The following is a 72,089-nucleotide window of genomic DNA, read 5'->3' on the forward strand; positions in this document are numbered from 1 at the left end:
CTCTTAGAAGGCTATTTGATGCTTGATTTGTGTATGCTGAATAAATTCTAGTGCACCAAGTCTAACAACATATTGAAAGTGTGGCCTCCCTTGAACGTTGGGTGTGTGATGACCCCATACAAGCTTTTGAATGTCCTAACACTCGTCATGTTCCCTTTCCTCTCAAGAAGGCCATTAGGTCAAGTATCAAATAGATATCTTTCTTAGAATAAGGTTGCCACACAAAATCATCTCAAATGGCACCACACATTCAACTTGAGTATGATAACTTCATTTTGTCATCTTCAACTTAAGCATAAATAAAGAGTGTGATGGGTTCAATATTAGTACTTGCATGACCATCTTGAGTATCTCCAACATGTGAGAGAGAAAAAATTGAGCATACGAACTTCTTAAGCATCTTGAAATTTCCTAAATTTTAATATTCTACTCTAGTGCTAGCATTTAAAGTTGTCTTCAAAGCATGTGACCACATATAACAATTAAAATGTGCATCAGCCATTACATTTACATCAATACCGATGTAAGAAATTTTAGCATTGGGGCACACACATCAAGTACGTAGCTTCTATAAAAGTGCATCAAGCATAGCATTTGTATTAGTTCTAGCATCAAATATTAGATCTATATGCACATCAAGTGCAACATCTATACCCACATCTACATTGGTATGCATATCAACAATATCATCATTACCTGTGTATATCAATTGTAACATTAGTGTGCACATTCAAATCAACATCTATATCAACTATGACATCTTTATGTGCATCAAGAATAACATCCACACATCATAAATGTGCACATCAATTTTAGCACCCCATGATTAGCTTGCATATCTACTATTGCATTGCCTACATGTGTATGTGCATCAAACATAATACCAAATATATATTATCACATAAATCATAATTGCACTATCCCCAATATCTATATATACATGAATTAAAACTTTTTTACGTCAATTATAGCATCAATAACAACGTTATTTATGCTTGACTGCATATCAACTACAATATCAACTTGTACATCAACTCTAGTAGTAGAAGGATTGTATAGCCAGTTAATGAGAATAGGTTTAGGAAGCCGCTAGCTATAAAAATTGGGAATGTACTCTAGCTCTACAAAGGTGTCTAAATCAAATGGTCTGATTGCTAGTCCACAAAGGTAAGTGTTAAGGTTGCAAAGCAAGGTCCATTCTTTATGCTGGGGGTGGGTGGTGTTGGTAGTAGAAGCAACAGCAACAACTGAAGGAGTAGTAGCAACAGTAGTAGAGATTTGTCTTGTCAAGTCCTCACTCTCCCATAAACTCTCCTTCACACACAACTCCAAGGTCAATCTCTTACAAAATGGGAATAAGATAAGGGAAACAAGAGATGGATATGAGTTTTGCTTCATCGACTCCCTCACTCATGCACACATTCTAACTCTCTCTACCTCACTCTCAAGGAGTGGTTACATAAAATGGAAGAACATAAGTGAGGTGAGCAATTGCTCAAAGTTTGCATATGCATGAATGGTATGCTCTATTCACTTTTTGTCTTCTTTACACAAATATTAGGGCGTTAGACAAATTAGGATTAGGATTTGGGTTTACATCCCCTCACAATTAGAGTTAGGGTTTCCACCCAACTTGGACATCCTATCCACTCTTATGACTCATGACAAGTCCTCTTAATTAATGCTTCCACCTCAGGTTAACTGGACCATGTGTTGTGGTGCTAAGCTCAGGGTGACAAGTTGATTGAGAAAACCCAAGAGGTCATGCAATTGGTGTGCCATGAGACAATGTTTGGGGGGGGGGGGATCGACTAGGGGGTTAGAGAGGGAGCTAGCCAACCAAGGCCATTGGGTGTGCCTAAGTTCAAGACCCTTAGGTTTAGTGAATGTGCATGTGCCTACCTAGGGTGGAGCAGTTTTTCTCTTTTGTTTTTCTTTTTTTCTTAGCATGATTGTCGTGATTTAGGGAATGCTTGTAGAGTACATGATAAACATATCTTGCTAAGTAGGAACTCCTTCACTAATTATTGTAGTTTGATAGAAGATTATTGATAAAAAGGATGTGTATAGCACACGAATTGATTGTTGACCATGTTTTCTGGTAGAGAAATACAATAGAATGGAAGGAGCAATGCCTAAAGATGGACTTACACCATTGTAACATAATTTTCTAATGATAATTGATGCGTAGTAATTTATTTAGTTAACTTTCACATATAATATTTAATAGAAATTGAAGTAAGTACCCAATTTTTTATGAAATCAACTCATTAACATCTAGGTTACCAAGATTATTAATTAATTCATAACTTAGACTATGGAACTATTAGTTACCACATATAGTACACCTAGAATGTGATTTATGGGCTAAATAATAGGGTTGTATTTATGATTTCACAACCAAAAACTCTACTTAAATTGAGCTATATTTATAGGTCACTTAGGGGCCATCTTGAAAAGTAAACTCTTCACTTGAAACCACTTCCTTCGATAGATTTTTGTTTTGTGAGTTGGGTATGCACAACTAGGTCACCACAAATGCTATCACAAGGCCAACCACTTACGACTTTGGTTTTGTTAAACTATACTTCTTATTTCCACTCCCTTCTATTGACAAATCCAAGGAGACCAGAATTATACTGGTGAGGATAGGCACCAAGCATCCCACTTAGGGGCCTAGGTAATTCGGGACTTGAGAAAGGATCACCCTAACCCTCACTCGATAAAATGCCCTATTTTGACGGGTTCTTGAAAAGGGAATGCCATGCCCATCTTGGACATTGGCTCCTAGTTCCTTCGATAGATTAGCTGTTAGTGTACCAACAACTCCATATACAAACTGCACGATTTCTCAATAAATTGATGAAGTAAATTACTAATTTTGAGCATTCTAAACCTTATTGGAAATCACTAATCTTGCCTCTAAAATAATTTGAAATTTGAATGAGTAGTTTGGAAATATCATTAAAATTACCCTAATAATTCTTGAATAGAGCTTCAGGTAGCTAATTTGAGACTATTTTTTGAGCATGTGGAGAAACCGCTAGATTACTAGTTAGCTATGTAAATTGATCTAAATCACAACTAAAATTAGCCCAAATTTGAGATCAATTGCTTCCCTCTAGCTTAAGATAGTACAAGGGTCAAAGTAGCTTTTTAGGGTTCTAGTTTCAAGTTAAGAATAAGATTTGGGGACTAGATTGAGGCTATGGAAGTATTCTAGACTAAGTATAATAGCATGGTAGCTCCCTCACACAACTAATATCCATCCATGTGGAATCCCCATCATTTATATAAAGTGTGTTGGCCTTGTCTTTGGGCTTGTGGATTAGTTTGGAGCTAGTGGGAGACTGATTAGTATCAGTTTTTAGAGGTGATGGATGGTCATGATTGGTTAAATCTCTAGATTTGTTGCTGGCATGTAATCATGGGGGCATTATTCATAGGTGTGAAGCTTGAAATAAAAGGCATGTCAATTGGAGCGTTCTTCTATAAGGAAAAAGAAACCTTGACTCATTCTTTTCAAGATGGCTACTTGGCTAAGTATGGAGGCAAATTTTGGGAAAACTTAGCATGGAGTACATCCATAATGGTTGCAAATTGGCTTGTATTTTTGGGAGCATGGTAAGGGACAAGGGAACACGTTTTTCAAGTGATGAGAGTTTTTACCCTCTGCTCCATATGGGAAGCTAGAATCAAGATGCTTATAGAGGGATATAGGGAGGAATGGGAAGCTAGAATCAAGGTGATTATAGAGAGATATAGGGAGGAATGGGGAAAAATCCTTATAAAATTGAACTGGTACTATAGTCCTCTAAGTATGGTAGGTAAACAAAGTGAGCAAGACATGCTCCAAAAGACTAGTCTCTCAACTTAGCATGTCTACTTTTGCAAATTGAGATATTTATTAATTTATTTATTATAATACCATATCACGTCCCATCTAAACCCTCTTTTTTTGAGAATATATTAAATTATATTGCAAAAAAAGTGTAAGTATTTACAACATATTAGGGGGAGAACCTCTCTAGATCAATTGGCATATCATCTCTAACTGGGCAAAAAGGTCACTACACATTTCCTTCACAAAAGTTCTTAATTGGGGAGTTGAATTAGTGTGGGAGAGAGAGTATATTCCAGGTTCAGGGGGGCAGTTCCAGTTTTAGGGACACATGCCATATTTTATTCCAAATCGCTTCCCTTCTCCATGAAAATTCAACACTCCTCATGGAATTTGAATTTCTAGAAGGTGATTGAATCCTCTTTGATTTCTCCATCTAGGTCCATAGGAGCCCCAATACCCTTTTTAATCTAGTTTGGCTAGGCATGGGTCCAAGAAAGGGGGTGGAACCCCTAGACATAGCCCTAATCACTTCTTGAATTTCAATCTACTTTTGCCGTCACTAAAGCTCCTCCCACTCTTCCTTTGAGAGGCATTCATTTGCCATGGTCATAGTAAATGTAGCTTCAATCTTGGCAATGGTGTTAGTTGCTTGATTACATGCATATCAAAGTCAACAAATGTTCATCTATTGAGTCCATAAGAAGATGCCTCTAATGCATGTCCAAAGGTTGGAGGGGAGCCCATTGGCCTCACAAAGAAGAAGCTCTTTCCAAGATACAAGGTAGGGATGGAAGGGTAGGATGGTCATATGGAGCCACTAGATATATGGCTTATTGTTGGGGCAATTGAGAAAAAGGTGGGGAAGGGTTTCTGTGGAGGGAGCTCACACTCAACCACCAAGACCCACAAACCTCTTCATGGGCATAATCAGTTGTGAGTCTATAGGCTTGGTGTCTCGAGGCTTATGTGGCTTCAGGCCTTGACACGTTGTATGGCTGGGTATGGTTAAGCGTGAGGGTGGCATTTGATCAGTGCCTTTGGTTGTTTTAGCCATAGGGATCCATATCTAGGCATTACCCTCATAATAGCCTTGCGCTTGCAATAGGGTCCTGGGAACCCATCATGGCTTGACCATACATTACTTTCTATAGCTTTGTCTAGGCCTCCTAGGTTTTGAGGTTGTGTTCTTAGTCTTGCAAAGGCATGGCCGATTGCTCCTCAGTGGCAGATTCTGATTTTTAGGTACCCATCTGAACTGGGGTTTATGGGCATTGGCTTTGGCCTTAGCGGGTTGGTGGCGTAGAGGCTTGGCGAGTTGTAACAAGACACAACCCCCTTCCTTAGACTTGGCTACATGTGTTTCTACAGGTGGCTTTATGGATCTCGTAGGAGTCACACAACCCTTGCTAAAAGCTGCTACTATGTGGACATTGCCAATGGCTAGGTGGATATGCTGCGACTCATAATCGACATTGCAGTGAGCTTGCTTTTTAAAGGTTTGACCTAGCAGTGACTCCGTGCCTGCATCTTTAGTGTTTGGCAACACATAAAAGATCATTGGTATGCTCTTAGACTCGATAGAAATTGCGACCATGCACTTCCCTAGGAGTGTGTATGATCGCCCCCCATATGGGTTTAGTTTGGTGGTAGTGGGTTGTAATTGTGGTTTGCCAATGTGGGTCCAATGATTGTGGGTTAAGACGTTGAAGTGTGCTCCCTTATCGATCAAGGCGTTGAAAGTGCATGTCTACTTGGCAATGACTGTGATGTGAAGGTAAGCAGGTTCTAAGGCTTCCTCATTTTCATCGTCAATCTCCCTGATTGTGGCTACTTGTACCTTGACAGGGGGTTCTAACATTGTGGTTCATGCAGAGGATGCATGGGGGGGTAGTACTTATTGATTCGACTACCATTGAAGAAGCCTATGCCCTCACCTTCCAGAGTCTCAAGCTCGACATTACCAGTTCGGCTGATGGCACGAACCTTGAAAGGCCCTAGACCTTTAAACTTCATTTTCTGTTTATGCCCCTTAATGGAGTACAAGAGCACTAAGTCTCCTTGTTCAAAGTCACGCTACTTGACATGCTTTGTCAAACCAGCGTTTGCATCGTGCTTTCTCGCATATGAGTGAATGGTTAGCTAGAAGTCGAGTTTCCGAGAGGCATTCGAGTTTAACTAGACATTCCGTCCATGCCTCCTTCCCTTCCTATTATTCATGAAGTGTGATCCTCAAGCTAGGAACAAAGAACTCTATTCCGTAAATCTTGGATGCAACTACCTGCTTTACCATCAAACACAAATCCAAAACCTAAGCCATCTCTCCAGCAAAATCCCAACATTCCTAAACTTCCCGCTATTACCAATAATGTATCTAAAGCCAAACCCATAGTCTATTACAAATGTCATCAACTTGGACATCTAGCAGCGAATTGTCAATCCAAAAAGCCAACTGTACATATCAATTATTTGGGAGTGACAGAAGATGAAGAACATGAAGAAATGTCGGATTTCACAGAAGACGATGACGATATCGGTACTACTTCAGATACTTTACCAAGTATGCCAAATCCCCATTCTTTATTAACGATGAAATATCTTGTGCATAGTAAAGAAAAGACTATTTTACATGATGATGGGAGCTCACACTACTTTATTTCTACAAAATTGGTCAAAGAATTGAATTTACATACTGTTTCTACTCATTATCGCATCAAGGTTGCATTCTTAGGCACTAGATACAATGGAACACAAGAAGTCCATGACTTAGAAATTAAAATTGGTGATTATGTTGAACGTAGAAATTTCTTATTTATGCCTTTGCAATCTAGTGACATTATCTTAGGAATGCCTTGGAGTCATCAGTACAATCTCGATATAGATTATTCCACGCATTCAATGAAGATTCATACTAATGGGAAACAAATCACATTGCATGGTATGCACACTTTCGATAATTTTTCATTGCTTAGTCATACATAGGCTAAACGTGCATTATGAAAAGGTAGCAAATCTTATTTAATATGGGTGAATGAAATTAAAGTTAAAGAAAATTAGATGCATCCTAAGCATGCACAATTTCTTTCACAATTTCAAGATTGTTTTACTGTTGACTTACCACCTATACGTCTCGAAGAAGATCACAAAATAGACCTAATTCCTGGATCACAACCACCATGTAAAGCACCACATAGACATAACCAAATTGAACAGAAAGAAATTCAAGCCCAAGTTGATAACCCGAGGACTCATTAGACCTAGTAGTTCTCCATTTGGTGCACCTGTTCTATTAGTGAAGAAGAAAAATAACACCTATTGCATGTGCATTGATTGTCGTGCCCTAGTTAAGATCACTGTTAAGAATAGATATCCAATTCCTAGGGTAGATGATCTTATGGGCAAACTACAAGGATCTACAATATTTAGCAAGATAGATCTTAAATTTGGATACCATCAAGTAAGATTGGACACATCTGATATATTCAAAACTACATTTAGAACACAATTTGGACACTATGAATTCCTTGTTATGCCTTTTGGTTTAACTAATGCACCAGCCAAATTCGGCCATATGATGAATCGCATATTTTTGAAGCATCATCATTGTGTCATTATTTTCTTTGATGACGTGTTGGTTTTCGGTAGGAATGAGAATGAGCATTACGAACATTTATCTTTGGTTTTCTAATTATTGAAAGAGAATCAATTATATGCTAATCCGGAAAAGAGTGAATTTTTTCAAACACAAATTGAATATCTAGGACATATTGTTTCATATGAAGGTATTAAAGTTGACCCTAAAAAGATAGAAGCAATTTTGAACTGGCCGATACCTAAAAATGTACACGAATTACGTTCTTTCTTAGGTCTTGCTAGTTTTTACAGAAAATTTGTGAGAATTTTTCATTGCTTGCATTATCTTGGACAAAACTATTTAAGAATGGCATTGTGTATCATTGGTCCGACAATCAACAAAAGTCCTTTGATTTACTGAAACATGCTTTAACTCATGCTCCTGTATTGCAATTACCTGACTTCAATAGACCATTTTTCCTAGTAGTCATTGATGCTAGTGGATCTGGAATAGGAGCAGTCCTTATGTAAGATTCTCATCCCATAGCCTACTCTAGCTGCAAACTTAAACCTTCCGAATGGAAACACTATTTAATGGGATCTGAATTCATGATCAAAATTGACCAACAAAGCATTAAACATCTCCTTAGTCAACCACAAATATCTGACAGACACATTAAATGGACTACTTTTATTCAAAGTTTTCATCCACTCATACAATATCAACGTGGAAAAGAGAATGTTATTGCCGATGCTTTAAGTAGAAGACCAACTATTCATAATATTTCTGTGATATCTTTTGACTCTCTTCTCCCTATGAAAGATACCTACGACCAAGACCCTAGTTTTCACGCTGATTGGAATAAATTAGTTGCAAATAACTGGATTCCCATTGATTCATTGTCTTACACTAATGGATTTATGTTTTATGAAAAAAGATTATGTGTAACTGTTCCACTATTGTTATTATTTCTGATCATGATTCTAGATTTTGCAATAATTTTTGGATTACTTTGTTTGCTAATTTAGGAACAAAGATTGATTTTTCATCTACCTTTCATCCTGAAACAAATGGGTAAACAGAAGCTACTAACAGTACCATTTTAGATCTTTTGCGTGCATACACAATTTCAAAACCACAAACATGGGATACACTACTTCAGTTTGCATACAATAACACACCACATACAGCTACACAGAAAGCACCATTTGAAATTATTTATGGATATAGATTATCTACACATGTTACATCATTGTCAAACAATGTTCAAGCTGCTGATGATATTGCTAACATACATGCTACTATTTTTTATGAAGTTAAAGATATGATTGCGAAAGCCCAACAATCATATACAAAACAAGCCAACAAGAAAAGAAAAGCTACGAGTTTCAAAGTTGGGGCAATGTATGATTGTGTATTCAAATTCTTGTAGCATGAGAATCCATTAGGCGAGTTGCCCAGTGACATTTTGTCGGTTAACTAGGTAGACTAGTGCAAAATAATCTACATGAAAAACAATGGCATATCCTAGCAAATAATGCGGGAACTTATTGATGGAGTAGATATCATACCAAGACACTTTCTTTTGGTTACTGAATAGTTTTGCTTGGCATTAGACAATCTTCTCCTTAGCATAGAACACTAAATTGAACTATCCATTTTCATCCTGCTACATGAGCATACTTCTAATAGCAATATCAAATGAATCTACAATTACATGATGGGAGGTCTTTGCCCGATCTGGCGAAATCACAATAGGAGCTTTGGAGAGTAAGATTTAAAGGCATGGGAATGCCAAGTCAACTTCTTCATTCCATTGGCATCTAAAATAAAACATCCTTCTATTATCCATACACTAATCTCTGGGGTTCCATGATCTAGGAAGGCGTTAGCCACATCGACTTCCTTTACGAGCTCCAAGGCCTTATTGGTCTCGGTCGCTGTTAAAGGAGTGATCCTTAGTCTACGTCTTCTTGTCAAGATGCTTTTGAATTTCTTTTGGCAGTTGGGAGACAGCATCAGCACAACTGTCGGAAGGTTAAGTTTGGTTTAAAAGTGTCTAGGTCTTTGACCAAGTCATAATCTTTGATAGGATCCACAGGCTTCTCCAACCGGCTAGGGACTAGGGCTATACCCATTTTCATCTTTTCTTTTTCTTCTAATAATTGCAGCATCGGCACTTCCTCTGTTTCTGGAAGTGCTTCTGTATCATCTATCTCCTGGCCTCTAGTCTTGTCTCTGGGACTGTCTCTGTAACTCTCTGTGGCACTGCAGTGCTCTCTACTGCACTGTTCTGTCATGTATTGCTCTATCCCTCTGTTGGTATGTTGAACTTCACAGTCTTGGTAGAAGAGTTATTTTCGTTCTGAACAACTAGTTCCTTCTTCTTGGTACGCATAATAGCGGCAACTTCCAACTCTACCAAATTGAAGGCAGGCTCTTGTACCTTCTGTTGGCTATCAGTGGAATTGGCCTTTACAGGGGCTGGACTTGGACAGTCCTTTGCAGTGTGTCCTTCACCTTTGCATCGGTTGCATAAGGGCTTGTAATCCACAGATCCTCTAGGGTTTGGACAATTTGGGGAGATATGATCCTTTTCTCCACACCTATAACATTTCACCTCTGATCTCTAACCACCGCTAGACTGTTGTCCTCTCTAACTTTGAGAGGGGAACATCCTTGGACCAAAATTAGGACCAAATTCCCTAGGCTTTGGTCCAATATCCTGTGTTGTCATTTTGGATTCCAGCAAGTTGAATCTTGCATTTTTATCCTTCTGTCTTCGTTCATGCATCTCTTTCAAAGAGCAAATATCCTCTGTACCACATAGAGCATGCATCGTGATGGTGATATGTTTCCACCTTTATGGGATGAAATTCTTGTTGAAAGTGGCTTTGATAATGAGAATCTCCAACTCTTCAGTGGAAGAAGAAACTTTGCAAACATCCATTGAATTCTCCTATTCTTGACAATGCCATTTTCTTCATTTTCAGCCTCTTTTGATGCTTGTTGATGGCAAGTTTCCGCGACTGCACACCAAAAATATGGAGCCCCAAGAGGAACACCAAGGAAAAGGGGATTCTACTTCAAGAAAATCTATCTTGTAATATCAATAAGCTTTTATCTCATTCTTTTGATAACCAAAACAAAGAAAACAGCAAATCTTCACGCAGCATCATAGTAGATTTCTCCCACGGATTTGATAGAATCAACCATAATCTTCAACATCTTCATAGAATCCATCAATATAACAAAGAACACAAAAGAATACACCATCTTTTGAATGGAAATAAATCACATAGTATTCATCTTCAATGTCTTCATAGTTCTCTCTCTCAATCTCTCATATACATTTACATTGTTTTTATAGAATTGACTCTCTCTCTCTCTCTCTCTCTCTCTCTCTCTCTCTCTCTCTCTCTCTCTCTCTCTCTCTCTCTCTCTCTCTCTCTCTCTCTCTCTCTCTCTCTCTCTCTCTCAATAGTACATCATATCCTCACTACAATACTCTCATAATAACCCTCAATAATCCTTCTTAGGTCGTGGATGCACCTCCCAAGAGGTATGTCTGATATGAAGAGTCACCAGACCCACTATAGTGTCTTTTTACAGCTCACTATTGTCAATGTCACTCAGTCTTCAGCAGCTGCTTCTTCCACTTGTTTTAGCTCTTTTGAGCTTAGATTCATCCTTTCCAAAAGTTTAAAAACTTTTTCAAAGTCACACATACTTTCTACAGAATACTTACAGAAGGTCTACAGAACAATACAGTATAGTACTAGAGTAGCTACAGTACAGAGACTGAGCAGAGACAGAGGCTCTACAGAAGGTCTACAGAGGGCTACATAAGGTCATCAGAACCTCATAACTCATACTCAAACCATTCCAAACTATCAAAAACTATTCAATAAGCTTCCAAAAGATCTCAATCTTCATCAATCATCAATCCATGCTTCATAAAGAAGACAATCATAACAAAATAGAAGCTATACAGAGGGTATACAGAACCAATCAGAAGCTCAACAGAACCTATCAAGACATCATAGAGCTTCATATCTCCATTAAGAATCATCATGAACTTCCAAAACATAATCAATATCATCCAAAGCACTCTCAAATACTTTCTTTATCAACCATACGTCACTGTAAATCCATCAAAAATCAATCATTCATTCCTCAAAAACAACAAAAATCAGTCAAAAATTCAGTCTTTTTCCACTCTCAACATAGATACAATGAAATCCCTTCTTGTCCAAGGATTGAAGCACTACAAGGCAGTTGCTATTCTAAAATAGCATAAGAATCCTACCTAGTTTTTTCAAACTCCTGGCCCTGCTTGAAGTTGCCTTGCTTCGAAGCCATCACTGAGGCTGATCTACAGACATTATAACGGGCCTACTGGTTCAAAGAAGTAGGGGGAACAATAGAGAAGAGAAAGAGATAGAGCCAGAGTAGGTTTATCCGTAGTCCATGAATGGATTTCCATCACTATGGATTACTACAAGCTACTCGGAGTCTCCAGGAATGCTTCTACAGAGGACATTAAAGCGGCATTCCGCAAGCTCACCTTGTAGGTCCACCTGGACTACCTCTTGAAGGCCTCCCCAATCGGACCAGCAGTGCGCTCTGCTACACGCCACTCTCAGGACATCTTTAAGACCTACCAGGTCTTGAAGAATGACAAGAAGCATGTCGTTCAATCTCAGCTAGTCACGAACTGTGGAGCCTGTTGAAGCCTGAAAGGGAAGCCCTCATCACAATCGACATCAGCACATCAAAAGATGCCATCAAATCTATCGCGAGCCACAGAGAAGCGACGCCTGCAATTCGTCATTTTTTCTTAACCTTATCCTAAGGTTCACAAAATCAAAAGGGCCTATTCACACCCTCTCTATCGAACCTCTTTTCACACTAAACTATTTTGGACTGAAATTTATTTGCATTGAAAAAGGCCTATTGTTCTAGTCATAATCTTGATCTCAAAAGTGAGTTTATGCTTCAGTGATTAAAATCCTTATAAATCTCTAGTTTATTGTAAAAGGATAGACATTGCCCGAGAGTTCTCGTGGTAAGACCTCCTACTAAGATGACTAAAGTGGAACATATAGCAAAATTTAATGGTGAAGGCTTCCATGCCTAGAAGGAGAAGACCAATGTACCATCTTATGCGGAAAGACTTATGGAACTTGTTTGAAGATGATGCAGATAACAAGAAGGAAGATGATGAAGATGGGTTCATTGAAGAAGACTAGTTCAAAACCAAAGAATAGAAGAAAATGAATAACAAGGCACTAGGGATCATTGCATGGGGACTAAGTGATGATGTGCTACATCATATATCTGGCATTAGAAATGCTAGAACTGCTTGGGAGGAACTTGACAGAATGTTTGGTACCCAAGAAAAGAACTCAAAGGTAAAACTACTCATGCAGTTTTATAAATTAGATATCAAAGACAGTGCTTCTATGACCATGCACATTAACAAGTTCAAGAGCCTAAAAACCCAGCTTGCAACTCTTAAGAAGAATATTAATGAAGATGAAGCAATATCCGTACTACTTGCAAGTGTAAACAAGGATCCATATAAAACCTTGTGTCCACTCTAAGTAATGTTCCAACTCTCTCACTCAAAGATATTGAGCACTCACTGCTTGATGGAGAAAGCAAATATAAAAGCAAAGATGTAAAAGAGACCATCTCAAGGGAAAACCTCTTATACACTAGAGGAGCTACTAGACCCAAGGGAAGAGGTCAAGGATTCAACACCGACAACAGGAGTCGGATGACATGTCATTATTGTGGTAAAACTGGCCATATTGTCAGTGAATGCTTCCACAAGAAAAGAGCACAACAGGTGTAGAATAACCACCACCAAAGTCAATTCATGAATGAAGAAGAAGAAAAAGATAATTCCACTACCATCAACAACTATGATAAACTGTTTTAAGGAATTTGTTCCCATAGTGGATATTGTAAAAACCCTACCAAAAATGTAAAGTTTCAAGCCTTAACTTGACTAGGCTGCTAGAGAGCTAGTTTCCCAGACCATGTCATCATGAAAGGGGGGGAAAAGCCAGCAAGGGTAGAGACTCATCATTTGAGGGGGGGTGTTGAGAAATCAAATGATGTATTCCTAGAAGAGGCTTTGTATAAGAGAGATGACAAAAGTTGTATGCTCCAAAATTCTCTAGGAAGAGATGTCCAAAATCCCATAAGCATAGAGAGGAAAAGTGGTACTATCCAAAAGCTATATAAGCATGTACTTGACACTCATTTCAATGTAATAGTACTTTCATTTTGTGTCACTCAAGATTGTGTTTATGAGTCCAAGCTAATCTATCTTGGAACCTAATGCACTTGAGTTACAAGCCCTCACTCTGAAAATGTAGCGTGTGTTTAACTTGCGTCCACCATAGCCAACTAGCTCTAGATCCGTGTTTCTCAACATTTATCATCCTATCAAAAATTTTGAGACAAGTTCCACTTTCCAAATCTCATTTTAATTGGCACCACATCAATAACAAAATATATGATTAATCTTGGACACTTTTGCCTTGTTAATTTTGAGACAAGTTCCACTTTCCAAATCTCATTTTAATTGGCACCACATTAATAACAAGATATATGATTAATCTTGGACACTTTTGCCGTGTTAATTAACCAACTTTGTAAAATTGTTTTAGCACATCATTGTGTTCAATGTATGGTTCAATTGTTGTTGTGTGCTCCTAGCATGCTTTAAAAACTTGAAACATAGGCCACACCTTGTACTTTGAGTTTTATCAAGAGTTATGCAAACAAATTCAACCTCTTTTTTCAAGCTAGAGGCACACTAATTACTCAAGCATATACTAACAACTATGGCTCAACTTGTACTTTCTACCATCGTAGCTTGCAAAGCTATAGAATACTAATTTCATCAAAATTCTTTTCACATTTGATATATATATTCTACACTAAAAAATATTTGATGCTTATGAGATGTTGTGTTAATCACAAGTTCTATGAGAACTAATCATGTGTACACTACTTTGAAACACTCCTTTCTTCAATGATTATCACAAAATTCATCCAAATGCAAATACTAGAGAAGTAGACCATATTATGGACTTACTTGAAGGTCTAAAAGATACTCATTTGATCTATCTAATGAGGAATGCTGGAATCGTATTATGGACAAGACTTGTAAAATGTGAGAATGAAAACTTATCAAAATAATTTTCTCACCAAATTTTGATGTACATATAGTATTTGACACTTGATCAAGGCCATGGATCAAAGACCCTCTTAATGTTGTTCTGGTCTAAAGCTATGTTGGACAAATGGTAGCTCGCATCTCTTAATGTCTTTCACATATCTACTAGAACAACTTGAAGTATGCATGACCATGTTCTCTCATAATACTCAGTTGTCACATATTGTAATTCAAACCTACATAGTTCCATTTGTTTGCTTGTATATCATTCTCTAGTAAGTTGTCCATGATACAAAATTCAAACATTGTCCATGTTCATACCTTGATATACTTGAACTCATATCACATGTTCATATGTTTAACTATTCATATCGTTTGTAATATTTCAAACAACATCCTTGACCCAAAATATTAGAACTCAATTACATTATACATCACGTGTTACCTACAAGCTAGTATGCCTTGTGCTCTCATTGAAATTTGTATGTATGATCAATTCATCAATTTTCAATCTTGATATTGGGTTGGTATGTGCTATCCATAAATAATATCATTAACTTGTGTATAACAAGGGTGCTCAACAAATGCAACATAGAAATACCATGTGCGTGCGTGCGTGCGTGCGTGCGTGCGTGTGTGTGTGTGTGTGTGTGTGTGTGTAGATTCTAGAAATGAAATCAATTGCATCTCACCTACTTGTTATCTTTGCCTATATCTTGCACAAATTGTATGATTCAAAAGGGGTTCATGTACTCCCAAATGCCACCATCAGAGCATCTAAACAAGATAACTTATTGTTGGGAATAAAGGGCCACCATGCCTTTTATACGTGCTTGGGTGTGAACACACCCTTAACACTTGTACTTTACATATAACTATCACAAAAACTTAAAAGAGGTACAAATCATTGTACCCACACATCGTGCATCACTCTTTACTACTACTTGCCCTTTCTCTCTCTCTTCGCCATTGCCATAATTGAACATCGCGACTCCACTACACACCCATCACTACAAACTGGTATTGAAGCTAAAAGCCATCCCACCTGCACTTCCCAAGCAGTCCAAGCCCTCCCAACAGTAGGTTGTCAATTTGAGTCAGGCACAGGATGGAGGCATAGGTCACACGTCACGAGGACTCTCCAACAATCATGTGCATGCCGTAGTTAGCATAAGCAGTCAAACGACAAGTTGCACTCAACACAAGCAGTTAGGCGATAGGCCTCAGCAATTCAAGGCAAGTTATGAGGCTCATGCTAGGTCAACACAAGTCATGTGCAATCGTCACTCAGCACCGTAAACTTTTTTTTAGATCACGTTTTTTTTTTTTTTTTGTGGGGGGGAGGGGGGGGAGGCGCTTATCCTTGGCTATAAAATGTTGCGGGCTATTACACGTATATAAGCATAGTTTGATAAATCCAAGAGATTTGTGTATGCATTTACTCCTAAAAATTGGGGCTTTTGGAATATGCTTAAAGATTTTACATAGCTAAGTAAAATTTATGAAATTTGCACACTTATGGGTCTCCAAATGTAAACGCCCCGAACAACATGGTATGCTTAACAATTATGATATTTGCTTGTTTTCGAGATTTAATATAAAAGAGAATGAACACTTAAAGCTGAAAATGAAAATTCTCCATTATCAAATTCCTCCATATTCCCTCTTCTATCACTGTTGTTTTACAGGATAGCAAGCCTGTAAATTCATTACAACAGCTCCTTCTCGAGCTCTTTCTTCCATTTTAGCAACAAGAAGCAAGCCCTATCCATGTACTGCTGATCAACGATGGAGAAAGGCTGATTTCCCTTTTTTCTTCTCTCATACTGTAAAGATATCGGTTCTTATCATTGCATAATAGATAATGCATGTGTGTTTGTACATCTTTGCATGATCTTGTGAGAGTGAGAATTACTTCTTCTCACTCTCAAGTTGATTGTAACTGAGCTCTTCCCTAAGGGACTTGGGTTGAGCAGAAATACATTCCTTCGGGGGGGGTTGCCCATCTTCAATCCTCATCTTCAATCCTCAATCTTGTCATGATGATGGGGATGGATGGGGCCTGTTTCTGGCTATCTGTGGGTGCTATACATGAGTTTACAGCAAAGAAAAATGATATTGAATGAAGAAAAACGAGCTCTTATTTATAGGAGAGGGGAGAGCTAGTACAAAAGGGGAAAGTGGAGTAGCACAAGACAAGTGTCCAGCCACATGTCATGAGATGTGACAAGTGGTGGGACACTTGGAAACTTGTGTGACAAGTGTCTTGACACCTGTCTCTTCTCTATGGCCTTTCTTTTTGGGTTGAATACTGTCAAGAATAGAAACAACCAAATTTAATAAGCACAGTCAGAGTACAGAACTTACTATTTTTAGAATGATATCCCTATTTTTTAGGACTAGCATTTTTAGGCTAATTCGAGGCTCCTAAAATTTAGAGACCTCCTAAAATTTAGGGACCCCCCCCCCCCCCCAATATGGATGTCATATGAAAGCTTTTTCCGTGTACATCACAAAAATAGTATCCAAATCTTCATGTGACTTTCCTATGCAAAGAAATGTGCATTTCAAGCTTTCAACCCACACATGCACATTATACAAGCATTTCATGATCATGTCATCTTGTTGATTGTAACTATCTGTTCTGGTGGATCTAGCCCACACTTCAAGGCATCAATCCTTTCTGTGTGCGAGTCTAACCCTGATATGCGTGAGTTCTAGTCACAGGCACCCAATCGGACCATATAGGTGGAAGTGTGAACTATCTTTTCTCTAACCCACCACGTGGGTCCACCATAACCTATGACCACTCATCAGTGGCCAGCTCCAATGCACTTTTCTTTATATCTAATTAGTGCAAAGGAAATAAATTTAATAAATCATTATATATATAAATTAATGAAAAATGATACAAATTCTGTTTCTATAGAGTTGTGACACCAAAAATCAGGCTTTCATATAATTGTGTAAATTGCAATGGAACAAGTACAATTTCTTGAAATTTTGGCAAATTGAACCTTGCACAATTTGGGGCTTTTGTAAAATTTACAAAATTTGGGTTAAATTTGGTCTTGGCATGTACTTGTAGTGCAATTTCTATGTAAACTGAGTACATTGGATCCCAAACAAATTTGAGGCTTTTGCAAAATTTGTGAAACAAAATTGGGTTGGGCAATCTTCTCAGGAGTTATGTTTGATGTGATTTGAGTAGCTCGAGCAAAGAAATTTTGGAGCTTTTGATCATGTGAGTCAAATTTGTGCCCGTATATGTATTTGGAGAAGAAATTGTAGCTAAAATTTGAGACTTTCTCATGAAATTGATATATTAGTCCGTGGCACAACTGCAATCGCTTATGGTGTGATGTAGCACATATTTTATGCCTCTATAAATTGATTTGCAAATCTAAAATTTTTACAGTTACTTTTTCATTGTTGGTTGGTACTTGCTTTATACCTTGGTCATTTGTGTCACAATTGGACTCACATTTGTTGAATTTTGAGTAACTTTTGAGCTATAAATCATGGCTAGCAACAGTGATAGCAACAATCTTTTGCACATTAAGAAGCTTGCGTGTGCATACAACTTTGCTATATGGGAAAAGTAGTACTATAATGTCTTGGTGCAAAAGAAACATGTGAAACCCATAAAGACAAAAGGGGTAAAACCAACAACTATGGATCCAAATGAGTGGAATGAGTTAGATAAGCTTGCATGGTCTACCATAGAAGTTTCAGTGTCAAACACTTTGCTCTTCAACATAGAGAAATTGAAATCTCCCTATGATATGTGGCAAAGACTTGAGAAGTTATATGCTCAAAAAAGTGAACAAGCAAGATTTATTGGTTGAAAATTTTGATGGACCTTCTTATCAAGGAAGATATAGCGATGTTTGTACATTTGAATGAGTTTAACTCTATTTTCAACTAGCTGGTTGCTTTGGAGTTTCACATTGATGAGAAGTTCAATGCAACATTTGTTATATGCACTTTGCTTGAAAATTGGGATACTTTTAGGACACCAATGAGCAACTCTAATGCTATGCTGTTATATTCAAATGTGGAGAGCTCTTTACTCATGGAAGAGCTCAAAAGGCAAAATATTTCAACAAACAAGTCTTCCAATGCACTACATACTAAAGATAGAACCCAACAAAAGGCTAATTCTAACAACAAAACACATAGCAAGTCTTGTAAAAAAAAATACAGTGTCATCATTGTGGCAAGAAAGGGCATTTCAAGTGGGATTGTTTCAAGTGGAAGAAAGAGAAGAACAAGGACAAAAGCATTAATGAGAACAAAGATGAGAAAAATGACAACCAACATGTAAAGAAGAGCAATGTGAAAATAGAGAATGTCAATGTAGTCAGTCACAAGAGTGGCAATGACAATGATGTATTTTTTGCTTCTTTCAGTGCACAATCATTGATTGTAGATTCTGATGATGACATGCACACTTGGATTCTTGATTCAAGTGCTTCATTGCATGTAACACCACACCATCAGTGGCTTTCTAACTACATTGGTGGTAGACATAATATTGTTCACTTGAAAAATAACTATGCATGTGACATTGCAAGGATTGAAAATGTGCAATTGACATTTCAACATGGTTTAGTATTCACTTTGCATAATGTAAGGCATGTACCTTAGCTCAAGAAGAGCTTGATAAGCACATGGCAGCTATATCATGAAGGCTATCACACCACTTTTGGGGATAGCAAATGGAAGTTATATAAAGAATCTAGGATTGTTACTAAAGGCTCTAAGAGTGACACTTGGTATCCATTACATATATCTAGTGTACGTGATCATATTGTCACCATAGCCGAGCAACCAAGTGTGCCTTTGTGGCATAAATGTCGATTGGAACACATGAGTCCAACTAGAACGAAAGTACTTTCTTGTTTGGGCTGTTTGCCATGTTTGAGATATGTTGTATATTTAGCAAGCATGCTTACATTACATTAAAATCCTCTTTCACTAAAATCTTCATACTTAGAGTTTGGACATTCGGATGTATATGAGATACTAGGATTCTCTAGTAGAAAAAATTATTTTATCACATAAGTTGATGATACCACATGCAAAGTATCGATTTATTCGATCCATCATAAAGACAAGGCATTGGATAAGTTTAAAAAATTATTGACACTTGCTAAAAATATGACTAGCAAGACATTAAAGTATCTTCGCTCTAACAATAATGGAAAATATGTGTCCAAAGTCTTTCAAGCCCTTTGTGACAAAAAAGAAATAGAGGAAGATCACTACCCCTTATAATCCACCCCAAAACGGTGTCACAAAGCGTATAAATAATATTATTCAAGAGAAGATCCATACCATGTTATCTCATACTACATTACCTCATGGATTTTGAGCAGAGGCTGTTATGATAGTTGTACACTTAATAAATCAATCACCAAACAGATCTTTGGGAAAGAAAGTCCATCAAGAAGTGTGGTCGGGCAAGCCACCTTCATATGCACACTTCAAAATGTTTAGTTACAATGCAATTTATGCATATACGCAAGAAGCAACGTAACATATTGGAGCCTAAGTCTTGTAAATACATTTTTCCTAGGATATGGTAACGAGGATAAAATGGAATATAGATTATAAAATCCCAAGAAAATAAAAATCGTACACAACAGTGATGTTATCTTTCCAAAAGATCACATGCATAAACAACCTGAAAATATTGAGAATATCGAAAGGATTATGTTCCAAGAAGAGATACCTAACAACAAAGAGTGCTCATTATACAACAATACATACCTGATGTAAATGACCTTACAAATATTAAAAATTATGCTAAATTTCATCAACAAGAAGCTACCCATGATATACCACAATTGTAACAATAAAATACACCATTAGAACAACCAGAACAAGCAAGACAATATGTTGAACCATTTAAACAAGCTGCTCTTAATGCAAATTTGCAAGTTGAACTAGCCAACAAACATTAATCATTACATTCGTAGATCAACTAGAAATACCAAACAACCAAATAAGTTTATTCCTAGTGCAAATTATGTCATGTTGACAAATTATGGTAAATCGTCATGCTTCGAGAAAGCAACGGACAAAGAGAAAAGCAAGAAATGACATAAAGTTAAGCTGACAAAGATGAAATCTCTAAAAAAGAATGATACTTGGGATTTGGTATATTTATCCAAGAGACAAAAAGTCCTACCATGCAAATGGATTTACAAGATGGTCACTTTTGGTTCCTCGCCACAGTACGAAACACGACTTGATACAAGCAAAAACATAAAATTGACTTTAACAAAATCTTTTCTCCCATGGTCAAGATAACTACTTTGTGAATCATAATGAGCTTAGTTACATGTGAAGATATGGAACTCATACAAATGGATATAGAGATTGTTTTTTTGTATGGTAATCTGCATGAAGACATATACATGCAACAACCAAAAGGTTTTGTGGCCAAGGGGCAAAAAAAGATAGCATATAAACTCAACAAAAGCTTATATGGACTAAAATATACACCGTGTGAATGGTATCATAAATTTGATGCATTCTACAATCTCAAAAATTTAAAAGTAAAGTAAATCACTGGTTATATACCAAGAAGGCAACAAATGACAACATTACAATGTTGATTTTGTATATAGATGACATACTAATTGATAGTAGGAATATTCATGTGTTGAATACATTAAAACAGAACCTACACAATAATTTTGATATTAAAAATCTTGATGAGACAAATCACATTCTTAGTATGTGTATACTAAAGGACAGATCGAAAGGTTTTTATTTGTTACGATAAAAGTATATATCCAAGATTTTGAAACGTTTCAATATGAAGGCAAAAAAAGCAATAAGTGCTATTGCCTTCATATGTGAAACGCAATATATAAAACCCCACTATATATTATAATAAAAATACTAAAATTGATCAAATTCTATATGCTTCAACTATGAATAGCTTGATATATATTATGATTGCCACACGACATAGTATTTATGACGATAGTAGTTAACATGTATATGACACATCCTAATAGCAAGCATTGAGAAGCATTGAAAAATATCATGAGATATTTTAAGAACACAAAGGATTTGTGCATCTGTTTAAAAAAGCAAAAAACATCTATCATTCGCTTTACAAATACAAACTATACTAGTCATGCTAAACTACAAGAAGCCTACTTCAAGGTATATATTTACCTTCACAAGGGAAGCAACTTCTTGGTGTCCAAGCCACAAAAGTGTTTTGCATTGTCTAGTACAGAGATAAAATATGTGACTACCACTAAGGCATGCAAAGAAGCTTTAAGGCTTACACATCTAGTGGGAGAGCTTGATATTACTGAGACCCTTATTCTCCATTACAATAGCCAGAGTGCTATTATGCAAGCACAAAATCCCATCTTTCATACAAAGACGAAGCACATATATATAAAGTATCGCTTTATCAAAGATGTACTTCACAACAAAAATATTGAGCTTGTCAAAATATATACAAATTATATTCCCATAGATCTTCTCACAAAGGATATTCCAATAGAGCGGTTTGCCCATTGCCAATAGATAATGGAAGTTGGATAGTATATATATTTCATCTTTGTACATACTTAAACTTAGCTAATTCTTTTCTCAACCTTAAGACATGCTGCCTTTAGGTGGGAGGTTGTTAGGAATAAAAGGCCACCGTACCTCATATACGTGCTCAAGTGTGAACACACCCTTAGAACTTGAACTTTACATATAACTATCACAAAAATCTAAAAACGGTACAACTCATTGTACCCACACATCATGCATCACTAATACTCTCACTCTCTACTGCTGCTGTCTCGCTCTCTCTCTTTGCCATTGCCATTGCTGAACATCACATCTCCACTACGCACCCGTCACTACACTTAGAGCATTAAGCATACAAACTTTGTTATTTAACCTTTTCACAATTTAAATGCTTTAAAACCTCAAGATTATATGCCTCTCCACAGAAGTGAATCCATACTCTTGTTAGTGGACAAAGTAAGGCTTTTAGTATGTATATGGAGGATACAACAGATACATGCAAGCCAAGGTCTCCTATGAGGATTCAAAGATGACCACTCTCTCTCTCTCTCTCTCTCTCTCTCTCTCTCTGCCATTGCCATTGCTGACCATCGCATCTCCACAACACACCTGTCACTACACTTAGAGCATTAAGCATACAAACTTTCTTATTTGACCTGTCACTACACTTAGAGCATTAAGCATACAAACTTTCTTATTTCTCAAGATTATATACCTGTCCACAGAAGTGAATGCATACGCTTGTTAGTGGACAAAGTAAGGCTTTAAGTATGTATATTATGGAGGATATAACAGGTACATGCAAGCCACGGTCTCCTATTAGGATTCAAAGATGACCAAAAAACATCAAAACAGTGGGCATCTTCTATCATGCATTCCGTTTCTCTATACCAGCATTGCTTTCATCATAACAGGAACAGGCTTTGCACATTATTCTCTGTTCTGAAATTACTCAAACTTCTTTATGGTTGCCAAATCAGCCAGCATCTGTTCAATTTTATCGTCTGAAATTCCATCCTCATCATCAAATGCTTTGCTCCTTTTCTATCAGAACACAAATCCAAGGATTCATCAGACCATCTCCACAAAATGTCAAAACAATTTCTTACCAAACCCAGGAAGACCACTTACAGCAAGAGATGGGACCAAAGCCTTTGCTTCTTCCACAGTGTCAGGGCAAAGATTACCAATTACACAAACCTGCAGAAAAAGTTCATAACTCCATACAGTGATACAAAACCTGCCATAATTTCATACAGTGATGCAAATCATGCATATGCAAGATCAACAAATTTTGTTTACCTCAAATTCTGCCAGCTGATTCCGACTGAGAACTCTGTTAGTTGAACGTTAAGAATCCAAAATGTTTAGCCTTCTTCCAATATACAAAGAGCAAAAGTCATTCTCATCATTAACGACAAGTAAACAAGAACTGCACAACCAAGAGCTGGAAAAACAAGTGCACACTAGGTGTTCTGGACGCCCTTTTGTACTACGTCAAAAGCCCAAAACAGGCTTCGACATGAATTGAAACAACAAAAGCCAACCTATGTGAAAAGTCGCGGAGTTCAAACAAAGCCCGAAACCTATGTTTCAAAAAGCCCAAAACCTATGTGAAGAGTCAAATGCAGAGCTCAACAGGCTCTGCAATGACAAGGTTCAGAAATACAGCATACTGATTAGCAAAACCTTCAAAAGCTTCGCTTCAGTGCTGCAACAAGCTTCAATTGCTTCACTTCATCCAAGCTTTGATGCAAACACACAAAGACTGAGCTTTGTTAATGGCATATTGGTTGTAAGCTTCTCAACGGCATTAATCATCAGCTTCAACTTAACAGCAAGCTAATTCAGCCAATTAAAGGCGCAAGCTGACTAACTGATAAAAGGAAAGGAGCAAGCTTTAATTAGCTTCAGGCTAGCAGAAGAAAGCTTTTTAGAAATCAACTTTGCAAAAAGTATGCCTCTTAGTTAACTGGAATCCTTCAAAAAAGCCTCAAGTCAAGTTAACTAACTCCAGCAATCTTTTCATGAAGATTCACTATGCCACTGTAGCATTGCAATAGCATATGCTCTAACCAAGCAATGCTAACAAATTGCAAGTTGTCCAGTGTAACTCTCCTGTCACTGCATATTCCCAAGGGAGTACTATGCAAGTGGTTGTCACAGTTTGAAATTCACTATCCCTCTCCATACATCCCAAAATGGACTAATCATGGACTGTGCAAAGCAGGTTGCAATAAATGAAATTGTGGATACTCTCTAACTTGCTTGACTGCATTTGGATTCTGGTAGCGACTAAACCGTTTCACATACTGCAAAGATTTCTCAAAAACCCTGCAGATAAAGAAGAAATAGCTTTTATACATTCAGAACCAATAAAATATACGAAAGGCTTTGACAATATGGAAAACTTGACGAGAATCAAGACACAAAAGTGACATTTGACAGCACGCTATCTAAAACAGAGTAGAAAAAAGAATTTCACTTTGCATCAAAGCACGCCATACATATGAGCTCAATAGCACCTATTCATGAGCTTTGTGATCCAAATTCCTATAACCAGCATCTTTACTTCCCAAACATTAGGTTTCATTCAAAATACCTATTTCCTCACCAACTTAAACTTCAATCATAACTCTGAAAGAAATTGCTTGTAACATTATTTTCACATTTCCATTTTATCTCTTGCTTAAAAATTTGCTTTGAATTAGAAAGAGTGTATCTAATGCATTTTGCATAGCCATTGGTAAGAAAAACATACTGTGATACTTGAGATGATGGATCATCAGCCAAGCTCTGTATCTGCTCATACTTCCGTTCTAGAATGACTGCTACCTCGGAATTCATCAAGCACTTTGCCTTCTCAAAATCTTGACACCCAAGGAAAACAAGGCAATGAATTCATATGAATAGACAGCTAAAAGTGTGACCAAAGTACAATCATAAATCAAGCACAATCACCAGAAGACTGAACTGCAACTTCTAATGTGTCTGGAAAATTCAGGAATCAAACTTTTAAAAATCGTGTCGCGAGCAGAAAAGCAAAGAAAGCAACTTACATTAACTTCTACTAGAGACCAAAATGACCTATCAAATCAAATACTGTCCCCCCCTTTGATATCCAATTTGATGAGAATTCGCCTGTCATGGAGCACAATGCTGTTGTCAATGCTATGAAGCAAGGTCCCAAACCAATTTTCACTGCACAAATTGATGCCTGCTATGATGCACCAGGGTGCCCATACTGTATCTATGTTGGAACATATAGCCCAAGGTTGTGTGACGAAGTAGAGGCCAAATCGGTAGCATGCAGATGTCTTGAAAACAGTGGAATCCTGCCAATCAGAAGTTGTGTGTTTGTCTTCTTGTCTTGAGAGTTCACTATCCAGCTGGGATTTTAAAGGTACTTTTTGGCCATTTGTACCTTACTGTTCAAAACACATTTATGGTCAGCCAAATGGTTGTTCAACCACTTCTCATTGTTATACTTGTTTACAGTTATCATGCTCTTTGCAGCGCTTAGTTCTCAGTTTCAGTCTGCAGGCTGGGGTGTTGAGCTAAAAATACATAAGCTTCTTTAAAACAGCCCCAAAACATGATTAATTAATGAATTAAACCTTTTTATTAAAAAAGAAATACATTCCTAGAGAGAGTGTCCCATAAGCACAAACCCTATTTGGGAGGACCCAAGCTTTCTATAAATAGGGATACTATGGTGCCCTCCATCCAAGCTCAATCTCGTTTTTGCAAATTGCAAGTGCCATATCTCTGCTGTCAACACCCTGTTCACAGAGGATATCTCAGCCGGAGCTGCTACCCATTGTTGTCCATCATCATGCGCCTGCTGCCCAGCACCCAGCTATTGTTGGTGGCGTTTCTGTCACAACTCTATAGAAACAGAATTTGTATCCTTTTTCATTAATTTGAAAAAGGATACAAATTCTGTTTCTATAGAGTTTTGACAGTTTCTCAGCCTGATTTCCACAGCTGACACACTGCATTCGCTGTACTACACTGCATTTGGTGATTTGCTGCTGTTGCCTGCCAAAAACAACAGAGGTGCCTACATTTTTGCTGTTTGTATCAGCGCCCAGCTTGCAACGTGTCACGGCAGCAAAGGACCTGCGTTTTTGCAGTTTCTGCTGCCTATTATGCTGCCACATCATCAACCCTCCAGCATATTGTTCTCCTGCTCCAACTATTCGTCTCACATTGATCCAGCCTAACAAAGCTGTTTTTGCTGCTGCTAGACATCCCCGCAGGCTGCTTGCTACGTTTCAGGATCTGTCAGAGTACAACACACTCTTCAACTCATTCTCTCTGCCCCGGTCCTTGAAAGATGGGAGTTCTAGGTTCAATATTCTTCACTACATGGTGTATTTGTTGCATTGAGCATCGTATTATATTCAATTTTCATTCATTGATGTGTGTTGTGTTCATCGTCTTTGAGTTACCCTAACCCTATATGTGTTTCTTTATCAATCTGTGAGTTTGTCATATAATCGTGTTGTGTTTTCTATATTAGAGCATTTCTTTACATGGTATCAAAGCTAGGTACTCTCTAAAGAAACCTAAGCCTTCAATTGGAAGCCTCTTCTCAAAAGCGAGAACTACAAGGGGAAGATGGCATCGAACACATCTTCATCGCTTCAATTCCTGGAGCCCAACATGTCGAGAACGAAGTGGGAGAGGGCCTCACAACTTGCCCCACAGGGATCCGATATGGGTGGAGAGACATCAGACTACCATAGAGTCCAAAGGCCATTTGAGACCACACAAGCTAAGTATGACCTTATCTTGATGCATTGGGCTTAACAACAACTAGAAGGTAAATCTAAGTTTTCCTTTTTAGATTTGGTGCACCAATCTATTGATTTTGCAAAAAGGACGAAACCACCACATGGGACTCACCATCCTATTGTGGATACCAGCACGGAGCATGAACCTACTTTCTCTTTTCCTCACCCACTCCAATACTAGACACATATGCATTCACTTCTCAATCTTTTCATAATGTTTCCTCCTTAAAGCAAGATTTGGGAGCTACTCAGGATGAAGAAACTCTTCAAATTCAATTTTGGATCATGAGTCCTAAAGAGGACAGGTATCTGTTTATGAACACATGATAAGTTCACTTTGAAAATATCAGTACCACCTGTAAGTTTCCCTCCTCCATCTTTTCCTTCTAGTTCAAATTTTGCTTCTCAAGCTCAATTTGAAGTAGGTGAATCATCTCATTCGTTCATTCCATCTTTATCCACATTCCAATTTCAATTGTTAAAACATCAAAATCAATTTAATGCATTTGCATCCACATCCACACTACAATTTCAATTTCCATCCAACCCACCTGCTAGTAGTCTTGCACACAACTTTGGGCATGCAACCCATCTCAGGCCTGCTTGTGACTTTCTTAGGCCTATCCACCATTTTCTCAACCTTGCCTGCAATTTTCTCCAGATCTTTTTTTAAATATGCAAAAACCATCATTTTTAAATTTGGGGGTTTTCAAAAAGTTACAATTTCCAATCCATATTGTCCATCTCTATCATTTTCGCCTATGCAAAAGTACTCAAAAACCTAAAAGCGCAAAAACGCTAATTTTATAATTTGGGCTTTTTGAAAATTTGTGCAATTTCTCATCGATCTTGCCCATCTCATTCCCAATTTCAACAAGTTTCAATTCCCCACACTCTGTGCCAAGAAATTTGGGGGTTTTTGACCGACTTGCCCAATTTCTAAAATTTCTTGAAATCTCCATCAGAAAATTGGCGCTTTTGCTGAAATCGGCTCCCGTTGGCGGTGGAATCTCAGGAATCATCACCGACATTGGTCATTGGCTGTAAATAATTTTGAATTTCTGAAAATTTATGCAGAAAAATTTGGGGCTTTTTGCTCTTAAGCCTTAAAAGGCATACTACATGTGGTGATACAACATAAATTGCTGTTTTGATCAGTTTGGGCATAGAAATAGAGACATTGACAACCTTTGTTTGGTTATACAACAGTGATTCAGCTCTTGACAGCTTTGGAACAACAAGTACTCTTGTTTGCATTGAGATCCCGAAGAGGATTTTGGTCATTTATGACTCATGTGTTGGAAATTTTGGTTACAACTTCCATTCAGTTTTTATTTAGTTATGGCAAGGAATAACAATGATGTCCTTAGCATCCTCACCAATGAGGAAAAATTAGATGGTACGAATTACTCCCTTTGGAGATTCATAATTCGGAACCTCCTTGTGGCCAAGAATTTATGAGATTACCTCACAGGTGATAAAGTTCGACCTACAACGATTGCTCCTAGCACACCTCCTCTCGTGCAAGGGAGAGGTGGAGGACAGCCTGTTGCTCCCCATGTTGTTACACCTAACCAGAAGAGATGGGATTCTAGAGATGCACAAGCTTTATCTTTGATAGCTCTATTAGTGAAAAGAGTCATCATACCTCGCATTTGGTCTTGCAAAACCTCATGCAACTTGGGTTGTTTTGGAGCAAATATTTGCAGCCAAGAATGTGATAGCCTGCCCACTTTAGGGTCGCTAGTCTATCATCTCCTAGTTGTGAGCTCTTTTCAGAGTCTTCACAGAGACATGGAAGCTCTGGTATTTTAGTGTGCATTTCTTCTTCTAGTCAAGTTTCTTATGTGTTTTTTGCATTTCCTAGCTTGTGCCACCCTATCAAACATTGTCCTGCCCCCTAGCATTTTTATGCCACCTCAGATGCATTTTGAGCATTTTTATATGCTATGGACTGCATTAAATGCAGCACTAGAAGGTAGCTGGTTAGCCAACATCAGCTCGACATTCTGCGATATATAGCGCGTTTATTGGCTGGGGCAAATCATCTTTTGCACGTTGTTGATTCACTCCTCCATCTCTGGCGTACTCCTCCGTCTCCGATGTTGCTACTGCCATCATCATTTCCAGCCTAAGCTGTGCCTTCACTGATGCCTCAAGCTATGTGCAAGGACTGATGAGTCCTCCCTTTGTATTCGACATTCATTTTCAATTAGTGCAGATTTCTTCCTTCTTCTTCCTGCTATCTCTCTCTTCCTTTCTCTTTGTGTTCATGCTCCTTCCATTGCGCACTCTCACATGGTATTTGTTAAAATTTGCCAATTCTATGGGCAGCGCCCAATGTCTTAGTTAGTTGGTTTGTAGTGTGAACACAACTACATTAATAAGTTGTGTCACCACTTCTAGAGTTAGTTCTAAAGTTGAATTAACTCTAGTTGAGTTAGGGATAGGTCTTAACTTAAGACCTATTGTACTTTCATTCCATTATTCTAGCACTTGCATCTTTTGAGTGTGGATCGCCTTCTGTTCACTCTATATTTCTCTTCCTCCATTTCCAACATTTGGTATCACAAAAGCTTCTACATGCAAAGCCCAAGGAAGAGAAGTTGTTGTTTTGGAGGAGGTGTTGTCACGGTTTTCAGCCTGCACACAGTCCCATATGCAGTCTTGCATGTAAATCTGCACACATTGCCTCTCTCAGCCCTGCTCATTTGAGAAAAAAACGCAAAAACCTAATGTTCCAAATTTGGGGGCTTTCAAAGATTTCTGCAACTTCTCATCCATGTTGCTCGTCTTGTACCTAATTTTGGAATAAATTCTCATTTGGGGATTTTCAGACAACTTTCCCAATTTCTAAAATTTCTTGAAATTTCTTCCAAAGAAAGTTGGGGTTTTGCCTAATTCGAGTTCCCTTGCATGAATCTCCGTCGAAATTGCCAACATTGCACGATTTCTTCAACATCGATGCAAGAAATTTGGGGCTTTTTAATTTTATGCTCCAGCACATATCACAAGGCAGATTCCAACTGCAGGTTACTATTGGCACACGGCCCAAGGCGACATTTTTGTAAAAATTCAATCTGTAAGGTATAAATTTCTACAATTTCTTTGAAATTTTGAGAAGAAATTTGGGGCTTTTGCCTTACATGCATTCCCAGGCAGTAAATGAGTGGTACAACAGCATTAAATTGCTGCATTACAAGGTAGGTGAATTACAACAGTGCATTGATATTATTCTTGTGGCTGAGTGATGATTCAAGTGACATTGTGCACACTTCGGCATTGGTGGGATAGTTTGGCACCTATTTGATAATCCCAAGGGATATTTGGTCCTCTGAGGAGTGTACACATTGTACTTCGGCATGGAAGTATTTGGCTGCAGATTTTTGCTCATTCCTGACAACATGGCACATCCAGGAAACAATGATTAGAGTAGCATCCTTGGTGTTTTCACTCAGAGGAACAAGCTTGATGGCTCCAACTACCCGTTGTGGAGTTTTATGGTCCTCAACCTTCTTGTTGCAAAGGACTTGTGGAACTTTTTTATAGGTGACTTGCAACGACCAAGAAGTCTCACACCTCAGACACCTTAGCGTCATGCTTGAGGACAAGTTGGTGGTACTACTACTCCTCTTCCCCCTCCTATGAAGGATCAGAGGAAATGGGATTCCAAGGATGTTCAAGCACTTTCCTTGATAGAATTGACAGTAAAAAGGGCCATCATTCCGCATATTCGGTCTTGCAAGACCTCAAATCAGCATGGGACATACTTGAGCATATGTTTGCTTCCCACAATGAGGCCAAGATCTCCCAATCTTTGCAAAGAGTTGGCAAATGTAAACATGGATGAGGATGATATTATGACGGATCACCTTACTCATATACAAGATTTGCGTCAACAGTTGCTCATTGTTGATAAGATTATTCAAGATGCTGAATTGGTGAACATTACCCTGAACTCTCTTCTAGAGTCATCTCTTGGTTTTGACACCTCTTTGTTTGTGGAGTTGGAAGGCCTCTTGTTGCAAGAGGAGCAAACTTGGAAGAATATTGCTTTGCATTCAGGTGGTGTGGCTATGCTTTCCAAGTTTAAAGGCAAGATGCACAAAGTCAGCAAAAGGGTGATATTGGACAACCATTAAACAAGACTGTCCAAGACTCAAATGAGTCTAAAAAGAAGGGAAAATGCCATTATTGCAAGAAGTCGGGTCGTTATATTGATGAGTGCTGAAAGAGATTAACCAAGAAGAAAAAGAAAGACTCCGGTTTGGCTATCCAAGAGGCATCAGCCAACAAATTAGCATATGGTGATGCTTCAACCAACTTGGTAGAGGAAGATTATGCATTTCTCACATGCAGTTATAATTCTTCTATAGCTGATTTAGCATTTAATGCTACTAAAACGCAACAAACATGGTATTTTGACAATGGTGCTTCAAAACACATCACTTCTAGAAAGTGCTTGTTTACTTCTTTGCATTCAGCCCTTGCTAGAAAGTGCGTCACATGTGCAAACAGCAACAGTTATAATGTTTGTGGCATTGAAACAATCACTATTACTGCTACAGATGGTTCAAACTTCATGCTTCTAGATGTATTGTTTGTACCTGGCATTACAAAGAACTTAATCTATTTTTGCCTTCAATAAGTATGGCTTTCAAGTCATCTTTGAGGAGGATGACAAATGTGTTGTCAAAGATAGAGAGATAGCCTAAAGCTGTCCAACACCTTGTACAAGGGTTTATTCTTGTTAGACACTCGTGACCAACAATCTTATGATACTCTAGCAATCACTAGTCTTATGCCCGCTATGCAAAATACCGAGCTTTGGCATGCCCGTTATGGACCTATGAGCTTTGGGAGTTTGACGACCCTTCCGAGGTGTCATATAGTAGATGCATTGCCTCCTATGAAGACTCCACCTTCTCATGCGTGCGAGGCATGTATTTTGGACAAGATGCACAAGTTTGCCTTCAAAAAAGATGGTGCAGTACATGTTGTCCGAAAAATGCACCTTATTCACTCTGATGTTTGTGGTCCCATGAGGACACATGCACTTGGGGGTCATCTCTACTTTGTTACATTTATTGATGACTACTCGAGATATACATGGGTGTATGGATTAAAGACTAAATCTGATGTATTCATGCATTTTAAACAACTTGTGGCAAATCTTGAGACTGAAACTGGTTTAAAAGTGCACACACTTCGCACAAATAGAGGAGAGGGAGTACATGTCTCGTGCATTTGAGACATTTGTTAGATCGTGGCATTACCCATCAAGCCACTGTTGAAATGACTCCTCAACAAAATGGAGTTGCTGAAAGGAAGAATCACACTCTCATGGAAATGACTCGTTGTATGTTAAAAAGCAAGGGGCTATGTGACCAGCCCTCCTTCCGTGGATGGGTGGTTAATTACAGCAGAAAACAATTAATTCAAATCTGAAAATACAAAGTTACCTATTGATCTTGGACAATGCATATCCAACTGGCCCTAAAACTGGCACCCCTTTCAATATTTCTTTAGCTTTATTGAAGAAAAAGTTGATTTACAATGGGATTCTCCTGATCCCCTTCGCAATCCAAACTCTTCTTGCTGTCCAAAGTGACCAGCAAGTCTTCAATCCGATTTGCCCCTTGATTCAGGCACTTAATTGGCCTTCACCCACTTCATAGACAATGAAAATGCCCCAAATTCAATGGCTGGCTAGTCCTCCACTTGAATTTAGCTAAAAATCGCCTTCAACCCTGTTGAATCCAAGTCTTGGAGCTTCCAATTTCTAGCACGCTTTCCAAGGCTGCTGTTAAACCCTAATTTTTGTTGTAAATTAGGGTTTACAGCAAAGAAATTTACAATTTTTCAGCCTCCAAGGGTCCAAATACTGAGATCTTCAAAGCAACGCTGTGAAATGGTTGAGAGATGACAAAGAAAGCTGTAGAAAGAGAAAATTAAGAGTTTTGTCGCGAAGAATGATTGAAAATCAATCAAACACAGTTACTGCCTTGCCACAACAGCTTGTAGATGCAAAGAATTGAAGAAAATCAGTCATTTACTACTACTGCCATGTCTCAACAGCTTGTAGATGCTGTCATCTACTATTGATTGGTCTTCTCCAGCCCTTTGCTGCCTCAGAAGGTCCTCCAATGGCTGCAAATCAAATCAGCAACATCTCCTCCCTCTCTCTTCCAAGCAGAATCCACTAAAAATGCCTCTCTCTAGCCTCTAAAGACGTTTTTCAATCGTGCATGGGCATTTTTGACAAGTGACAACCTTCCCAAATGGTTTTTTCAACATTAGCCATAAATAAATATTAATTTCAGCCTTTATTTCCTGAAAATTAATCTAATAATTATTTCGGTGCCCATAAAAATAATATGATTGTGTATGAGGGAGTACTCCTTGTAGCTCCCTCACCCACGGTTTGGGCGTCGTGTTGATGCGCGTTGATAGCTCCACCCACCCTCCGTGACATGGTCCCTTGCTGAGCCCGTGCAAGCTTGTAAATGCTTTCTAGCTATGAATATGAAGTAAAGCCCCCAAGATGGGCCCTTTGGTAAACCTCGCGTCGTGTTCCATTCCGTGTCGCGTTCCGTGACGTGTTCCGTGACGTGTTGAGGTGCCCCGTGACGCGTTCCGGGGTCAAAATGCAAAGTTTCCAGAAAGGGTCTAGTGCCGCCCCGGGGCCTAGACGGGGTCCCGAAAGGGTCCCGGAAGGGTCTCTAAGGGTTGGACCATCACACTTGGTGGCCAAAAATTAAATTGGCTAGACAACTTCCATTCCCGAGTGTTTCTGCACCATCTTTGACTATCAAGTTGGTGTTAGGTACCATTAAACGCCACTTCTCTAGTGTCACCAACTGACACTTATGGCCAAATAAATAACCTAGGCCAACAACCAGTACCAGATACCACCAAGTACCTATGCGGCATAACTTATAACAACTTTTGCCTTGGACATCCGGTGATTTCTTCGAGTCCTCGGCTCGTAAATGTTGGGAATAAAGGGCCATCGTGCCTTTTATATGTGCACGGGTGTGAACACACCCTTAGCACATTGTACTTTCATACATATATCTATCTAAAACCTAAAGTGGTACACTCGTCCTTGTACCGAAAAATGTGTTTACTCTCTACTCTGCTTACTCACACTCTCTCTGTCTCTCTCTCAGAGCGTAAGGTCTATCTACCTCTATCTCTGTGCCTCACCAGTCCCTACAAATTGGTATCAAAGTGGTGGTTACAAGGTTCACGTTTCCAAGGAGTGTCAAGTCGCAGGACTGACAGAAGTCCACTCGACAAGTAAAGCAAGCAGGTCGAGCAGAAGACCAACGACGTCAGCAAGTAGTCAAGCGGTAAGCGACATCTGCAGGGAAGTCGGACAAGACTGGCAGGCAACAGTCGTCTGCACAGGCAGTAGCATGACGGGCTGTGACAGCGTGGACCAAAACGGCTGCAACTGACAGGCGATAGTGGGCAGCAGTCAACGCTCGAAACCAGCGGGCAAGGAGATCTGACGAGACGCAATGCGTGACGTGCAACTCGTGACAGAGCCATCGGTCGAGTGCGCAACGGGAAGGCCTCACGAGTCGACGGACCCGTCATTTAAAACTTTTTTTTCCAACCCAAAAAAAAAAAAAACCAACAGCATTTTTCTCAAACTCCTTCCCCTAATCGAGGTTCGCGCGTGCAAGCACAAAACATCAACTTTGTGCAATTTTGGCCCAAAAAGCTAGGGCTTTGCCAGACTAAGCACTGTTCGTGGAAAATTGAGACATCAGCGTCGAAATTGCAGGCATTGTGCGCATTTGAATTGGGGATTTCGCCAAAATTGTTGAAATTTTGCTCATTTGAGTGAAATTTCTCAACATTTAGCCTAGAAATTTGGAGCTTTTCCCAGATTTGGGAAATTTGATGCAGGACAAGCAAATTTGTCTCAGAAATTGCAAGAATTTGAGACATTTTGTCCCCGACATTTGGGGCTTTTCATGTACATGTACAAATTGGGCTGAAATTAACCCAATTTCTTGACATTGAGGCACATTGAACCTCGTGCAATTTGGGGCTTTTGCAATTTGAACAAAATTTATGCAGCATTTAGTCATTTTATGTACTTGCAGGTTGAATTCCGCGCAATTTGGACATCAACACTTGGTGAAATTTGGGGGTTTTGCTGAAATTGCTTCATTTTGGCAAAATTGGACAGCCCTATGCATGACAGAGGAAATGCAGATGTGTGTTTAACGCTTTTGAGCACAAAATTTTGGGGCTTTCATCCGCTTGTGTCAAATTTTATGCCCGTGGGTACAAGTACAACAGAAATTACAGTTGAAATTTTGGGATTTCTCATGTAATGTGATGCACATGCCCTTTGGAACAGCTGTAATCAGTTGGATAATGCTGTAGCACTTGGTTTGGTGCTTCTGAAAACTGAATTACAGATCTGAAATCTGTACTTCTGCATGGTCATTTATTGCTGATTGGTACTTGTTTGTACCTTGGTCACTTGAGCGACAATTTGGGCCTGCATTTACTAGTTTTTTGGTCGCTTTTGAGCTGAAAACCATGGCTGGCAGCAATGACAGCAGTAATTTGATGCATATAAAGAAGCTTGAAGGCGCACATAATTTTGCAGTGTGGCAAAAACAGTGCTACAATATCCTGTTACAAAAGAAGCAGGCAAAGCCGATCAAAACTAAAGGGGCAAAGCTTGTGGACATTGACCAGGACGATTGGGATGAGTTGAATGAGCTTGCACGCTCAACCATAGAGCTATCGATTTCTGATGCCTTAGTCTTCAACATTGAAGGTTTGGATTCTGCATATGCTATATGGACTAGACTCGAAGAACTGTATGTACAGAAGAGCGCTGCGAGTAAAGTGTATTGGCTGAAAAAGCTTATGGATTTGCGTATGAAAGAAAGTACAGCAATGTTTACTCACTTGAGTGAGTTTAACCCCATTTTCAGCCAGCTGGTTGCCTTGAAGTTCATGATTGATGAGGAATTTAAGGCTACTTTCTTACTTTGCACTCTACCAGAGAGTTGGGATACATTAAGGACTGCCATGAGCAACTCTAATGTGATCCTTTTGTATGCTGATGTAGAGAGTGCTCTACTTATGGAAGAAATGAATCGGCAGAACAATGCATCCAATAAGTCTTCCAGTACTTTGCATACTAGGGGCAGATCACAGTAAAAGGGCAAATATGATGACAAGGGACGCAGTAAATCACGTGGCAAAGATGTTGAATGCCATCATTGTGGCAAAAAGGGTCACTTTAAACGTGACTGCTACAAATGAAAGAAAGAGAAAGCAAAAGGCAAGAAGACAAATGATTGCAAGGAAGAGAAGGACAGTCAGCCTAAGAAAAGCAGTGTAAAAATTGAAGAGGTGAATGTAGTCACTCATGACAGTGACAGTGGCAGTGATGTACTCTTTGTCTCTTCACACTTTGGTGCACGTGCTCTACTTGCAGATACAGATGATGACATGCATACTTGGATTCTTGATTCAGGTGCTTCCTTTCATGTCACCCCTCATCGTGAGTGGTTTTCCACATATACAGGGGGTCGACATGGTATTGTCCATCTTGGGGACAACTATGCATGTGAGATTGCAGGTATTGGCAGTGTACAATTACAATTTCAGCATGGCTCTGTCCTTACACTTCAGCATGTACGGCATGTACCTCAACTCAAGAAGAGCTTGATCAGCACAGGGCAGCTAGATGATGATGGTTTTCATACCACCTTTGGTGATGGAAAATGGAAGATCTGTAAGGGATCTAGGGTTATTGCCAGAGGTTGCAAGAGTGATACGTTGTATCCACTTCCTGTATCTAGTGTGCGTGACCATGTTGTTGCCGTGACCGAGCAGCCAAGTGTTTCTTTGTGGCATGGCCGGTTGGAACACATGAGTCAAACATGAATGAAAGTGCTTTCTCGTTTGGGTTACTTGCCTTGTCTTCTTTATGCTGATTTGAGCACTGTGATCATTGTATTTATGGCAAACATGCACAGACTTCTCACAAAAAGTCTCTTTCTTTAAAATCTTCTCCTCTAGAGTTAGTACATTCAAATGTATGTCAAATGCCAGGATTATCTTTAGAGGAAAAGAAATATTTTGTTACCTTTGTCGATGATGCTACACGGAAAGTATGGGTTTACCCTATTCGTAGCAAGGATGAAGGGCTTGACAAGTTTAAAAAATTCTTGGCATTGGCTGAAAATCAAACAGATAAGACACTTAATTGTCTTTGCTCTGACAATGGTGGGGAATATGTGTCAGCCTTTCAGACATTTTGTGACAGCAAAGGGATAAAGAGGGAGCTCACTGCCTCTCATAATCCACCCCAAAATGGAGTTGCAGAGCCGATGAATCGGACCATATAGGATAAGGTCCGTACAATGCTGTCTCATGCTGCATTACCCCATGGTTTTTGGACAGAGGCTATTATGACAGTCATTCACTTGATTAATCAGTCACCAAAGAGGTCTTTGGATGGGGAGTTCCCCAAGAAGCGTGGTCGGGCAAGCCACCTTCATATGCTCATCTAAAAGTGTTTGGTTGCGAGGCTTTTGTGCACATTCATAAAGAAAAACGCAGCAAACTTAAGTCAAAGTCCTATAAATGCATTTTCCTAGGATATGGTGACGAGGGTGAAATGGGGTATAAATTGTGGGATCCCGAGAAAAGGAAAATAGTACACAGAAATGACGTTATCTTCCGGGAAGATCACATGCACAAACAACCCGAAAAGACTGAGGAGGTCCGTAGGGTTGTATTCCGAGAAGAAATACCTTTTGGATAGTAAAATGTGCCCGTTGTATAGCAGCAAATACCTGCTGTAAATGAACCTGTAAATGCAGGAAATGATGTTGGAAATGATCAGCCAGCTATTGCCCATGAAAATGAGCCATTACATGTGTAGGAACAGCCAGGACAGCAAGCTGTTAATGCTGATTTGCAGGCTGAAATGCCAGGACAGCATGCTGAAAATGGAAATTTGCAGGAACAACCAGCAAACAATTACCATTGGGTTAGGAGATCGTCTACGGCCACTAGACAACCTGACAGATTTGTTCCTGGTGCAATTAATGTGACTGAGTATGTCATGTTGACAGACTTTGGTGAACCGTCTTGCTTCAAGGAAGCAATGGACAGACAAGACAGCAAGAAATGGTATAAAGCAATGCTGTCAGAGATGGAATCTCTTGAAAAAAATGGCACTTGGAACTTGGTGCAGTTGCCTAAAGGGCAGAAAACCCTTCCATGTGAATGGGTTTACAAAATGAAGGTCACTTCTGATTCCTCACCAAAGTACAAAGCAAGATTGGTTGTAAAGGGGTACAAGCAGGAGCATGGAATTGACTTTGATAAGATTTTCTCTCCTGTAGTCAAGATGACTACATTGAGAACCATTTTGGACTTGGTTGCAGTTGAGGATATGGAGCTCATACAGATGGATGTAAAGACTGCGTTTTTACATGGTGATTTGCATGAAGACATACATATGCAACAGCCTGAAGGGTTTGTTGAACAAGGGAAGGAAAAAATGGTATGTAAACTCAAAAGGAGTTTATATGGGCCGAAACAAGCACCAAGAGAATGGTATCATAAGTTTGATACATTCATGCAGTCCCAAGGCTTTCATAGAAGTCAAGTGAATCACTGCTTGTACACCAAGAAGGCAGCAGATGACAGCCTGATTATCTTGGTTTTGTATATTGATGACATGCTGATTGCTGGCAGGGATACTCATACCTTGGATTCATTGAAGCAAAGTCTTCATGGCACCTTTGTCATGAAGGATCTGGGTGCTGCAAATCACATTCTTGGCATGCGAATACTCAGAGATAGATCTACAGGTTTACTCTATCTATCTCATCAGGAGTATATCTCCAAAGTTTTGCAACGTTTCAATATGGAGGGGGGGGAAACAATTGGGGTTCCATTGCCTCCATATGTGAAACTCAGTGCAGAGGACACCCCTACATCTGATGATGAGAAGGCTGAAGTGGCCAAGATACCATATGCTTCAGCTGTTGGCAGTTTGATGTATGCTATGGTTGCTACACGTCCTGACATTGCTTTTACAGTGAGAGTGGTTAGCAGATACATGGCAACCCCTGGCAAGAAGCATTGGAATGCAGTGAAAGGTATTATGAGATACCTCAAAGGCACAAAGGAGTTGGGCATCTGCTTTGGAAAGCAGAAGGCATCTGTTGTTGGCTTTACGGATGCAAACTATGCTAGTCATGCGGACTGTAGGAAGTCCACTTCTGGGTATGTGTTTCCTTTCACAGGAGGAGCGGTCTCTTGGATCTCCAGGCTACAAAAGTGTGTTGCATGTCTACTACAGAGACAGAGTATGTAGCTGCCACTGAGGCATACAAGGAGGCTTTATGGCTTTCACGTCTGGTGGGAGAGCTTGGCATCACATAGTTATCTGTTCTCCATTGTGATAGTCAGAGTGCTATCATGCTAGCACGGAATCCTGTCTTTCATGCAAAGACAGCACATACAGGTGAAATATCACTTCATTAGAGATGTACTTGACAGCAAGAGCATTGAGCTTGACAAAGTGCATACAGATGATAATCCTGCAGACCTTCTCATGAAGGGTCTTCCAACAGAACGGTTTGCTCATTGCTGGCAGATGATGGGAGTTGGATAGATATATTTATTTCAGCTTTGTACATACTTAGACTTAGCTGATTCTTTTCTCCTCTTAAGGCACATTGCCTTTAGGTGGGAGGTTGTTGGAAATAAAGAGCCATTGTGCCTTTTATATGTGCACAGGTGTAAACAAACCCTTAGTACATTGTACTTTCATACATATATCTATCTAAAACCTAAAGTGGTACTCATCCTTGTACAGAAAAACGTGTTCACTCTCTACTCTGCTTACTTGCACTCTCTTTATCTCTCTTTCAGAGTGTAAGGTCTGTCTACCTCTATCTCCATGCCTCACCGGTCCCTACAGTAAATTTACTTTAACCCCAGTTGCACCTCACATGCGCAACATTTACTTAATCATGTGATAAAAAATTAATCCACATGTTAAGTGAGATTTCAAAAATACATGTTCTCGTGACAACCCTTCCCCTTGAAATCTTTGCAATCGTCCTCGATTGCACAGCCAAATACATCAAAAGCAAAGTACTACATTGAAATTTCCATAGGGCATCATAGTCAACACAACATTGCGCACTGATATTCAACCATTTCTATGCCCAAAATATACTGAAAATTACCAGCCAACGTAGCATAGCATAAGACACACAAAGATTTTCAAAAACATTGCTAGATTATCATATGACATATCCATTTCTCATGAGCTCAACTCATCTGGCAAAACCAAACCATAGTATAGTAAAAACCAAGCATAAACCATGGCTAAAACATCAATGGGATCATAGCATATGATGTCCATGGAACTAGATGTAAACCATTGAAAACTGAGCATAATCTGATCATAAACCAATCACCTACTGATCTAAGAACTGATCACAAACTGCTGCAAATGTCACCTCAAATTGATCACAAACTCATTGCAAAAGCTAACCAGCAATCAGTGCAAAAATTGATGCACGACTGATCCAAAAAGCGACCATAAATGGTTCTCAAGCTTATCAAAAATTGAGATTGATCAAAAATTGAGATTGTTCAAAAATTTTGTCTCAAAATTCAAGCAAAATTCATGCTAAATTGATCATAAGCTCATACAAAAGTATAGTTCCAGTCCTTGGGTAAAACTTATACTCATCTGCATACATCTCACAGTGACTAGTACACTAAGTAGTGACCTCATGGCAAATATACTGTCAACGAAGTACCTTGGATGCATGTTGAATACATCTCATTGTGACTAGTACACTAAGTAGTGACCTCATGGCAAATATACTGTTACGCAGTACCTTGGATGCATGCTGAATACATCCGAGATCCACTACATACGAGAGTTGTCCATAACTAGAGAAGTGAAAGTGCTGCCTCCCCCTTGGTATCAGGCAATGCTCCGAACCCTTGCTCTGCTGAACCTAACGAAGCCCAAACTAAAGTCGGCTCTAACTGAAAGGCATCTAGGTAAAGCTGCAACAACTGAGGATGGTCTGCCAAGTTATCCTCTTCCATCCATATGGCATCCATTGGTGAATACTTCTGAAATTTCACCAAATATCTCCTGGAAACTTTACCTTTGACCTTTCTTTCCTTATGTGTCAAAATCTGCTCAAGCACCAAAATCTCATCTAGCTCCTCAACCTCAGGCTGAATTTCAGCAAACATATCCTCTGGCACATCATCATGAAAAGGCCTCAACAAACTCACATGAAAGACATTGTGTATCCGCCAATGTGGAGGTAATTTCAGCCAATATGCCACATCCCTGATCTTCTCCAACACTTGAAAGGGCCCATAGTATCTCATACTCAACTTCGAATACAATCTATCTCTTCCTTTCATCTTTTTCAACCTTGCCTTTTCAAATCTCAGCAATACATAATCACCCTCTACAAACTGCAAAGCACGTTTGTGGCGATCAACTACCCTCTTTTGCTTTTCTTGCAATTTTTTATCTTTGCATAGGCTACATCCAAGTTTTCCATATAACGATCAGCCTCAAAGATCTTATCCTTAGTTTGCGGAATAGGTGGTACCTTCTTGCCACCCTCAATCACCTCAAATGGAGCTTTGCCCGTAAAACTATGCACTGTATTGTTGTAAGCAAACTCAACCAAGGGCAAATATTGCTTCCGTTGTGTCTTGTAGTCTGAAACATAGCACCTCAAAAGATCTAACACTATGGAATTTACTTTCTCATACTGACCATCTGTCTACAGATAGAAGCATGATAAGAATTTCAATGTGGTACCCATATTCTCAAACAAGCCCTTCCAAAATAAACTGGTCATCCAGGGGTCTCAATCACTAATGATCGACTCTGGCATACCATGATACTTAAAGATATGCTGTAAAAACGATCGTGCCATATAATCAACCTTTATTTTCTTCCTCACCGAAATGAAATGGGCTTGTTTGCTAGACATGCAAATGATAGTCCATATCCCATCATTCCTTGTAGGTATCTTAAGAAGCTCAAAAATAAAGTACATTGCAATGCTCTGCAAAGGCCGATCTGGAATAGGCAAGGGCTACAATAAACCCGGCAACTTTTGCCTATCGTGCTTTACCTTCTAGCATATGATGCATGTCTTAACAAACTATTCTACATCATGCCTCAAAGCTAGCCAATAAAAGAAATGCTCCACTGCCTTGACCGTGGCATCAATACCTCTGGGTCCTGCATACGGAGGAACATGACTTTCAGTGGTAACTCTAGGCCTTAACTGCTTTGTGACACAGTCGTCCATGCATCATCAGAAATCCATCTCTTAGCACAAAGTGTTCATGCCTTTGGCCATTGCAAAGCTAATCATAAACATTAGCAACGTCCGAATCAACAACATATTGCTCTTTCATGGCATTCAACTCAATGTGATAAACCATGCTCATAGCTGAAATTTGTGGCTTACATGACAGTGCATCAGCCACAATATTATTTTTACCATCAATATATACAATCTAAAAATGAAACATAGAGAGAAAATTTGCCCATCTCATATGCTTCTCTGACAACTTTGTCTGCTTTAGAAAGTACCTCAAAGTTTGATGGTCTGCCTGCACTATAAAATCAGCCCCCAACAAATAATGTTTCTACGTAGACAGTGCATGAATTACAACCAAGAGCTCTTTCTCATAGACCTGCAAATTCTTTTCTGCACCATGGAGAATTTGGTTCTCATAAGCCACAACTTGATCGTCCTGCATAAGAACAACCCCAATGTTGTTACCGCATACATTACAATGAACTATGAATGACTTTCTTAGATCGAGCAACACAAGCACAAGATTTGAAGCCTTCTTTTCCTTCAACTTTTCAAATGCTGAAATTTCCATTGTTGTCCATCTAAATGGCACATTCTTCTTCAGCAAGGCATGCAATGGAGATGCAATTTCAGTAAACCCGCGTATATACTTCCTGTAGTAAGAACATAAACCCAAGAAGCTGCGAATCTCATGCGCATTCCTCAAAGGTGGCCATGATCATATTGCTTCAACCTTTGCAAGGTCCATGTAAATACCATCAACCGATACAATATGCCTCAAAAAGTGGATTTCATGCAAAAACAATTCACTTTTCTTGTCATTGATAACCAGCCTATGGTCACGCAGTTCATTGAACACAATATCCAAGTATCTTCTATGCTCTGTCTCATTCTTTGAATAGACAATCATGTCATCAAAGAAAGTTCCCACAAATCCTCTATGTGGCCTGAAGATACGATCCATCATCCGATTAAAAGTGGCAAGAGCATTTATAAGTCCAAAAGGCATAACAAGAAACTCATACAATCCAAAAGATGTCCTAAAAGCTGTCTTAGACACATCTTCTGGTCTAATGCGTATCTGATGATACCTACTTTTCAAATCTATACGGCTAAATATGGTTACCCCTTGCAATCTATCCATGACATCATCAATCCAAGGAATCCGAAAGCGATTCTTTATTGTGATCTTCTTCAAAGCACGATAATCAATGCACATACGCCATGAACCATCCTTTTTCTACACCAAAAGCAAAGGAGATGAGCTGGGCTGAATCGACTCTTTTTCTCACAGCTCATTTACCTGACTCATAATCTCCTCTTGTTGGGCTGCACTGACTCTATAGGGTGGCTTATTAGGTGGGCTACTTCTAGGGATAAGATCTATGCCATGATCTTCCGGCCTTTCAGGCGGTAGCTGCCCCGAAAGTGACTGAGAGAAGCAATCAGCATACATTTTTATAATTGGCATGCGATTCTTCTCTAACTTAGACATGTTCCCAACATTCTCACTATCATCTTTATCCTTAGTAAAAACCAAGTACGCTGAAAGATGATTTTTCATTACTTTAGAAATGGCGCTGCAGATACATCAGGGACAAATTCACCTTTCAACTTTACATCAAGTGTGAGTCCCTTTCCCTTATGCTGAATAGCGATCTTTTTTGCACGAGAATCAATCACTGCATCCATATGGTGACACCACGGCATACCAAGCAATACATCACAACCCTCAAGTGGAGCAGTGAAGAACTCTTCACTGTCCACATATCCTTGTATGTGCAACCGAAGCTTTCCAATGAGCAGTGTGACAAGCTCCGCATGGCCTTTACATGCCATTCCAACTTCCCCCATGGATCCCATCTCATTCTCTTTGATGCCTAGACGGACGACCATGTCAACAGAGATGAAGTTGGCTCGTGCACCATTATCAAAGAAAATCAATGCATGTTGATTCCTAATTTTGCCCCATACTCTGCACAACTCAATAGCATCATCATTGGGCTGATCACTAACAACATTGAGCACCAATCCCACTGATGTTTAAGGCTTCTTTCCTTTAGAATCTCCCTGATTTTCTGATTTTCCAGCTTGCTGCCTATTAGGACAGTCCCTTGCAATGCGACCCTCCTATTCACAAACAAAACATTTATTTGCAGCCAACTCAATAGCATCATCATTGGGCTGATCACTAACAACATCAGGCACCAATCCCACTGATGTTTTAGGCTTCTTTCCTTTAGAATCTCCCTGATTTTCTGATTTTCCAGCTTGCTGCCTATTGGGACAGTCCCTTGCAATGTGACCCTCCTATTCACAAACAAAACATTTATTTGCAGCCATCAATTCCCTATGTTGTGCCAATGTTTTCAAACCCTTTCTTTGTTGTTTTGGCCTCTTTTCAAGCTGATATTCAGATCCGCCCCTTTTCTCAGCCTTAAACAACTTTTTATTCGGCTTCTCCCCACTCTCTAGGAAGCCCGAATCCTTCCCACGCAGCAAAGCATTGGCTGTAGCAGCAATCTCTATAAGTTGAGACATGCTAGACACGGTGGATTTAATGCAAAAATCCTTGATTCCTTTGGGCAACCCACAAACATATTTTTCCACTTGCTCATGAAGGAATACAGGGTGATAAGAAGTAATAGGAAGCAATGCATCCCAAAACTTCTTATTATATTGCTCCAAATTCTTACATTCCTTAGCATCCAGTTTATTCCAAGCTGTCATGATGTGCACCTCAAAGGTACTTGTCAATCAATTCTATGCAAACATTTGCTTGAATTGTACCCACATTGACGGTGCTCTACCTTGCATCAAAAGAGTGGAGCACCACTGTAATGCATTCCATTTCAAGAAAGTGATTGCCTTTCGAATCTTTGAGGACTCCGTGAGGTTCCCCCCTGAATAGGCTACATCAAACTGTTGAATAAAAGTCACAGCTTTCAGCCTATCTTGTACACTGCTGAAGGACTGAAACTTCAATCCTTTTCCACCCTCATCATAGTCTTTTGCTGCCCCTTTGGGTGTCAAGTTGTCATACACTAGCTACTGCAAAAAGGGTGCATTTGCTGAATTTACATCAAAACCAATGCCAAACGGAGCATTTGCATGACCAACATTCATTCCTTGAGCCCCATAAGCATTCGGAGGTGCAAATGCAGTACCAAACATGCTACTTTGCGCCCCATGCATCAAGCCAATGCTGCCATACATAGGGTTTTGCATATTTCCAATCATACCTGAATACATTGGGCCTTGCACTCCATGCATTGGTTGCTGCATACCATAGGGATTTGTGCCATACATTTCCGTATGCGGTTCTTGTCCAACCATAGCATGAAAAATCATGCTTCCACCAAAATATCTTGACTGCCCCATCATAGCATGCACACCTGGCTGTCCGAAATCCATTGGATTGGCACTTCCGTGATGGCCTTGCATTTGCATTTCTTGCCCCGTAGGTACCAACTATTTTATTTCATTAGCATCTTTGGAGCTTCAAATGAAGGGTTTAGCATTATCTTCGATGCATCCTGCTGTCCCGAAGGTGTAACGGATGTCTTCTTCTTCTTGCCTTTGCTGTCCTTCTTTGAAGCATTCAAAAATCGGGTAAAGCAAAGAGATTTGCTGCTGTCCTCGTCCAATGCTTGAACTGGTCATACTAAGAGGCATCATCACTCCTTGAGTCCATCTCACTATACGAAGACATATTGCTGTAATTTCTCAGCTGAGAGTAAAAATCAGCACTAACACAAAACTTTGGCTTGCAATCAAGTGCCTTGTGCCCACCAAATCAAGGGATTGAGTGGTATCCCGGCAATGGAACCATAAAACCAGTCTTCCTCCTCGGATAGGGTGATAAATCCCCGATTACAACTTAATTACAGCAGCAAACAATAAATGCAAATCTGAAAATACAAATTTACCTACTGATCTTGGACAATGCACACCCAATTGGCCCCAAAATTGGAGCCCCTTTCGATATTTCTTTAGCTTTATTGAAGAAAAAGTTGACTTACAATGGGATTCTCCCAATCCCTTTCGGTATTTCAACTCCCCTTGCTATCCAAAGTGGCCAGCAAGTCTTCAATCTATTTTGCCCCTTGATTTGAGCACTCAATTGGCCTTCACTCACTTCATAGACAATGGAAATAGCCCAAATTCAAATGGCTGGCTAGTCCTCCACCTGAATTCAACTGAAATTCACCTTCAACCTTGTTGAATCCAAGTCTTGGAGCTTCCAATTTCTGGCACACTTCCCAAGGCTGCTGCTAAACCCTAATTTTTGCTGTAAATTAGGGTTTACAACAAATAAATTTGCAATTTCTCAGCCTCCAAGGGTCCAAATGCTGAGATCTTCAGAGCAAGGCTGTGAAATGGCTGGGAGATGAGAGGAAAAGCTGTAGAGAGAGTAAATTCAGAGTTTTGTCACGAAGAATGACTGAAATCAGTCAAGCGCAACTGCTGCCTTGCCTCAACAGCCTGTAGATGCTGTCTCCTACTATTAATTGGTCTTCTTTTGCCTCTGGCTGCCTCAAAAGGTCCTCCAATGGCTGCAAATCAAACCAACAACCTCCCCTCTCTCTCTCTTGCAAGCTGAATTTATAAAAATGCCTCTCCAGCCTCTAAAGATGTTTTTCAAACTTGCATGGGCATTTTTCACAAGTGGCAGCCTTCCCAAATGGTTTTTCCAACATTTTTCATAATTAAATATTAATTTTTAATCTTCAAATACTGAAAAATAATCTAATAATTATTTCGGTGCCTTGAAAAATAATCTGACTAGCGCAACTTCTGTCTTTGACATCCTGTGATTTCTTCGGGTCCCAAGCTCGTAAATTTACTTTAACCCCAATTGCACCTCACATGTGTATCATTTACTTAATCATGTGATTAAAAATTAATCCACATGTTAAGTGAGGTTTCAAAAATACATCTCCTCATGACAAGAGGGGACGATTACCTTGATCTTTCAAAGTGAGAATGATGCTTTGAATGTCAATCTTCATGTCACTCTTCATAATGGTCTAACTGATAGGACCGCCTATCTAAGAAAGACTAAGCAATTTCTCATTTAAGACAATGCAAATTTTCTTCTCCATTCCATTTTTTCATTGCAATCTTTCTAATCCCTTCTCTGTCTGTGTTTGTATTCTTCTTTCATTGCGCACTCCAACACTTCATTCTTCAATCCAAGCCCTTTAGTCAACTACAAGGAAATGAAGTATTCATTCACCCCAAGGTCGATCAAAAATAGTGCTTGCTTACCTTGCAATTGTCCCCAAGCTTTTAATAGTTTGCGTACCACTAATGTGTGTCTTGTATTTACACCTATATCATTAATAGCATCGATTGTCACTAGTAACTTCAACATGTTATCAAAGACCTTGCTTTATTTAAACATTGCTTCACTGTGGCCTATTTGTCCACATTTAAAACACGTTGATTCTTTCATGAAGCACACTAGAGCAAAATTAAAAAGCATTTGGAGGCACATAGGGCTTTATCTTCTTTTGATTTGATGATTGTTTGTGTTGTTTTTTTTGCTACTACTTTGAGAGCTGAATACTCCTCACGATCAGCCACTCTTCTTATCATTCTTTTAGAGTGATTTGCGGCGGCCATTGTGCTCCATTTCACATATCTCAACAAGGTCAACAAGTTCTCTCAAACTAAAACAATGATAATGATTAAGACTAGTACGAAATTTGAAATGTAAACCTCCTTGGAACTTCCTAAGCTCTTCAGAACTATTGATTTTCTTGAAATATAAGACCTTCAAAGTAGCTCCCAAAACCTCTTTGTATAGTCATCAAATGACTCGTTTTTCCTTTGCCAAAGCCGATTCCATTCCATTTTTACCTCTCTTTTAAAATGAATAGGAAGAAATTGGTCTTGTATCATGCGAACATAAGACCTCCACAATTTTAGAGCAACATAATCATATTCCAACCCCGTTCACCAAGTGTGGACTAGGCCAAATACAAAGCTACAAACTTAATCTTTCCTTTTTCTTTATACTTGACATGGCCATACATTCAACTTCAAGTATTCATTCTTTCAAGTTTCTATTTTCAATTAAGCTTTGAAAATAAGCAAGTATTATAATTGTGAACATACTACATCATTAAGAGCGTTTACATCATCCTTGTAAAAGGTTGGCAAGAGACATAGCTATATCCACTCCATTCTCGTTCCAATGTCAAGGACACTTCAAGATAGTCTTTCATTGCTGCACCCATTCCCATTTGTACACCCTCCCGTCCTAGAGTTCTACCCAATCACCCACCATCTCTTCTCATGGTTCTCTCATACCCCCCCAATCTCTTTTAGAGGGAAACAATCTTGGAGATGCGACTGTGGACTCCTTGGCCCTCCTTGTTTCAAAGAGAGAGTTCCAAGATTGTGAGGAGCTTCTTTAAGGATTGCAATCTTCTATAGGTCTTTCTTTCATGATGTTGCCTCTTTTCTTTATCATTGAGCCACCATTCCCTACCACTTGCATGCCCATCCCGTGGCCCTTGGTCCCTATTGCTCTTTTTTGCTAGGTTATAGCACCTTTGATAGCTCCTTGCTTTCTTCTCCTACTTACGTCAAAGACTTGGCTCACCCAATCCCAATTGGATATCACTAAAGTGATCCATTCAAGGTCTCTTCACTTCTATTGGCTTATGATCGTCTCCTATTGGATCATGCTCTCATCTGGAGAGGGAGATCTTACCCGTTGGCTGGAATTCTTCATCAATGGACTTCATTAGCAATGGTACTCCTCGTACCACCCTCGAATCTATTTGATCTCCTTTGACCTTCAGCCACATCCAAGATCTAAGAGGGGATATTAGCAATCATGTGTCTCATACATAGTCATCTCCTACTTGTGAGCCTCAGTTTGAGTTATGCAAGGATATTAGCAGCTCAAAACAATGTATTTATCCACCAATTTATATGTCCCGAACATTTTAGGTGGAGATTCATCCCTACATTTGTCACCTAGCCGCCTATTTTCCTCATTTTTAGGCAGGCAATTATTATCAAACAGGATGCATTTCATTGAGCACATGCAACATTTTCTATGCATTAAATTTCACTTTTTTGTGCACTTTTGCTTGTATGCAAACCAACCAAATTCAGCATTTGCACCTATTTATAGATTGTTAAATACCCCATTGTCAATCATACACTCCATTCTTCAGTTTATGCCAACCCTCCTTATCATCTTCATCTCCTACCTCCATCTAGCACCTACACCAATGCTCTGAGCTATGTGTTGGGGCTGACAAAGACCAGCCTTGTATCATTCAAATTTCTATCACTTTATTCCTTCAATTCAATATGTTCCTTTTTGTCTCCTTCTCTCCCACTCCATGTTCATTGTTTCTTTCCACTGCCCACTCTCATAATATCATCCTTACACCTCACCTTTTGTATCACTATTTGCTCCTTGGTGTCAGAAGTGGAGCAGCGGTGGAAGCATAAACATGTGCTGAAATAAACTGTTGAAACACAAGACAAAAAGAGAAAAGAAAAGAACACGATACAGATGAGAACTCAGATGTATGCACGGGAAATGGAATCCATATATCTGAACACGAGACAGTCGCATACAACAGTGAGTCACTGGCTGCGTGGGCACTGGCACTGGCACTGGCTCCTCTCTCCACAGAGTCTGCATATGGTGAAGATGATGATGATACTGACTGAGGAGGAGCACTGAGTATAAATAGGCTGAAAAAGTGGGGAGTAATAATGCTGGTCGGACAGCATTAATGCTGGCCGACTGGTGCATAAAAATGCCCCAATGGCATAAAATGCCACACCAGAAAAAACCTAAAATACCGAATAAAAATGCCCAGCCTAGATCAAGCTCAGACTCACACATGAGCTGACAAATACTCTGCTAACATTTGGTAATTAGTGTTCTCCCTCTTTTTGAATTCACAATGCCTTGACAGTGAAACTCAATATGAACAAATCATAGTTACCAAGAAACCTGTTTCATAAGGTTAGGAAACTCATTTCATATCTAGGCATTTCATAAACTGATGAAACACCTATTTTAAACTTTAATAAATGGCATGCCCTAAATGTCTTGGGACTTTTGTAATCATCATTTATCATGGATTTACTTAACACATTGACATGGATATTGGCATTGATTTGCCACAATTTTGTTTTGAGTTGTTATCCATAATGATTACATATATTGATGGCTCTTTTTACAACTAAAGTTGCTGTTGGGCATAGATAGTGGATCATGATGCATGCAAATATTGATGTTCTGTTGAACGTCCATTTGCATTTGTGACAAACCACCCATGGGTCCGTCTTGGGGTAGGCTCATGGGATTCAAAGGGCTCATTCGTTACACCATTGTATAGAATAATGAATAATCTCAATTTGTGTTTTCTATATCGCATGAGTTATATAGTATATGTATATAAAACTTTCTTACTTTTTTATATCTCGAATGAAAATTGTTTCTAACATTTTGCAAAACTCGTATGAAACCTATGGAACCAATTACATACCTCCCGTTTCAAAAACCCTTGGCAACTATGGAACAAATGAAGTGTGTTTCATCTAGATCAACCCTAACTTGGTGATAGCTGGATTTAAGGCCACAACTTTGCTGTAGCTCACTGCTTTCGATGGTGTGGAAAGGGAGGTTTCAATGCAAGGGAGAAGGAATTTGTGCTTGATGATTAGCATGCACTGATTTGTTCGAGAATACCAAAAAGGCATACCCCATAACTTTCTTCAAAACTATCTCCAAGTCCTTGCACCTCATGGGTTAGAAGCTTCGCAAGTGAGCTGAGAGGGAAGGAAAAGTTCAATCGGATGGTCAAAGTATTGGGCTCAAGCCTTACGTGTGGAGGCATGTATCAGACTGAAACTCTAAATTAACCAAATTGTGTAAGGGACATTGAATGAATGAGGTAAAATATTTGTCAAATGTCTCCCTACATTATCCATAAAAGTCCCAGACAAGAGTAGAAACGGATCCGAGATTGCCTTTTTTGCGTATGTTTATTCGCAAATCGGATTCTTTAGCTAACTAAAACTAGAAAAATAGAGTATGCAATTGAATATTTTGCACATGCACCAGGCGTTTTACTTAAGCTGGGACCTCACCTCTGAGAAGGAAGTTTATCCATACGCATACCACCCCGAATGATTCAAAAGGCACATGACGGGAGGGGTCTCTTCTACAAGTACAACTTCTTTATGTTATTCTAGCAAAAATGGGAGAAATTCATAAGGCAGAATCTATGCATCTGTTTCTATTTGATATTATTTCAGCAAGGACAGAATCAGACATTCCTACGGAGGGGTGGGAGATCAGGGGTAGGCCACGAAGGTTTTGTTGACCTTAAAGACAGTCTCAGAAACTGAGAACGAGAGATGTTAGACGCCCAGACTTCAGGTTTCCTCTCTTTCGTCCCTGTAAGAGCAGCCTCTGTTGTTCTTTTCTTCATTTTTCAGTTTTAACATACCAACTGTTCTGTTCAGACTTATTTTGTTTTCTGAAACGGTGCACACATACCTGCACCTAGCTTGAGCTCTGAGGCATCCTCTTCTTCCAGAGAGGCAGCCATGGATGTTGATGAAGATGCCCTTCTCTACGCAGAACGTTAGGACGCCAGCAACATGCGGGACGCCGGTGGAGTTCAACTGATACTGAAAAGTGGAATTTCAAGTCTATGAGTCAAATGAATTGCGAAAATTCAATCAAAGTTTTACCAACTAGGTTGACACGTGCAATTAAGGGTGATAACATCTTTACTATTAGTTAAGGGGAGGTGGGGGCAGATGCCACGTGGCAGCCCCAACCTCCCCACAGAGAAATGCGGGAGCGGGTGCCACCCGCTCTCGCTGCGAAAATCACGCCCGCCCCGGCGCGAAGCGCTCGGGCGAGTCTAGGCGCGGAGCGCTTAGTTTTCCCTTATCCCGATGATCCAAGACTCCAACTTAAACAAATCAAATATCAAATCCTACCAAAAATGTGCTCTACTCATGGCATATGTATGAGTATAAGCAAATACATGACTAAATCAACATCCTTTAGCCTTCAAGACTGTCACTTCTCTAAAAATGATGGTGGCAAAACACATCTCTAACTATGGCCTATTTATGTGGTATACAGTAGCCCATTTGACTAAGAATGTACTGCTTCTTTTATAGCCTTCTACCAAGCCTTCAAATGGATGCTTTCATTGACCACTTTAAACTGCTATAAATTCTCAAATAGAAGGTGCCAAGTTCCAACAATCTGGGTCTTTCAACTGAGGCCAACAAGGAATGTGCCTTCATTTGTTGCTCACATGTCTCACGATTAAAATTTCTTATATGATGGCATGGACAATCTCTTACGCACCTCAATTAAAGGAGAGTATGGGCTACCTTTTATGAATGATGTCAAAAAAATATTGTTGTTCATAAGCCTACTCTAACCCCTTCAAACTGATGCTATCTCCCAATATTTCAATTTATTGAAACACTCAAAAGATGGTGCAGTGTCATGATTTCATGGTAATCAAATTTCAGGCCTACCAAGACTATATCCTCTTCTACTATCCATTAGTAGCCCAACATCCTATCTTTCTATCTTCACCCCTACCAAACACATCCTTGATATTCTATAAGGAGCTTACACCTATCTTGAGTTGATTTAGTTGAAGTTGCTTTTATTTCATGGTGTTGTTGCCATCCTTGCTTGACTACACCACAATTGTATGTAGTCTATAGACTAATAGCACTTGCAATAAACCGTGAAAGCAAATTGTTAGCATCCAACACGTTGAATCATGCATGCATATTTTTCCACCATATTGAAGCATGAGCTACAATGACTTCATCTAGCACAAGACTGCACGCCATAGTTTACCACCACGAGGCAAACTATGATCGACAGTTACATGTGTGATGGAATCATGTAGTTTGTAGTGTCTAAAGGCTCCCAACAATGGTTATTCTTACTCCCATTCCTCAATTGTCAAACAAAACAAGTAGAATGTTTGATGGCATTGTGAGAGACCATCCCTTGCAATGAGGTGAACCATAACTGTACGTCATTTTGACTTAAATTTGGCTTGATTACACCACAATTGTATGTAGTCTATAGACTAATAGCACTTACAATAAACCTGAAAGTAAATTGTTAGTATCCAACACATTGAATCATGCATGCATATTTTTCCACCATATTGAAGCATGAGCTACAATGACTTCATCTAGCACAAGACTGCACGCCATAGTTTACCACCATGAGGCAAACTATGATCGAAGTTACATGGTGATGGAATCATGTAGTTTGTAGTGTCTAAAGGCTCCCAACAATGGTTATTCTTGCTCTCATTCCTCAATTGTCAAACAAAACAAGTAGAATGTTTGATGGCATTGTGAGAGACCATCCCTTGCAATGAGGTGAACCATAACTGTACGTCATTTTGACTTAAATTTGGCTAGTATCGAAACAATACAAAGCTATTCCACAAGGTAGTATTCAAAGACTCTTTTGAATGTTGATATGTCTATTTATAAATTCATTCCTCCATCACTACAAGGATTTGAGCTAGTAGCGACGCCGATTAGCAACGGAGGATAGCGGCGTTGCTATCGGCGTTGCTATTTGCGACGCTCCACAGGGGAAAAAAGCGGCTGAAACCGAGCGTGGTTTTCATTTCGCGTTTGCGGCTTGTATGTTTTGAGAGCGAGAGCGAGGGAGAGAGCGACCGTCGTGAGAGAAGAAGAGGAAGAAGACCCCCTGCCGCCGCCGCCGCCGTTGTTCGCGAAGAAGAGGAGGAGCCTTCATCGCAAAGAGGAGCCGCCCCACGCTCGCCATATCTCATCGGTGAGTCTCCCTCTCTCTTTCTTTTGCTTGTTTAAGGTTTAAATCACTTTCTCTTTTGCTTGTTTAGGAGAGGAAATGAGAGAGAAAGAGAGGGAGAGGAAGAGAAAGAGAAAGAGAAAGAGAGGGAGAGGGAGAGGGAGAGGGAGAGGGAGGGGGAGGAAATGAGAGAGGGAGAGAAAGAGAAAGAGAAAGAGAAAGAGAAAGAGAGGGAGAGGGAGGGAGAGTGCATTCTCTCTCTCCCTCTCCCTTTTGCTTGTTTAATGTTTGAATCACTTTCTTTTTTGCTTATTTAGGAGAGGAAATGAGAGAGAAAGAGAGAAAGAGAGGGAGAGGGAGAGAGAGGGAGAGAAAGAGAGGGAGAGGGAGGAGTATCCAACACGTTGAATCATGCATGCATATTTTTCCACCATATTGAAGCATGAGCTACAATGACTTCATCTAGCACAAGACTGCACGCCATAGTTTACCACCATGAGGCAAACTATGATCGAAGTTACATGTGTGATGGAATCATGTAGTTTGTAGTGTCTAAAGGCTCCCAACAATGGTTATTCTTGCTCCCATTCCTCAATTGTCAAACAAAACAAGTAGAATGTTTGATGGCATTGTGAGAGACCATCCCTTGCAATGAGGTGAACCATAACTGTACGTCATTTTGACTTAAATTTGGCTAGTATCGAAACAATACAAAGCTATTCCACAAGGTAGTATTCAAAGACTCTTTTGAATGTTGATATGTCTATTTATAAATTCATTCCTCCATCACTACAAGGATTTGAGCTAGTAGTGACGCCGATTAGCGACGGCGGATAGCGGCGTCGCTAATAGCGTCGCTATTTGCGACGCTCCACAGGGGAAAAAAGCGGCCGAAACCGAGTGCGGTTTTCATTTCGCATTTGCGGCTTGTGTGTTTTGAGAGCGAGAGCGAGGGAGAGAGCGACCGTCGTGAGAGAAGGAGAGGAAGAAGACCCCCTGCCGCCGCCGCCGCCGCCGCCGTTGTTCGCGAAGGAGAGGAGGAGCCTTCATCGCAAAGAGGAGCCGCCTCACGCTCGCCATATCTCATCGGTGAGTCTCCCTCTCTCTTTCTTTTGCTTGTTTAAGGTTTAAATCACTTTCTCTTTTGCTTGTTTAGGAGAGGAAATGAGAGAGAAAGAGAGGGAGAGAGAGGGAGAGGGAGAGAAAGAGAAAGAGAAAGAGAGGGAGAGGGAGAGGGAGGGGGAGGAAATGAGAGAGGGAGAGAAAGAGAAAGAGAAAGAGAGGGAGAGGGAGAGGGAGGGAGAGTGCATTCTCTCTCTCCCTCTCCCTTTTGCTTGTTTAATGTTTGAATCACTTTCTTTTTTGCTTGTTTAGGAGAGGAAATGAGAGAGAAAGAGAGGGAGAGGGAGAGAGAGGGAGAGGGAGGGGAAGGAAATGAGAGAGGGAGAGAAAGAGAAAGAGAGGGAGAGGGAGAGGAAGAGAAAGAGAGGGAGAGGGAGGGAGAGTGCATTCTCTCTCTCTCCCTCTCCCTTTTGCTTTTGGAGAGTGTTAAGATTTATTGTGAGAGGGAGAGAAAATACGAGAGAAAGAGAAAGAGAGGGAGGGAGAGGGAAAGGGAGAGAAAGAGAAAGATAACATATATTGGAATGATAGCATATCCATGATTATGGAAATGGTATCCACTTTACTTTTTTTATGGGTACCATTACATCGACTCCTTAAGAGGGCTAAAAATTAGTCATACCGTTTATAAAGTCTAATTAGGAGATTTAAGAAGCACGATAATAGACTTATCGATAATGGTATGCAATGTGCTTTGCCATGGGCCATGTACATTGGTGACTCTTTAAGATGGCTTAAAATTGGTCATGTCCTTCATAATGTCCAAGTAGGGGATCTAATTGTGATATGCATAATTCATTGTTTTTGTATTAACTTTATAGGCATAACAAATTAGAAATCATGCCAACTAGTCAACGGAAGGACTAAAAAAAATGATATCCTAGCTAATGGTCATTACGGTACTTCATCAAAATGAACCCAAAAGTATTGTTATAGAAGAAGAATCCCTTAAATTGAGTATAGGATATTTTCTCTCAGGTCTTATGACTATGAGTAGAATTGATTGAAATAAATTTTATTACTATAGTTGATAAATTTCATAGATGGCATTAATTTTAATACGCGATTCTAGGACAAAAAAACCACATTTCTAAGATGCTTTTTGTTGAGACTGATTTATTATTAGACTAAGAGATCCTCAATGATGCTCATAAATGGATTACTTATACTCAAAGCCCTCTAGTGCAGTTTTTTACAATAACGAATAATTATCTACCGGGACAAACAAATCCTTGAGCATGATACAGGACCGAGATATAACATCAATAAATCTCTCAACTACTATGTACAATGCAAGATTTATGGTCAACTTGCAACTTGACGTACATCTCCATAAAGCTATCCATTTAAGCCTCGTTTGCTGTAATCTAGATAAGATGGAAAACGAAGAAGGTCTTATTGTTCAAGATCGCGAGACGTATCTTAATCAGTGTGTCCCATGTCCTTGCTCTCAATGCAAGTTGGCAGTTAGACGAAAACGTCGATTGTCTATAGAACACGTACGACGATTTGGTGAGTTTCAATCTGAGATCATTGATCAGGCGATTGCGGATTTTCAGCAAATGGTAATTTGAAGTTAATATTAATCATGCATTGTACTCGCAAGCTAATTGAAAACCATACACAATAAGATTGGGTCTTGTTGGCAAATTTTCTCTCCAGGGGGGTGATGTCTCGACCCAAGGGAGAGTGCACCCTTTGCGGCCAATTAGAAGAGTTCGTGGATGTGCGATGGATGGATTACAGGAGCCAATCCACCACTCGCAAGGCCCATCTATACCGTCAATGCCAGAGGAAACAGACAACCTTCCCGACCTACCTACAATCTTGGAGCCTGAGATGGAGGCAATGATCGATGCATTGATTCCCATGGATGTCGAGACATCTGACCCGCTTAGAGAGGAAGCATCGATACCATTATATGATGGGTGCCGAGTATCTTAGTTGAAGACATTGCTTGCACTCTTAAGTGTGCAAGCAAAATACGGTTGGAGCGATACGAGTGTGATCGAGTTATTCAGGTACCTTGCACATAGGCTTCATTGATTTTTTTTTTGACAGTATTATTGCAAACATTTGTGTTTTTTCAAGGTGTTTTATGATTTTTTTCAGGTTATGGAAATATCATTTATTACCACCTGCAAATACCATGCCTGAGTCTCATGATGATGCACGACATGTTTTATGGAAGCTTGGCATGGACTACAATAACATCCATGCATGTATCAACGACTGCATATTGTTTCGAGATGAATACGAGACTATGGAGACATGTCCAAAGTGTGGTGCTCACAGGTATCGACAGGACTTGCAAGGGCAAACCATCCCTCAAAAAGTTCTCAGACACTTTTCGCTCATCCCCCGCATAAACCACATGTTTCGCATGTCCGGCATGGCAAGCTTAACAATGTGGCATGTGCAGAATAGGTCCACGGATGGAGTTCAACGAATATCAGTGGATTCGCGCGCATGGAGCCACATTGACTCTACCTTCCCAAGCTTTGCGCGAGAGCCAAGGAATCTTCGGCTCGGTCTCGCCATGGATGGTGTGAACCCATTCGGTCTGCGCTCGACTTCTTACAGTGTGTGGCCTATAGTGCTTGTCAACTACAACATCCCTCCGTGGCTTTCTACGAAGAAAGGACATTTCATCCTTAGCTTGCTCATCCCGGGACGCTATAAAGTAAAAAATATGGACGTGTATCTTCGTCCATTAGTCGATGAGCTTAAGATTTTGTGGGAGGAGGGGGTCACTGTGCAAGATATGAGCAGGCGCGATGGTCGGCGGTCAGCCAACATTTGAGCCATTCTCATATGGACGATGCATGACTTTCCGGGATTGGGAGAGTGCTCAGGTGAGCGGATCTCCGTTCTCGTTGGTAATATCTATATTTTATCTCATTCAATCAAGTATTCACTAGGTCGTGGCTCGCCTTATAGGTCTAGTTACCTCAGGTTATCATGCATGTTCATTGTGTGGGCCATAGTTAGACTCCCGAAGGTCATGAACCATGAAGAATATGGTATATCAAGGACACGCCGCTTTCTTGCCGGAGGATCATGAACTCAGGGAAGGTCTTCTTGGACGACCTCCAACACGTATGAACGCCGCAAGCTGGTACGAGCTGAAAATGGTAAACCCGGAATCACATCCAAATGGAATGCGACGGTTCTCAGTTTTCTACGAGTTGCCATATTGGACCCACTTACAGGTCAACCACTTGTTGGATCCCATGCATATATTTCAAGAATGTGGGCAGCTTGCTATGGGAACACATCACAGGAAAGAGAGACACTATAGGGTCATGAATGGATTTGAAGAAGGTAGGTAAGATGGAGGCGCTTTGGCCGCAGTCAAGTGCTAAAGGGGGAGTGCAGCTTCCTTGCGCTCCTTGGGTTTTATCCACCAAAGAAGAGCGCATTGTGAAGCAAGTAATCAAGTCTATCCGCACTCTGACGGGTATGATGCGTTCTCTCAGGTCCGCATTTTCTAAAGATGACCAATTGTCTGGGCTAAAATCCCATTATTGGCATAAGATATGTCAGGTTTGTGAACAGAATGGATTGTAATTAGCATGGGCATTTTGCAATTTGAAAAGTGGCCATTATTCATAATGCTTTCTCACTTGTGGCAGTTTGTCCTACCGATCGCAATTGCAGGATGCCTTACTCTAGAAATTCGCGGGGCCATGTACAAGTTGTCGACTTTGGTGCAATGGATCTCACAGAAAGAGATTAAGACGTTCTCTATTGAATCCGCAAGGCGGGGAGCAGTGGAGATGGTCTGTGTCTTTGAGAAATATCAGCCCACTAGCATACTCACGATACAAGTCCACCTTCTTGTGCATCTTGTGGACGAAGTGGAGATTGCTAGACCTGTCCATACGCGATGGATGTTCTTCCTAGAGCTCTTCATGAAAACCTTGAAAGGCTTTGTGCGACAACGAGCTCGGCCAGAAGGTAGCATGGCGGAAGGTTGGTTGGTGTCAGAGGTGTTGGAAATGGGATAGAAAAAAGAATGGATGCCTCAATAGAAGAGAAGGTGAATCGCTTTTGTATATTGCACCATGCCTCCGTGGAGACGTGGCTCGCCAAGTACCAGATTGCAAGGCAAGATCAAGAGGAAGCGCGAGCTGAATTCCAACGTAGTACACGTCATCGATCGATTCGATATCCCGAAGGCATGGAGGAGATGCCGCAGTTTATGTCAACATGATGGTTGCATGGAGCCTTGACCGCAGCATCCAGTGAAGGGACAGAGGTCTCAATGTAGGAGTGGGAGTTCTCGAGGGGATGTAGTCCAAAGGTGATGAGGGGTTTAGAATATGTCGTATCTAAATTTTATATGCAACATCTCATTTGAGTGTTTCAATGTACAGTACAAAATATATAGTGCAGTGTGGTCGCGCAGACGGCATTTTCACGTGGAGCGTATTGACAAAATGCGCTCCACAATGGATTGTGGTGTCATGGCAAGGTTTGAGCAAGAAAGCCGGCGACGAGCAACGGATCCAAACACGGTTGTGGATGAGATGGAGTATTTTAGGAACTTGCAAAGTATTATTACGGTGGATTACCGTAGCTTCTCCATGATACTATTCGATGTGTGCAGTGGTTCAAAGTGGTACTTGGAGGAGCTGGAGCAACAGTTCGACGAGGTCCATCTGGATTTTTTGAAATAGATTTCGAAAAGAAATGGATGGATTTGCACCGACACCTTTGTGTTATCGGCCCATTGTGAACAGGTGCATAGAGTCATTTGCTTGCTAATTGTAATACGACATGGTTTATGTCACAATGGTTTGAACTCGCTTTGTACGTGTTTGTGAACAGGTAATCTTGTATCCAAACCCCCGACAACCTCGATGGTGGTATGTTATGCCTTCAACTCCTCGAAGTGCGAGAGTATATGATCAAAGCGATATTCCGGGCATAGATGAAGACAATATGCAAATAGAGGGGTCAATATTACAAGGGGTGGAGGCCACCGCAAGCTTGGAGTCCGCATCGGCTAACAATGATGGAAATACAGGAGTCCAAGAATTTTTTGAGAACGAGGCAGACTCGTTCTTTTGTGGTGACATGTTTATCGACCTTCCAGTATATGCAGAGTTGTATCAGGAGATTAACATGGGACCATAGGATACTTCATTCTTGGAGAATTGTATTACTCAATTCGTTGTTTAGATCTTCCATAAAGGTACATAAGATATGCATTTTAAGAGGGATTTTTTTAAAAATGATTTATATTATTGTGCTTTGTATAGTTTAAATTGATTAGTCTAACACCATTTTTTATCTGTGCAGGTGATATTTTCAGGATGAGTCGAGGGATGAGCGATGAGGAGTTTCAGGACATGATGGCACGCATGTCTCCAGACCAGCTCATAAAATTCAGAGAGATGGCAGACCAGGAGTTGTCTCGTTCTTCGTCAAGGTGCTCTGCTAGATCTGCTTCAGCGCGATCAGATGCTTCAGCTTCGAGTAGACGATATCGACACTCACGACTTGGGCCAGAGGGAGGGACTACATCGGGATCAAGGGGATGCTGTTGTGGAGACACGGATGTGGTGTCTCCGTCTCGTCGTTCAGCTGGAGCTGCGTCACCTCCACGATTTGTCACACCTATGGGGACGTCTACTCCAGTTACTCTGGCTTTTGCGCAGTCGTCAGCAGGTGGCACCCCTTTGAGTGCCACTCCGAGAGAGGTTACCCCCGTCGGTACATCGAATGTAGAGGGGTCTCCTGGATATGCCCAGGAGCGTGGACGAAGATGGGAGAGGACCCATCTTAGGCAGACTCCTAGGGGTTATGGATATCTGGTTGATAGTAGGTCAGGAGCCATCATCATGAATGATGAGGGGAGGAGGGTAATGGCTCGCATGAGAGAGTTGTGCCAACAAGTTTTTCGGCACAATGTCCTGGATCATTGGAAGAACATATCGGAGGGGAGCAAGGACTACATAGTAGCATCCTTGCACGAGGAGTTTCCGGTGCCAACCGCAGTAGATAGATTCTCTACGGGCTGGATGATGGATTGCATGTGTGCATACATGTCACATAGATGATCCGACACACGCAAGGCAATCAAGAGTGGGGTTGCAAAGCCCGAGTGGTTAGATGCAGACGATTGACGCCGACTGAGGGAGGAGGCTACAGATTTGCCAGGACGTTGGAGTCAGCAGAGCGGGAGGCGGCAAGGGCACAACTCGAGGTCGAAGTGGTCCATCATCTTGGGAGTGGCGGCCACAGGACATATTTGGAGGACTTTGTAAGTTTCTCTTTTGTTTTGCTTGTTTGTTTTTTTGAAATATTCTTTGTACTGACAATCATGTTTCTAACAGTTAGCATTTTGTTTTCTTTGCAGCACTCCATTACAAATCTTGATCTGCAAGGCCTTGAGACTCGATATGCAGAGAGGCACGGTCTCAATGCATTGATCGACCGATTGTATAGATGCGGCGACCCTGTAAGTCACTCATCTTTCTTGTCCGTAGTTACCATGAGATATTTGAATGCATTATTGTATGGTGGATTGATGTGTTGTTTCTTTTTCTGCAGAATCCATTCGATGCTCCTTTGCGGCGGGACGAGCTTTCGGGGGATGAGGATTTGTAGCTCACCCTTGGATTCTTGGAGCTCACACACCTTTAGTTTTTAGTCGCCTGATCTGTGTAGACATTTTCTATGTATTAGTGATATCCTTTCATGATTGTACCAATTGCATTTTATGCGATCATGTATTTATTTCATGTATCAGTTTTATGATTTCAGTATACATTCTTTTTGTTTGCAAGCGCTTTGTATGCAGTAGTGCAGAAACTATTTTGTATGGCTCTCATATAGCATAAGCTGCCCTACCACAAATTTTTTTTCCCTGTTACTGTCGTTATTTGCGTCGCAAATTTACTAGTTGCGTCGCTATGTGCGTCGCAAATTTACTGGTTGCTTCGCTATATGAGTCGCATTTGCGATACAAATAGCGACGCTAATAGAGACGTTTCTATGGCGTCGTCAATAACGACGCCTTTTGCGACGACGGGGGCAAATTTTGTTGTTTGTATTTTCGCCGCTTTAAACGTCGGTATAAGGTCTATATCTTGTAGTGCATTGTCAACATAGTGAGTGGCATGTGTGACGGTATCATGAGAAAGCTTTAATCACAATGCAAGACAATTGAATTTTGCATCACTTTGAAAGAGGCTAGATGGAAATAGTAAGAAAGCTACTCCATGAGGCAGCATGTATTAATGTCGATAGTAATCCTCTAAACTTCCATCCATGCCCATCAATGTAACAACAAGTGACAGGTATCATGGAGCTATCCTAGCAAAGCTTCCATCATAGTGCAAGAGAGATAAACTGTGATTTTGCATCTCTTTGCACCTAGCTACATTCAAATAATAAAAGCTGGCATTGAAAGACTCCTCTTAATGTTTATTGCCAACACAACTAGTTGACTATGTGATGTAAATATGAGAGAGCTTCGATTTGTAGTGTAATGGAGGTGCAAGTCAAAGTGCACCTCTTTGGAACTAGTTAGTATTAGAAATAAATCAATATCGAATGCTTGAAAATGCAAGCATGGCATAGAGAAATGCATGGCACTAGCACTATAGATCAATGAAATGCAACACACATTTAGATGCATTCCTTTGAAAGAGAAGAGAAGGCAAAAGCAACCTACCATCACACATGCTACTACTTGATCTATCAACACTAGATGAATGAAACATTGAAGAGTTATTACCAATGTTGATCATTTGAGTGGCATTGCACCCGCTCAAATGTCAAAGAGCATTACACCATGCTGGAACATCAAAGAGCTTTAGGCCAACATCAATGTCCCCTCTTTTGAGCACATATTTTTTTATCAACCATTGGAAAGCTTAATATTAAAAATGACCAGCTTACCAATGTGGATCGAACCTTCTAGACCCTTTCTATCAAATTTTGGGATACATTGTTGCTCCATTAGGCAAGATCCTTGGGCAAGCCCCACTTTTGACACTAACCGTCACTAACACCCCCAAATTTTGGTAGAAATAGATATTGGTAGCAAGCTTAAAGAAACTATCATGATTAGGAACTCACAATTAGTGGTCTATAAAAATCTCCCTAATGCATGCTTTAAATGAACGAAGCAAGGCCATTTCATAAGGGATTGCCCTGAATGGGGCAAAGCAGAAAAAATTAAAGGAAAGAAATCTAACATCCCTAAGGTGGACACCTAGGGATTTAAGAAAGACCAACATAAGAAATAGAAGCCCAACACTAGCTAGGGAGGAAAAGGGGCAAAAAAGATTCCCAATAGAGAGAATAATAGCAACATATATGCCGCCCTACTCATTAACCTAGACAAGGATAACACAAAAAGTGTAGGGAAACTAAAAGTCCCAATGTTGAAGTAGAATTAGATAGTTTTGATGATGAGTTTATTGATGACACCCAATTTATTAAGGATAATCCTATGTAGGAAGAGTCCCTTGAAAAGGAAATTAATGATTTTGACATTAGTGAACTGCAAGAAGGAGTAGAAGGGTTGGAAGATATAGATAAATCATATGCAAAAGAGGAAACACTTCCAGCAAGTTTGAGTCCCTCTAAAGAAAGCACGACCGGTAAGATCTCTCCTACCCCTCCTCCCCACCACTACTTAATAATTCAAGAGGTAACAAGAGAAGGATGTTTGATCCAAGTATGGATAGCCCCTTGTCTAATAGCAAGGGGTCCAGTGGTAAGAGCACACATTCAAAATCCAGTAAAAAATGATGTGCATCAAACTAAGAAATATTTCATACAATTCTAAGGGGAACTGACCCTGCCAAGGTTGGTTTGCTTAATACCTGGCTGTATCAGGAGAACCTCATATTTGAGTTTATCTACATCCAATAGTTTGAAGTAACTAGAACCACACTAGTCAAGAACCTCAACCTAATCTCTGAAGAATATGAGTGGATCTCCATAGATCCTGAAGGGGGTAGCGGGGGAACGGCCATTGGTTACCTCAAGAAAACCATGCCAATGGTTAAAAAAGTAAGCAAGGACCCTAGGCATAATTTAGTGGCAATTCATCTGAACACAAAAAAAGAAATAGCCATCATCTCAATATATATGCTAGGTGCCTATACTAATCATGTGAGGATATGAAACGTTTTAAAGAGTTTACTATGCCCTATCATCCTAATAAGTAATTTCATTATGGTAGAGACTCCTGATGATAGATTTGAGGGGCTAGGTACTACTCAAGGTGGTATTGAGAAGAAAGCCTCAAAGAGACTAAAAGGTTTTCATGGATTAGTTGGTGCCAACCCACACTTGGGTTACACCTCATCCAATAATAAAAAACCACCTACCTCCGGAAAGCTAGGCTAAATTGGTCATGCCTCTTTTGGATTGTTGACTGCATATATGAATTGCCATCAAAAACTGATACACACAATAGCCCTCTCTAACCATAAATTGATTGTCACTGCCCTATCCCAGGATGTGTCCTTGACACTGAGGGCAAGCTGGTTCCATGCAAACCCCAACATCTTTAAGTCTAGACATGTCTGGCTAAGCATGAAGGAGATTTGGAAATCACACTTCCCAGCCAAAGGAAGCCTAGTTAGAGCTTGGATAGCATCCATCAAATACTCCCAACACTTTCTAAGTAATGCTAAACACACTCTAACCAAGGTTAGATAGGAAGATAGGGTCAAGACCTATGTATAAATAATCTCCCTAGAAAAAAGGGTTGAAGAATGGGAAATCTCCCTACACTCCTAACATCCTCCATGCCAAAGCCAAGCTTAGGAAGGGAGAGCTAGTAGAAGCCAAAAGCTTGAATTATATGTTAGAGAGTGGTGGGCTACCAAGGGGGATAGACCTTCCAAAGACAATTTTAAGGTTCTCAAGAAAAAACAAATTAAGGACAAAATCCCTCTACTTTGAAAGAAAGATGGGATGTTAGAAACCAATTAGGAGGAAAATTTGGCACTTGTTTATGAACATTTTTTCAATATCTTCAGCACACCCAGGGCTACCTCTAATCTTAAATTTTCAATGAAAAGCAAGGTGCTTGAATGTCGGAAAAGGGTAGTCCCATTAGAATTGGTCCCTATCCTTGAGGCTGATCTCACCCTCCTTGACTGTGTAGATATAATAGACTTCTTGGCCAAAGGGAAATCCCCAAGCCTTGACAGCCTCTCCAACAAATTTTATCAACACTGCAATGAGTTAATTCTGTCCCCACTAATGAAGGTGTGAAGGGAAGTTGTCCACTGCATAGCCCTCCCTTCCACAATTAATGAAGCTTTGGTACAACAAAATCAACAAAAGAAGAGAAGAATCCTCTAGGAAATTGAAGGCAAATCACCTACCTCACCTCAACCTATAAAATCTGTGTCAAAGCAATAACTAGAAGGCTTACAATCCACCTCAACAAATGGGTGAGGAATGAGCAAAAATAGTTCATTAAAGGTAGAAAATCCTAGATGCCATCATAAACCTATGGGAGAGACTTGAGTGCGCCCAAAAGAAAAATCAAGACTTTGTGTTTCTTAAAATCAACTTTCACAAAGCATATGATAGGCTAGAATGGGGCTTTATCCTACATTCCTTACTACACATAGTACTAGATAGAAGATTCATCAAATATGTTTCAATACTATTTGGAAATGCTTCAACCAAAATAGCAGTTAATGGTGAATTAACTAGGGCTCTCCCTCTAGGGATATCCACTTGACAGGGATGTCTTGGCCCTCCTATTGTTTGTCATTGTTGTGGATAGATTGGGATCACTAGCTCAAGTCCAAGTGCAAAAAAGAAAAATTAGAGGGATTCACCTTCCTAGCAACAAGAAAATGATCCTCAACATCTTTGCTTATGACACTAATGCAACTCTTAATAATGATCTAGAGTCCATCACTACATTTTGGGAGTGCTTGGAAACTTTCTATTTAGCACCGGGGTTAATGATCAACCATATCAAAACTAGTATAAAAATGTTGATCAAGGACCCTCTTGAGTGGATGCTTGAGGCTGGCTGTGAGATGATCCTTTGAGGGTAGAATTATTAGGCTGCTGGGCATCCCAATGGGCTTGGTGCTTTAAGCAGAGGTGGCTTTGGGTCCTCGAAAGAATAAAGAAGAAACTCAATAGATGGAGTGGTCTACAATAGAACCTAGCTTCCAAATGTATCATATTGAACTACATTTTGATACCCACTTGTGTGCACTTCTTGGCCTTTCGGAGACCCCCTAAAGATGCCCTTGGACAACTAGAAGCCTTGTACATTAACTTTTTGTGGGGTGAGACTCCAACAAGTTCAAAATACCCAAAGTGTGATGGCGAACTTACACACTCCCTAAAAAGTAAGGGGATCTAGGAGTATTTGACATATGTGTAATGGTGGATAGACTTGCAAGTAAACGGGTGATTAGAAGTCTTGAAAACCCACAGGAGGAGTGGATTGTAATTGTTGTTGAGAATATAAAAAATTTCCAAACTAAAGTTTGCCCCATTTTAAAATAACCTGCCTCCTCACATTGCAATTTTGTCCTCATGCAAGTTTAAGTCCACAAGAGATTCCCCTCTAATCAAAAGATCATGGGAAGCATGGTAGAAATTTAAAGACCATCTTTCCCTAAAAATTACGAAGAAATCTCTCCATTGGGTGGTCAATCCAGCTAAGCATCTCCCTCCTCTTGGTACCAAGGGAAGACTTCAGCAAGGCAACCAAATTCCATAAAAAGGGAATTCGAGTGTGGTAAGATATATGTGACTTTATTAGAAACTCATGGATTGATGAGCGTGAGCTTAAAATAACCTTCATATTAAATAAAGAGGACCTCACATTCATATAAAACTGAAAAGAGGTGTGTGTTGACCTAACCCTAGGCTAATACAATGTTGGAATAAGGTTAGATTGGCATACTTTGGATGGGCCAAGAGGAGTAGATTACTTCCACTCTCAGTCCTACCCAAAGACAATTCCACATTAATCACTGAACTAAACAAATATATGGAGCTTGAATTGGAATGCTATTTATTGGGAATTCATGTTCAAACAAGTTTGGACTTCCTGCCCCTGCTCTCCCCCCCCCTCCTCCTTTAGCTAATCTTACATGTCTTAGAGAAAGTAGTTTGAAGAAAGAAACTGTTAACCTCAATTCAAGATGGCAGAAATATGAAGCAAAGAGTGGAAAAATGACAGAAAAAGAGCAAAGGCACAGAGGCGGCCCCTAAAGCTAAGCTGAGGCAAAAAGCACAATTTTAAATGGAAGGCACCTCAGAAAACTCTAAAAACTCTTGTAAAAGAGCTCCAGGCTCCCTCTTGTGCCATTTGTAAAAGAATAGACGAGTGTAGGCTTAAGGTATGAGGTAAGAAGAGGGAAATAGAAAAAAGGACCTTGCCACAACAGTCGGTCATGAAAAAAGGGACGGATGTCCATGGGATTTTGGGGCTTTTATGTAAAGTTTAAAAAGTGAATGGAAGCTCATTCTTTGGTGTGTGGCTAACAAGAGTCCTCTCTTCTTCTCTCCTTCTCTTCACCTTGCTTGTGTGTGTGCTCTTGAGAGAGGGAGTGCGAGAGTGTGAGAGAGTGAGTGTGTGGGAGTGAGGGGTTAAGCGGGTGAAGCTCTTCACCATCTCCTCTTCTCTTCTTCTCTTCTCTTCTCTTCTCTTTTCTCGCACACACGTGGCTATGGTGGATGGAGCTTGATGGAGGAGGCTTGAGGATGCTTGAGCTATCATTTAGGATTGTGGAGCTACCTGTGTGTGCGAGGGAAGAGGCAACTCATTTCGACATCGAGGTAAGCTCACTACACTCATAGGTTCGAAGGCGGGTTGGCTAGGTGAGAGATAGCTATTAGAGCTCACTTGAAAGGCTTGAAACAATTAGCAGTCCATGGGTCTTGGCGGTTGAGTGTGAGCTCCCTCCACATTTTGGTTCTATTGCCGAGACCAATGGATTCAAGCTTGAGCACTTGTGTGCCTCATATTGAGTATCGAAGTAAGGGATTCATCTCCAAAACGGAGCTTGAGATAGGTAGGAAGTTTGGGTTTTTTGATCTTCGATACAAGTGAGTATTTTGGTTATTTTGGTTGTTTGATGATTGGAAAAGAAGGGGAAATCATTTCAGTTATTTGCTTTCGATTCTTGTTGCATTTAGCATAGGTTAGGATTAAGAAATCGGATTGGAAAAGCGTAGGGTTTACTACTATAAAACAGGGCAAAACAAGGTAGAAATCATGGTAAACGGGGAAAAAAAGAGTGTTTGAGATGATTAATGTTGGTAAGTGAGTGATTGGGGATAGCAAGACCTTGCTTGGGAAGGGGTTTAAGGGCCAGAAGACCATAGAAGAGCTCATTTTTCACCCTAGCATTGAGAGAGAGAGAGAGAGAGAGAGAGAGAGAGAGAGAGAGAGAGAGAGAGAGAGAGAGAGAGAGAGAGAGAGAGAGAGCTTCCATTGGTGATTCGATTCGATCTTCCCATCGGGGAGTTCTTTGTACGCGTCAGGTATATCAAACCATTCCTCCTATATCCTTGTTGTGATTTGGAAGTTTATGTGCCTTGTGATTACTTGGATCACTGGATTTAACGAAATCATCCTTGGTGCTACCGTCATCGCGCACAACTCAGCTCGTCCAAGTGGCTTGGTTCTGGGCCGAGACCCAGAATTGGCCCTTGGTCCATTCGAATGTACCATTTGGTCCTGTTTGGATTCTGGCCCTCGGCCAACTTGATTCGGCCCAAACCAACTCGGCCATTTTTGACTCCGGCCACGTCCATTCGGTCATCAGAGCCGCAAATTCCGCCACTGTTCCTATTTGGCCCTCAACCCGTCCGAATCCACCACTCAGCCCTTGCAATTCAGACCACTTGGGCCGAGTTAGATTTTTGCAAATTTTTTAAAAATTTGCACCAGATTGAGCTAGATTTCAATTGCGCAAACCTTTGTGAGCCATCCCGACGCCCAAAACTCGAATCTGGCGCAAGGAATATGAGAATTCGAAAGACGCAGTCGTTTAGCAGCCTGAGTAGGTTGTTGAGAGATTTTAATGGCAGCCCCAGTGGAAGTCATAAACCCCGAAACGAACCTAAAACAAGTAAGACGACGCAGCAAGAAACCCTAAAACCTATCAAGACGGCTAGAAATTGATTGAACAAGCCTATCAAGCCTAAGACGAAACAAGAGCGCGTAAGCTACTTAGACACTTGTTCTTCGCACTCACCTCGATTTTTAGCACTTGAAGTACACCTAAGAATAGCCAAAAGCATGATCGAGCACAAGTGCATGGAAAAGAACACACACACACACACACACGCATTGAGTGGAGGTAATTTGCAGATTGTGTGCAATAATTAAGAAACTCACTCAGATAAAAGAACTTGAAGGAATCCACCAATAGGAGAAGATCCCAAGACATAGACAGTCAATCGGAGCTTAGCATAGGACCAAGCGAACAACGACAGAGACTAGATCTACCCGACCTACTTAACCTTATCGATGACTTGGTGGAGCACAAGAACGCAACCATGTCAGCAGAAGAAAGCTCAGACCGCAGGCAAAGCGAGAAACTCGACTTGGGAGTTTTCCTAGAAGTGATCCAGCAGTTGGTGAACAGCTATGATTCTCACACTTGGTATGAGCACCGCAGTAGAATGGCAGAAGCCATCATAGCTGACCTAGAGGAGGAAAGGAAGCTAGCCCACAAAGCACTGCAAGGCATAGTGGAATACAACTGAGACCAGTAGATTAGGAGCCTGAGGTAGAACACAGAGATGCAAGAGATATAGCGAGTGCTGAACCTAGCAGGCAGGAATCGAACTGACCATGAGAGAGCACTAGAATGAGGCTTAACGCTGAGTGAGCTTCTCATGAAGCGATTGCTAGACAACACATCGGCAGAGTAGAGCGCTGCAATGTTAGTGACATCACTATTAGTAGGGTTAGGGGTAAACCAAGGCTCCAAGAGCCAATCTAAGATACCAGTTGTGTCACTAAGCAGCTTGATAATAAGTACCAGCCCCATGATGATCCATACAACTTCATAGAGCAGTTCGAGCAGGTCTGTGAGGCCAACGGTCTCACCGACTTGACTCGGTGCTCTCAAGCATTCGGGCTTTGCTTAGGTGATAAGACTTGGTACATGAGTCTAGATACCGTAGAGTGAGCGAACTTCAATGGCCTCAAAGCATCTTCATTAAGAGATTTTTCAAGCCAGATACTCTGACAACCTACTAGTATGACTTATGAATGTTAAGAAGAAAGAAAAAGAGGACATTTGTGACTATGTGACCCACATGAGGAGTCTCTTCAAGAGAATCCCGATGGGTGAACGGTCGACCAAAAGAGTAGTGTTGATGGTATTCATTAGTGGAATACGAAATGAGGAGCTTTATAAAGCCTTGACAGGTAACTCGAGCTTGCAGTGAGACGCGCTAGCTAGGGTGTTTGAAGAAGCCATTTGAGTAGACGACTAGCTAAAGGAGAGGAGCTCCAGGAACTCGAACCAAGAAGAGACCAACTCTAGAATTTTAGAGAGAGCTTCAGCATCCAGTGAGTGATCAGGCACAAGTACCCAAGATAAGGGAAAGGCCACTGACACCAACTAGGAATTGACTGACATGAAAATGGAAATAGCCAAGATGTAGGAGATGCTAAGACAACCAACATGCCCACACATCCAATGTGTGTACTAAGGTGGAAACCATGCACCAGTCGAGTGTCAAGACCTTTGTGCTACTTTCGGTAGGTTTGGTCACGATGTTGTGCATTGTAGATTGCCTAGAAGACTTTCGTACTCACAACCATATGGCCAACCTTACCTAGCGAATAGGCCGTAGCAATTCTTCGGAAGGAAAGCTCCATTAGCTCTTCTTGTGCCAAATGACATTAAGTCAGCTGTTCCTAGAATGGACATAAATCCTACTGGAATACTTAGACCACCTGGTCCATATGTGACCCATTCACTGAGCGATGCTCCAATCCACTACGTGAAAGAGCCAAATGAGGAAGAGACTTACGTATACCCTTATGTCTCGCATGACGATGAGGGCAACACAGTCCTTATGGACTATTGACCAGTATTGGTGATGGCATTAGGTAGGAGATGAGGTAGAGGCCTAGGAGGGCAAATCCAAGAACCAATCATATGTTGGACTTGTGGTCACCTTAAGGACACGTCTCATCACACTATCCTTTAAGGGAGCAACAAAATAGAGACAAGGCTGACCTAAGGTACCTTGAGTGTGGAATCAGTCATCTCTTCATTGATTATGCAAAGCAAAAACCATCCTCGAGTTTGGTTAACATGCCATTGGGGTTGTTTGGTGTCGAGAATCTTGATGAGGAGGCTTCATCTATCCCATTGCATCCATCCCATTGGGGTTGTTCGATGTCGAGAATCTCGATGAGGAGGCTTCACCTATCCCATTGCATGTCATGACCCATGCACAAACGAAGCAGGCCGGCATATCACTGCCAGGTCCTATTAATCTTGACGTAGCATCGATAGGAAAGAAGAGTCATAGGCGAAGAAAGAAGAGACCCAAAGCTAAAGTCATGCTCAAAACTAAGAGTGTCACAATGCTACCTATTGGAAAGAAAGTAACTGACGTTGAGGTAGAGACATTAGCCCCAAAGATGGCTGAAAAGGGAAGTGCTAAGGTCGGGGAGTACCCCAAACCCAAAGCACCAACTAGAGGCCATCGAGAAGGTGAAGGAGTGGGTGATGGAGGCCCAAGAACACTTGAAAGATGCTGAGTTCATCTTAGAGGACGAGATCGAGG

General features: G+C 40.3%; 1 protein-coding gene across 2 annotated transcripts; it reads right to left on the reverse strand.

Moving 5' to 3' along the window:
* Window positions 1–22,553: 22,553 nt before the first annotated feature.
* On the reverse strand, window positions 22,554–52,065 carry NRPB4 (RNA polymerase II, Rpb4, core protein). Of its 2 annotated transcripts, XM_087698628.1 has the most exons (8): window positions 51,903–52,043; window positions 25,410–25,592; window positions 25,224–25,305; window positions 24,926–25,034; window positions 24,421–24,498; window positions 23,467–23,500; window positions 23,296–23,364; window positions 22,554–23,208 (listed from the first exon to the last, which is right to left on the reverse strand). In XM_087698628.1, the coding sequence occupies exons 4-8, from the start codon at window positions 25,009–25,011 to the stop codon at window positions 23,113–23,115; spliced, it is 363 nt and encodes a 120-aa protein (XP_087554754.1). In that variant the 5' UTR covers window positions 25,012–25,034; window positions 25,224–25,305; window positions 25,410–25,592; window positions 51,903–52,043; the 3' UTR covers window positions 22,554–23,112. The 2 variants fall into 2 exon arrangements, with proteins under 2 accessions (XP_087554754.1, XP_087554753.1); XM_087698627.1 differs by lacking the exons at window positions 25,224–25,305; window positions 25,410–25,592 and having other exon boundaries at window positions 51,903–52,065.
* Between the last annotated feature and the right edge of the window lie 20,024 nt (window positions 52,066–72,089).

Source organism: Lygodium microphyllum, chromosome 18 (assembly GCF_053477565.2).
Source record: "Lygodium microphyllum isolate KBCC chromosome 18, Lygodium_microphyllum_v1.1.10, whole genome shotgun sequence".
Taxonomy (NCBI): domain Eukaryota; kingdom Viridiplantae; phylum Streptophyta; class Polypodiopsida; order Schizaeales; family Lygodiaceae; genus Lygodium; species Lygodium microphyllum.

What these genes read in the sequence shown, in the direction of transcription:
- NRPB4 (XM_087698627.1), bottom strand. Translation starts at nt 51,954, where the DNA reads ATGGCTGCCTCTCTGGAAGAAGAGGATGCCTCAGAGCTCAAGCTAGGT. An exon ending in AGAGCTCAAGCTAGGTGCAG is followed by an intron (nt 25,035 to 51,902) that starts GTATGTGTGCAC and finishes TTGGGTGTCAAG; the next exon opens with ATTTTGAGAAGGCAAAGTGC. An exon ending in ATCAGCTGGCAGAATTTGAG is followed by an intron (nt 23,365 to 23,466) that starts GTAAACAAAATT and finishes CTTTTTCTGCAG; the next exon opens with GTTTGTGTAATTGGTAATCT.